At 42.1% G+C, this 60,948-nt stretch overlaps 1 protein-coding gene and 1 long non-coding RNA gene across 7 annotated transcripts; one reads left to right on the top strand and one right to left on the bottom strand.

Annotated features, from left to right (window-relative positions):
• Positions 1 to 461: 461 nt before the first annotated feature.
• On the bottom strand, positions 462 to 44,617 carry LOC119497523 (zinc fingers and homeoboxes protein 2-like). Of its 6 annotated transcripts, none has more exons than XM_037785697.1 (14): positions 44,218 to 44,617; positions 43,348 to 43,499; positions 14,223 to 14,751; positions 13,242 to 13,913; positions 12,023 to 12,235; positions 9,991 to 10,248; positions 9,686 to 9,901; positions 9,395 to 9,479; positions 8,910 to 9,095; positions 6,907 to 7,325; positions 4,534 to 4,804; positions 4,265 to 4,442; positions 3,793 to 3,912; positions 462 to 1,974 (listed from the first exon to the last, which is right to left on the bottom strand). In XM_037785697.1, exons 3-13 carry the CDS (start codon positions 14,313 to 14,315, stop codon positions 3,795 to 3,797), a joined length of 2,709 nt encoding a protein of 902 aa, XP_037641625.1. In that variant the 5' UTR covers positions 14,316 to 14,751; positions 43,348 to 43,499; positions 44,218 to 44,617; the 3' UTR covers positions 462 to 1,974; positions 3,793 to 3,794. The 6 variants fall into 6 exon arrangements, with proteins under 6 accessions (XP_037641625.1, XP_037641627.1, XP_037641626.1 ...); XM_037785699.1 differs by having other exon boundaries at positions 14,223 to 14,747; XM_037785698.1 differs by lacking the exon at positions 43,348 to 43,499 and adding an exon at positions 36,746 to 36,883.
• On the top strand, positions 32,525 to 37,741 carry LOC119497526. The gene is made up of 2 exons (XR_005208944.1): positions 32,525 to 36,168; positions 37,318 to 37,741. It is a non-coding gene; the product is annotated as an uncharacterized LOC119497526 (long non-coding RNA).
• Positions 44,618 to 60,948: the final 16,331 nt, after the last annotated feature.

Raw genomic sequence — 60,948 nt, 5'->3', positions numbered from 1 at the left:
AAATGTTCTACACACAAGTATAGAATAAAAACTGCCACAGAAACATATCCGAGCGACCTCCGTTGTCCTACGTGCAGGAGGACTAGAATTTAAACACGTATAATGTTGTTGCACCAACACGTTTCCAATGGTCAAAATCAAGTCCTATTAGAAACTCTTGACCAACAAAATTGTGAGATGAAATAATTGGAGCTGCCTAAGCCTTTGATTAAAACAAATGCATCACTTCAAAACTCCTGTCAAGTTCAACCAAACCCAGATACTGTATAAAGTTGTAAGAAGTGACCGGTCAAACCAGTGTAGAGTCTAGAAAGAGGTGATTTTTCGCACTTATTGAATGCTTCATTCTTCACTGGGCTTCTGTCTGTTAAACTTAACGAGCAATCTTCATCAGTCTCCCTGAACCTTGTCCAAAACCAGGTTTTTTGATGCTTACAATTTTCACTGAAGGACCGAGACGGTTTTACAGTTGGTTGTGTATTTATTGAGTTACAGCAGACTTAAAGTAGAAAATGAAAAGCGGTTTTCCATTCTAGCCAACCAAATGTACACACAGTATCCCAGATACTTGTCTGAACATGAAACTAAAGCAGCAGCAGCGGCAGCAGCAACAGACATTCAGCCAGCAAACAGCCATACACCTGCTGTTCAAACCAGGATTAAATGACAGTTCAACTCAACTCTTTTTTTTTTTTTTGCTGCACAAATATTGCAAGCTTTTGCAATTTGACCCATAAATCACAGATATCCCTTTAAATCATTTTGGAAAATGAGTTTGTTAAAAATGAAAATAGTTTGAAGCACATGCAAAAGTTTCTGACGGCTTTGGCTGTTGTGATATGCCGAAGCTTTGTTGCAGTTCTTCAGAAAATCAGCGCAGGTCTGATCATAACTCATGAACCACCGTTTCAGGTGTTCTGGACCGACTGTACAGACATCAACTAAATCCAATCCAGCTTTGAACAGAAGGACCTTCCTCGAGCCAGAAAGATTAGCGAGAAGCCAAGGGGTGTGTGTTCACAGATCGCAGGAGCTTCAGTTGTTTTATCATGCGTGAAATGCTTTTTCACCAAAATGTTCATGGCAAGTTCAGTCAAGAATATTTCAAGTTTTTCAAACAAAGAAATGATAAACGGAAATCGTCGTCGCCATCTCATCTGTACCAGTTCTGAGGCAGACAGCGAATGTCAGATAAGAGCAGAAAAAGGCAGCACGGTGCGATCAAACAGACACTCCACTCTCTCCTCTCCATGTGATTAATCACTCCTATATCATGTTGTGTGTTCAGATTGCCCGAAACACTGTCACTCCTTCTTCCTGCCCCTCGAGCACTTATGAGTGGTTTCCACCTTCATCTGCGTAACTCGGAGTCAAGGTGACGCTGCAGGAGAAAAGGTTAAAGTTTCCCACCAGTTTGAGATGAAGTGGCCTAGCATGTAAATATCTATCACTACCACAGGGGATGTATGCAAGTGCCATCAAAGACTACTCATAATGAGTAGCACGCAGGTATGATTTAAAAAAAAAATTAGGACAGATTTTCAGCGAATAACACACTATCATACAGTTTGATCTTTAAACAACAACAAAAAAAACATTCCAGGTTTCGGGGCACAAGTTGTGACTTTTGTTTAAAAAATGTAACAAAACTTGCCCTCCCAGTAAAACTGTACAAACTGTTTTTTTGTAATACAGAAAAATATTTACAAGGGTGCTTCTTTTAAAAAAAAAAAAAAAAAAAAAAAAAAAAAGTGTAGTAGTAGTAAGAACAATGCATCAAGTCCAGCTTTGGCACTCCTCTTAATGTCAGCATCTGCACCACATGTCAGTCAGTGCTTTAACAGGGGAACTCCAAAGTCCCCGGCGCTTTGTGATGACATCACAGGCAGACAGATTACATCACTGGTTCCACATTCGGTCATCTTGAGTCGTCGCACGATGGACGGTGACTCAGCAGTCGATGATTTACTCGACCTGGAACAGAATCGGACAGAAACAGAGACTGAACGTACATTTCATTGTTTTATTACCTCCACCAGGGAGGCTACCGGCTTCGTCTGAAATCACATACTACACTAAGTACTACATACTCTGAAATCACATACTACAGTAAGTACTACATACTCTGAAATCACATACTACACTAAGTACTACATACTCTGAAATCACATACTACACTAAGTACTACATACTCTGAAATCACATACTACAGTAAGTACTACATACTCTGAAATCACATACTACAGTAAGTACTACGTACTCTGAAATCACATACTACACTAAGTACTACATACTCTGAAATCACATACTACAGTAAGTACTACATACTCTGAAATCACATACTACAGTAAGTACTACATACTCTGAAATCACATACTACAGTAAGTACTACATACTCTGAAATCACATACTACAGTAAGTACTACGTACTCTGAAATCACATACTACAGTAAGTACTACATACTCTGAAATCACATACTACAGTAAGTACTACGTACTCTGAAATCACATACTACACTAAGTACTACATACTCTGAAATCACATACTACACTAAGTACTACATACTCTGAAATCACATACTACACTAAGTACTACATACTACATACTCTGAAATCACATACTACACTAAGTACTACATACTCTGAAATCACATACTACAGTAAGTACTACATACTCACTAGATGTACTATCGTTCTACACACTGTTGTGTGAATAAACAGTAGTATGTATCTTTTCGGACTCACTGAGCAGTAATTTACGTCGTCACTTCCTGAGTGCCGGTCAGAGACGTGTAACCATGGTAACGCGTGCCAACCTCAATGTGACCAAAACGACGGCTTGTGAGAATCAAAGTCTGAATTAAGCAAAGTGAAATCTTATACTTGCACGTAAATTGAAGCGTTATTGGCGTTACAGAGCTGTCAGTCAACGTCTGTTATGAATGTTGACGCCACTACCGCATTGCATTGTGGGGTATTTATGCCGCCGTAGTGTCCAGCTGTAATATTTCACCGTAAATAGTATGCACATAACGAACTATTGTTTCATACTAAGGTTTCGGACATACTAAAATATCTCACATACTGTTTTAGCGTGCTAAATAGCATGTTAGTGTGGAATTTTGGACGTAACCTTTATTTTCGTTTGGGTATGTTTGTCTACAGGATTACGGAAAAACTACTGGCTGAAACTTGGTGGAAGGGTGTAACCGGGGTTAAAGGAAGAAGCCATTACATTTAGGAGCTGATTGGCCTTAGCAGAGGTCTCAGAGTACCCTTGATGGTTTTGCATATCGGTGCAAATTATTATAAAAAGTACTAGATATGTAACATTTGCACCCTTCGTTCTGCCTTCCTGTGACAATAACGCTGCGTGTGTGTGTGTGTGTGTGTGTGTGTGTGTGTGTGTGTGTGTGTGTGTGTGTGTGTGTGTGTGTGTCTACATCTTTGATTCTAATGATGGTGTGGGTCCAAATATCATCCTGCCATCCCAGCATGCCATCTTTTTTGAAGGGCCAATCAGAGGTAATTACACCCTAATAACTTCCTGGGTAGCTGGAGACTGCAGCTGTGGCATCTTAAAGGAACAGTTCACCATTTATTTATCTATTTATTCCAGCCAAGTCAAAATCCATCTCTGACAGATGTGAAAAATGCACTAATCAATGTTTTTTTTTTTTAAATGGGTCAAATGAGTATGTGCTGCTCCAGTGTAATATTAATGTCTGTTTAACTTCCCATAATATAACATACTGGTTTTCTTTAGAAGGAGATTTCACCAATTCAACCTACTATCAACCAGTGACCCTCCCGGGTTGCTCCAAGGTCAGAACTTCAGTGTCTGTTGCCAGCCTCTGTCTCTCCAATCCTGCTTCGCTCTCCTCCCCGACGGCTACAGTCACCTTTACCCACCTGGCAACGAACCAGACACAACAGTAAACACAAACAGACTCCTTCTAGGAACAAAACTCAAAGAAAGATTTTTATGTGCACATTAAATGGTTCTGTGAACAAAATGCCATAAACCATACATGAATATCTAGTTTAAGCAACAAATAACGAGTGCAAAGAATGGAGTAATTCAGTATCCACAGCGTGCGATGCCCATACGGTGCTGTATTTTTAGAATCTTAAAATAACTCCTCAGATATTCCTTTTAAAAATATCAAATATTAGCAGTGAGCTGATCTTTTTTTGTCTGTATAACATCTGACATTAGAGAATAAATATAGGATAAAAGATCTGTTTCCGTCTCTCCACCCACCTCCCTTTGTCAGCAGTGCCAGAGCTGGTCTGGTCCGGTCTGGTCCGGCTCAGGTCCGTCACACTGTGGGCTAATCTGTCAGTCAACCACTGGACTTTGTCTTGGTCGGACAGCTCTGAGTGCTCTGTAGCAGCTGCTGTGTTCTCACCAGCCTCCTCCTCCTCCACTGCACCAGCGGCTGTAGAATTAAAAATGAGCACACAAAGTCACACAAGGGTAGAAAACACTTTTCAACGTGATGTTATGAGAGTTAAAAAAACACTACTCACCTTTCACAGGCTCGACTTCCAAGGAAACACTCTTGGTTTTCTCAGAGCTCTGGCCGTTCTGTTCCTGGCCCACTTTCTGTTCCTGGCCAGCTCCCTGTTCCTCCACCACGTTTTGGTTTTGGAAACTTTCCATCCAGTCCAGAGTTTCGCCGTTCTTCAGCGCCGAGCGGTGGTCCTTGAACCAGCGGACAATGTCGGTGCGTCCGAGGCTTGTCTGGACCTCCAGCTGGCTGTACTCCTCAGGAGACGGCCACTGAGTCCGACAGAACATCTGTCAAGACGAGATTATGGGAGCAAACACAAAACATTTTACACCATAAAAAATATATATATTTAATCCACTGTTTTGTAGCAAAAATAAAATGCCTTATTAGACCTGTATAATAAACAAACCCAAAGCTCTACATTCAATCATCAGCTTTTGGGGACGGAGCTCGTGGTCAAGAGATACACTACTAACTGCTCAACTAGATGAGATGTGAAGTGTACAATTTGTTTTAACCTTACTAGTGATTAAAGGGATGGCAGTGTCCGTAATATTGGAGTATTGCTACTTTTACTTAGAGGATAACTTTGGTATTTTTTAACCCTATTTTCCTGGGTTTAGTGTCTGACTAATGGGGATGACACTTTCTGAAATTCGATAAACGAGCTATAATGTAATCGTTTGGGGCAACCTCGTACCGTCGGTTTACGTCCACTCAAAGTGTTTTTGCTGCTGACAGGCTCTGATTGTTATTATACGTGTCTGACAACATTATGGAGAGGACCCTACAGAGAAATCAAACCTTTTTCATACCTTTCGCTTTCTGTCTGTTACTGTATCATGTGACTTTTTGCCGGAAGACAACGGTAGAAACATGAGTGAGAGTGGAGACACACCGGTGCTGTCAGAGTCTGTTGTGTTGGAGTACAGAAAGTGTAGCTTAGTGTTATCTAAAAGACTTTCAACGTCATGGCTGAATATTTGGCTGATTCCAACGATTGGGATGAGACGGGAGATTTCATTTCTCTGCAGGGTCCTCTCCATAATGTTGTCAGACACTTATAATAACAATCTGAGCCTGTCAGCGGCAAAAAACAAACACTTAGTAGACGTAAACTGACGGTACCAGATTGCCCCAAATGATTACAAAAGTGTCGTCCCCATTAGTCACTTAGACACAAAACACGGGAAAATAAGGTCCAGGTTGAAAAACACCAAAGTTACCCTTTAAGTGAAGGATCTGAATACTTCCTCCACCACTGAACATGATGATGGTGAACATGGTAAACATTATACCTGCTCAACATCAGCATGTCAGCATGCTGTTGTTAGCATTCAGCTCAAAGCACTGCTGAGTCAAAGTACAGCCTAACAGAGCTGCTAGCAAGGCTGTAGACTGGTACTGTGCGTTCTAATACCCATACTACCATACTATCTATTGTGCCAGAAAAAGATTTAGTATGCCCCGATACATAGTATGATAGATACGCTTTTCTGGCTATTCTGACCCACAATCCTCTGCCCAGCGGATATATGAGCAAGAAGGTCAAAGTTCAAGACACAATGTTGTGACGAAGTAGTATGTCCCAACTGTATGCATACTGCTTTATGACATTTCTTCCTACGTAGATAGAATTTTATTCATGGAAACACAATGTGATTCCAACAGTTCGAAACAGTTTCTCTTTTACTTTCGTTTGCTTTGCTGCAATGTGTCCAGATTCTCTCTGGCAGTGAAACATAGAACCACTTCATAGAGGCTCACAGAATGTAGTCGACGGCCGTTTTTAACAATTCAGTTGTTTATAATCCTACACATGTACCTTTATGTACTAATGTGGGTTTAGGTGATGAGATAAATACATTACTATATGCAGATAGACTTCTGGCAGCCTGTGCATTGTGTTGTGTTGCAGAGCATAAAACAAGTAGTGTTGCTGTTCGAGAGACATCTCATGAATATATGTTCCATTTATAGGTGTTTAATCCTATGGGATACTGCCGTTTTCTAGACACAACACTGCTCCAGCGCCTTCTCTTTAGTTCCTCAGATCTGACCTCGTACTCCGCTGCTCCGTCTTATTCACTGCTAATATTCAAATCTCATCATGTGTTGTCAATCACACAGCTTCTCCTCAAGTACCAGGACGATACCTTCTCAAGATTAATCAATTTTACACATCATCTCACTTCAGATTGTATTTAAAATCTCATTAATTAATCTCTTTAAAGTCACAACTCATTAATGTCTAGATACCATTAGCAGCTCATCTGCATTCACCTTTACATCATGATAGCTTTTATTAAAGTTCTAACTTGTGTCGTATTTTAATACGTTGTCATCTAATCAGCGTTGGCGTCGACATGTTTTCGTGGTCTTTTCTTACCTCTCGGAGCAGGCTGAGGGAGCGGCCGGTGATGGGAGCCGGGCTCGTGGAGGCCGACAGGACGGGAGGATGAGGAGAAGAGGAGGAGGATGAAGTGAGGATGGGAGGTGACGCCGAGGAGGAGAGGTTTGGTGGATGAGGGGAGGAGGCTGCGAGCACAGGAGGGGAGGATGAGGAGGAAGAGGAGGAGGAGGAAGAGGAGAGGACAGGTGGATGAGGAGAGGAGCGTAGAGGTTTCCCGCCCTGCTCTCGATGCGACGCCCCGTTCAGCAGCGCTCCCAGACGCTCCGCTCTCTCCTCCGTGTTCTTCGAGGACATGGACAGTAAAGCCTTCTCCATGTTGTCCCTCAGTGCCCGGCGCTCTGAAAACCAGCAGTCCACCTCCGTCTTGGACAGCCTGGTCTCCTGGGCCAGCTGGTCTGCAGCAGAACAGGGTTCAGTGGATCAGATGAGCTGCATTACCTCTGAGTGGAAGGTTTTTTTGGAAACCTGGGAATTCAGTGTCTCTCCGGGGGACTTAAAAATGGGCTCATTAAAAACATGTCTGCTATTCCTGTCTGCAGGAACCCACCAGAGACGGGCCTGCAGCTCCGCTGGGGTCAAAGAAAATGAAGTGACTTGCTGTGAACTTGTATAAATAGAAGAAAACACTACTGGACTTCTTTAAGTAAATGTAACTTCTAAGTTACAGAGGGAGGATACTGAACTTCACAAGAACACAACTAATAAACGGACCAACTGATTCACACCCAATTTATCCTCCTTCAGTCAGTACGTTTTTAAGAAGTACTTTCAATGTTATATCATATTGGTTTTTCAGGAACTTCACAACGTAAACAGATGCTAAAAATAGATTTGACTGACAAGCCCACTTTGTGCTTCATTAGCTACCGACCTGCAGGACGGCGGTGTTGTGTTTCTGTAGGCAAATCAAATGTGTATAATGTGCTCACATCAAGAGTCTGAATGTAGGATGAGGGCTGGGACCAGTAGGAAATAGCTGAGTAAAATAACATTTGTTTGAATGTACAGACAAGCTTTCAGTACATTAGATTCAATTACTTTTGAAGTGTCGAGGGGCCGGACATTTACATTTCCTATGTCTGATCTGCAAAACTAGGAATTTAAATGTGAAAACAATACACCTTTTTAATCTTAATTGTTTTAATAAACACAATGTTGTATTAACATCTTTTTTTTATTTGTATAGTTCAACTCTCCTAAATTCCCTCTGCTTAAACAGCCTGGGTTAAAACTTTTTAATAAAATAAATATTTCTGTACTTAACAGGACATAACTAATGAATGGGCTAATGAGCCTACTAATAAAATTATAATCCTCTAATAATCCAAAAATGTAAACACCCATAAACTTGGTGTTATGTTAGCATATTTTTTAAATAATAAAAACACAATGATATGAACAGTCCGTAACAGCGTCAATAGTGTGAGTGGTAACGTTGATGAATGGGAATAAACTCTATTAATAAAATATTTTTTTATTTCAATTTAATAATTTTTTTACATATTTATAAATGATCAAAGGGCCAGATAGAGGTCGTTAAACGGCCGGATAGAGGTCGTTAAAGGGGCGGGTAGAGGTCGTTAAAGGGCCAGATAGAGGTCGTTAAAGGGCCGGATAGAGGTCGTTAAAGGGCCTCCAATTCAATGGGTCTGCAGTACTGTACATGGTAGTGGTTTGCCACTTAGCATTTCTGTACCTGAAAAGGATGTTTTGAAGTATATAAAGTATTTTTCATTCCAATAGTTTAACATCTGGACACAAGATGTCTTCTTCACTGTGAAGTCAGTTAAGTCAAAACACATTTTTTGAGTAGAGGGGAGCATTAAAGCCCTCCTTCCATCTTTCTTGCCACTCTTATGTTATTTACTACGAACCAAAATAAGAACGAACCAACCACCAAATCGTAACTCTTCCCTCCCGAGACTTGAGTTACGTGATTAAGTTGTTGTGCATGTGAGAGGGTTGGTAGAAGGCGTTACCTAGCTCTGCCTCGGTCGGTGTGCCGCTTCTCTGAAAACTCTCCTCCAGCGCCTTCAGCTGTTCCGATGACTTCCCCTTCACCCTCTCCAGCAGAGGAAACTGGCTGGGGACCGCTTTCTTTACTGGACTGTCTTTGGGTGCTGGTGTCACCTCTGCTTTCACCAGCACCGGAGGAGGAGGAACGCCTTCAAGAGAGACACACAGAGAGAGAGAGACTTAAAGAGCAAAATATGCTAGTGATGTTTTCAACACAACACGGCTAATTGATATAACACATTAAATGACACATACAGTGCTTCAAAAATCATTCTGATTACTGACTACAATTAAGTCCAATTTGCGTTGTCAGTATCTTTGTTTTTAGCAGTTAAAACCCTTAGAACCAAAAGGAGCTGGTTTAAAACCTACAGAAAGATGGACGGTGATTGATCACAGCCGGGGTGTTTTATCAGTTTCGATGTGTGGCACCGATCACACCACGTACCTTTGAGATTAAGGAGCCTTTGTTCACTGAACCACTTCTTTATCTCTCCTCTGGACAGCCCAGTGGTCTCTATCAGCCTGTAGATCTATCACACGACAAGATGCAGCAGAAAATAAAACACAACAAGAGTGGGTGTTTATCAGTGACAGTGGGGCGTAGAAAAAAAAGCCAGTAGCACTAAATTAGAAATTAAAAGCAGCTACAAAAACCTCAATGCCAAAAATCCCTCAAATATATATCGACCTTCTGAGGCACGGCACAAGAAATGTCATTTCACTCACTTATTCTTACCTCATCTTCCTCGGGGAAAGGACACTGTGTGTAGCTGGACCTCAGTACCGATAGCTGCTCCGCTGTTTTGTTGGGGTCGACTGTAAAACTCAGAACTTTGGGTGACGCCAGCTTGGACGTGACCAATGGCGCCGAGATGGTTTGAATGATGGAGGGTCGTTTACTCTCCGTGGCGATCATCGGGGAGGCCAGGGGTCGTTTGAGCGACTGCGCCACCTGCGGTAAAACATGGCGGAAACTTTGACCACTTCAAATCACGTGTCTTGTGTTTGTGCATGTTAACATTCCTGCCCGTGGTTTTGTACCTGGGTAGCCACGGTGAGGGCCAGCGGTGCACATGTGACAGTGGTGCCGTTGGCTACGGGAGTCAGCACCAGGCTGGTCTGTCCCAGGAGCTGACAGGGGAGGTGCTGCAGGACAGAGGCTGCCGACTGCATGGCTTTGGAGGCTGCAGCGGCAGACATGTTGGATGTTTGGGAGCTGAGCTGAGGAGTTACAACGGTGAAGGTGTGAGGCACAGAGGAGATGGTGCCGTTGAACATTTTCTTCCTGGCTTCTTCCACCTGTCATAGAGGGAAAACACTTGTTATACTTCTTAGTTTAACAAAAACGTAAATCTCTAACCTGTATGCACTAGTGCGGTGCCTGTACCATACGGGCCTGTTCAGAGCGGGCTGAATGTTTGGACTGTGGTGTTGCTGCTTGGTGCTTTCTTGAGAACCCGCTCATACAAACAACTACACACATGACACTGGGCTTCCTTCCTTCCTAAGCAATACACTGGCCATGACATAGGCCCTGTTCAGACCTGGTATTAACATGCGTCCTCAGTAATCGGATCACAAGTGGACAGCTTTAAGTACGTCTGTTCACACCTGGCATTAGAATGGGTCTCCACATGCGTCTTCAGTGGCCACTTGTGATCCGATCTCACTTCCCGCTCTATATGCAAATAAACACGTAGTAAACACACGGCCAATACAGCAGCCGTTGTGACGTAATATTACATGAATGTCAGTAGTAATATCCTACATATTCCTGAATTCTGGTATATTGTATTAGCATTCAAATAAAAGGTTATTGTACCGGCGGTCCCCGTGGACCTCCACGCCGCTGGCACCACTGCTTTTGCCAGCCAACAGCGGGGCACAGCGCTCCAGAGAGCCAGGGAGGACAGAGAACAGGCGGGGCGAGCGGTCGGGTGTCAGCTCCGCGCAAAGCAGCGGGACAAAAACACCGACACATCTCCGACAGTATGATAATAATACACTTTGCGTGCCTAGTCTGATAGTCTGTAGATATGCAGATAAGCTGATATGAGTGCATTCACACCTGTAATTAGAGCTGTCCACTTGTGATCCGATCACTAAGGACGCATGTTAATACCAGGTATCAGGGCCATAGTTGCGTCACACGCCCAGGTCACGGCTACTCAGAAACACCGGTGAAATACACTCTGGTCCACGGTAAAAAACACACCTTCAAGTCTGGCTACCTTTGGTCAGAAACACCAGTGAAATACACTTTGCGAATGTATTAATCTCCAAATAGGCAGATTAGTCGCTTGCTTTGACGTAGCCACCGCCGTTATAAAGTACAGCAATATTAGCAACGTTTAGCCGGGGATGTTAAAAGTAAGCTGTTTGCTTGTTTATTCAAAGTTTATTAATATTGAATGTGTCGCGTCACTAAATTTGACACTGCACCTCCCTGGGTCCCCAACAATACACCAGCCAAGTGTGAAGTAGATCAGATGAATGGTTCTGGAGATATGTGAAGGACAAACAGACAGACAGAGATTCTGTGCTTCATAGGTAGACGGCTGCCAAGCTGCAAAGTGTTGGATGAAAATGATACTATTACATTATTATTATCTGCCGTAATTAGAATACCAAAATCATTTAACGCCTCTCCTTCTTAACATCTTGACTATTTTCAATTATACCAGATAATCAAACGGTTGGTGAAATTGCAGGTTTCAAAATGGATAATATGGGATCATTTTTTGATTAACTTTATTGTTTCATTTATTGTAATCTGACTGGTCTGTAAGATTACTGGTTGGTTGTTTGTTTAAGTACTAATATCGAATCGAATATCTCATTATTTGGAATCTGAATGAAAGTTAATTTAGAGCATTTAAAATATCAGAAACTAGAAATACTGTTTCTATCACCATTATTATTATTTTGAGTCTCTGAGAAACCAGATGATATTTGAGCTTCTGAGTTTAGAAAGGACCTGGTGAAAGGACCTGGTGAAATACACTAAACCTCACTTGAGGGAAGAGAATTGAAAGAGTGCCTCAAACATGATCATCATTACTGGGATTCCTACCTCCTCAGGCGACCAGCTGATGCCCTGTTTGAGCCTCTGTGTGGTGAACCACACTTTGATTTGCTCCTCTGGATGTTTGGAGGCGGCGGTGAGCCAGGAGAGCTCGGCCTGCGTCGGGTAGGGGAACTTGTTGAAGGATGAGATGAGCGTCAGGTTGTCGTCCAGCGAAGGGTTGTATTTGGTTGTGTTGAGGGGCACTGCGATCTTCGGCACCTGGAATTATACATATTATACAGCAGGAAGCAATGGCGACTGAATGGCCTTTTTTTTCCTCCAAAAAAACCCCAATGATTTCCACAGGTACTGTTTTCAGTTCACAAAGAAAACCATAAAATATAGCATGGTGTGTATTAAAAAACAAAAGCTAACACTTTATTTGAGGTGTCTGTAGTTGCCTAATAATATCCTATGAAGGAAAATCCTGAAAAGAACTGGAATTTGGTACCAATTATGTGCAAAATTTGAATTTCCTTGAAAAACGAATAATTAATTTATTATTGGTAACTTTATTCTTCATATATGTTAAATTATATGCTTGTCTTGTATTTTCAGTTAACCTGCCGTGCACTGAATAACAGCCTCTCAAGGTTACATTAGCAATTAATTGGAATTAATTAATTGAAGTGCACTGTCTCTTGTTTCCTATTTCCTTATAATTAGCACTAAATGACAGTTCTTTCCATTATTAGGAAATTACAGACCCATTAAATAAAGGGGTATTTTTCCTTTTTTGTTATTGTGGTTGAGATGAGAAGAACGACATCATTCTCATGTTTGTAGGCTAATTATGTTGGTAGAGCCAGGAGACAGTTAGCTTAGCTTAGCATAAAGACTGAAAGCAGGGGGAAACAAGTAGCTTGGCTCTGTCCTTAGGTATTAAAAAAACACCTACTACCACCTCAAAAGCTCATTAATTAATGTGTTATATCTTGTTTGTTTAATCTTTACAAATATTAAATTGTAAAAATGTGGATATCACGTCAGTTTCTGAGCTTTAAATGTTCTGGTAGGGTTGAGTTTATTACCTTTAGACGGCGCCAGGCTAGCTGTTTCCAGCTTCCAGCCTTTATATGTAGTGTACAGACACAAGAGTGGTGTTGGTTTACCTCATTTAACTCTTGGCAAGAAAGCAAATAAATGTATTTCCCAAAATGTCAAACTATTCCTTTAACTGTACGGGAAGAGAAAATGAGTATGGTTCCTCCACCGGGTGTCCTACCTGAGTATAGTTTAGAGGCCGCTGTAGGGAAGGCATGATGTGAGAAAGGCCTTCTGCTTTGAGTAGAGTCGACTCAGGGATGATGACCGTCCCGTTCACGTTGACCGCCGTGATCGGTTTCTTGGTCAAATCTGTCCGTTTATTATCCAACGACATTATTTTTGGTTTCCCGATCTTGACCGTGGTGGGTTTGCTGAGTGGCACAGTGCCCAGTTCGTCCCCTTTGCCACAAATGGCACCGGAAGTGTTGTAAATGACTGCGTTGTTACTGCAGCCCTCTATCGTCTGTTCTAAGATTGTCTGATTGTTCATTTTGATGCGTTTGAATTTAAAGTTGCTCTCCCCCGGGTGACACCTCTCGTTGTGTTCCGTCAGGGTGTCGAACTTCTTTGTGTTGAAGTTACAGACGGCGCACAGGTACAGGGGGTTGAGGATGACGTTGGGGTGGTTGGCGTCGACGTGCTCTTTGAACGTGTTGAGGTTCTGTGTGGAGAAGGGGCAGTATTTACACTCGTAGCCCCCCTGCTGTCGACGCTGAGGCTTGGACAGGTCCGGCGGCTCGGTGGCTGGTTTGTCTGGAGCCGCGGGAGGGTCCGAGGCCACGGAAGGCTCTGCCTCTGTTGAGAGATCCATTTCCACGGGCCCCTCCGCGGTATGGTTCTCCGTTGTTGTCTGGAAGAAGATAGTATTCAGATTAAAAGGACACTTTTACTAGAAATGGCATTTTCATGTATTCCCTGTATACATCAAACAAACATCAATATACTAGTCGCGTTTACATCAACTCATAGATTTATGACACGAGTCATTTTGAAATCAGTACACATCCACTGAAACACACAGAAAAGAAGAAGTAGGAAGAAGAAGAGAAGAAGAAGAGTAGGATGAGTTACTGTTTTAATATGACTCTATACATATATGTATTTAACTCATCCTATTAAAGAAAGCCAGGTGCTTTTGCCAGACACATTGAAAGCGTACCTCCATGTCGTCCTCTGCGTCATCATCCAGCTCCACCATGGTCTGCTCCGGTCGGATCATTAAGGGAGTGGAGGACTTCCGTCGACTGGACATGATGATGGATCCTGGGGTTGTCTGGGTGCACAGCTGCCCTCACTTGGTGCCTGTGCTTGGCCAGCGATGATATCAAGGAGGCTGAGGTGCCCAGGGTGCAGAATGCAGGACTGCTATCACAGAGTGGTGGGTGGATAAACAGTCTCAGGTGCCGAAGAATAGCCAGGAGGCCCGGCTTCTACTGGGACCCAGATGCAGGCCTGGGCTTTCTTTTATATGAGCAGAGGTAGCGAGCACACGACAGTTTCTGGGATGGGAGTGAGCAGCCGAGGAGTCTGAAGAAACAGTCTTCCCCAAGGGTGGGATTAGTGGCTGGAGTGAGAGGAGGGCAGTGGGAGCTGAAGGTCCAGTAGAGATGTGTAGTGTAGGTCGAGCTCGCTGACGGTGTCAGCTCCAGTGCTGGCCGACCTCCTGGAACTTCATGACAGGATGCTACCTGGATGGAAGGAGGAAGAGAAGAGCCAGAGGAGAAAAACGGATTATTATTAACGTTAGACAGATATTTTCATTTTGGCCTTCTTTTGTTTAAAAACACTTATTTGACCTTCATTTCATCTACTTCTGTTATGTATGACTTAAGTGCATTTCAATCAGGAAAGACTCTTATGAATTGAATGATGATATATTACAAAGTGCACAAATTATGAATAGTAACAGTCTTTGGCGATTTAGACCCGATGTGAAATAATGAAGGGGAAATGGAGCTGTAGTAGGATGTAGAAATATTCCCCCCGGGTCTAGACACTGGTGGTGGTGGTGGTGAAGACTGATGCAGGTCCGATGAATGAAGTGGAGCAGGATTACTCTGATGTGATGAATCTGGAGTGCATTTAATAAGTGAAACCAGGCCGATGATAACCTACCACTAGACGGAGTATGGAGACGTGACTGCCCAGATCTAAACCCTGATTTCAACTGGGAAGGTTTGGAGGCCTCTCACAATCCTGATCACCAACAGATTTACTTTAACTATGTTCATGTTCAGTGTGCGTTCAGAATGTATCTAACCCAACGTAAACTCCACTACATGCATGATCCCTCATATAGTTTAAGCACCGTGAAGGCCCCTGGCACTTTTGTTCACATGATATGGGACCAGGACTGTCCCCAATACCATATTTGGGGCTTCGAGGCCTCGGTGAGAAATATTCAAAAGTACTCCAAGCTTAGAGCTCTCTACTCTCGGCGCAGCGCAGCGCAGCAGGCTGACATGTTCTTCTGTCTGTCCGTCTCCATCTCCCCCGTTTCAGTGCCTGGGAAAGTGCCGCTGCTGCACCGCTGTATACACAACAAACAGCAACATCTGTCTGAGAATAACTAATAATAATAATTCATGTTGAATATGAATAATGAAGGATTTGATGGGATTATTCCTTATTGGATGGCCTATTTGGGGATTTAAACATTATTTCATACTTATATATAAAAAATAAAAATGTAAAAACGAAGCATTCGAAGAGGGATTTGGAGGTCGAATACCACGGCTACGGTCGAAGCTTGGAAGGATTCGGGTCAGTCTTATGTGGGACTGTCCACCAGTTTCATGGTTCTGGACTAAAGTGGCATCTAGCTCGTCAGGCTTGCTATCGGTGACCGGTGACGGTGACCGTGCTCGTCCTGCTGTTGAATGATCTGTCAAAGCTCAATATGACCAAGCTTATAATGTGGATCGTACTAGCTGGCCTGACAGCTACTAAAAGATGATAGCGGTGCAGTGGAAGCCTCCTCACTCCCTTACCACCAGATACTACTGGGTCCTCACAGGTCTGGATGTTGTTTATCTGGAGTTGTCAACTGTCCACATTAATGGGACTAGTGAGACTAGATCAACAATTGGCGCTCTGCAGCCGATTCCCTTACATCTATTAAAATGATTCCTTCCCCTCAAACGCTGCCTCTCAAAGTGCATTTATATAACATATCTGTTTCCCTGTGTGGGTGTGTATACGTGTGTGTGTGTGTACAGGATGCATATTATTTTTTCTGATTGCATCGATGGAGTGCTAAGCATGTTCGTTTTTGTTATTGTTATAAACATCAAAAAACCTCAGTTTCACCACGTAAATCCACTTTATGTGGAGAAATTGGTTGTAAAAATGTTTGAGAGAAGTGAGACATTGGATGACACATGGAGGAGAATGAACAAAAATGAAGAATGGCTAAGAAAAGCCTTAGATCCCCTTTTAAAGTGCCTTTGAATAAGAGTTGCAGCAGGCACGAACGGGCTGGTTTGAGCATGTCAAGGAAAAGCAGCATGCTGGGTTATTTAAGCTCAGCGGTGTCCCGTGTGGATCTGCAGCGAGCCACCGTCCAAAAGAGGCAGTCGAGTCAACGGCCAGCCGGCGGGCGAAGATGGCTCAAAAAATGAACAAGGTCAAAAAAAGCTGAGAAACAAAACAAAGAGCAGAGCAGATGGTCTACAGGTGGTTGACTGCCAGACCACAACAACACTGGGGCTGAAGAGAAAAGAAAAGAAAGGCCAACGCCCTCAACAAGAAATTAATTGCAGTGGGCTGAGGAGCAATCACTGGAGGTCTGAAGCACCACCCTGCTTAATGAGTATTTGTTGTTTCATGCTGATGAAGGAGTGTGTTGAGAAATCCAGAGTACATGCAACCCCACAACTCTACGCAGATCTGGAGGCAATAATATTTTAAAGTGTTTTTTATCTCCGTGTTTATGACACAACTACAAATGTAATCATAAACCTTAAAGGAGAAAGTGGCCGACGTGATGGAGAAGAGATGATACACAAGTTAGTGATTATGCAAAGTAGAGCTGGAACGATTCCTTGGTTAAAAGACAATTAATTGGCAACAACTTTGATAACTGCATAAGTCATTTATTATGCAAAAATGCCAACAATTTCCTGGTTCTCGGTTCTCCAATGTGAATATTTGCATGTCTTCTATGATGGTAAATTGAGTGTCTTTGGGATTTGGACTGTTGGTCAGACAAAAAACAATCAATATAAATATATCAACTTGGGCTCTGGCAACTTCACGTTTCACTATTTTCTGATTTAGATTAATCGATTAATCGTCAAAATACTCGTCAGATTAATCAATAATGAAAAATGCATACAGCATAGTATCGCAATATTTTGTGTGGCAATATTGTATTGATACACGGACGTCAAGTATTGATCTTTTATTATATAAACTAACCTCTTAACAATCCGACCAATCCCGGGCAGCTATTCTGTCTTTCAGAGGTCATAGTGGGCTCAGTCTTAAAGTGAGAGTGAAGATACTGGTATCAGATGAAACTTGAAGACCGAAGGGAAGAACGCTAAATAATGCTCAAAAGCTACGCTAAATTTTGGTAAATTGGTAATTATGGTTTTAAAACACATTGAGACCCGAGATCCTGACTGACATTGCCGTCTTTAAAACGTAATAAATCGCAGTATATCTTATCACAATACTCAGCATATCGCAAAATGTTTAAAAATCGCAATAAGATCGTATTGTGACTTATGTATCGTGATAATATCGTACCTAGGGATGTTAATAATGAACCGTTTAACCATTAACCAACATTAAGCATTTTAACCGATTAACACTATCGGTTTAAAACGGTTAAAAGAAATATTAATAATTAATTAAAAAGCTGAGAAAAACTTGTCAGTTAAAGGAGAAAAGCTGGTCCACCTTAAGAGAGTCTGAGCCGGCGTTACAGATACAGGAAGTTGGCTCCCGTCTATAGCTCGCTTGAGCGGAGGAGTTGTAGTTTCGTAGCATTTATTCACCAACAAATAAACTGTACACACACTGTCTGCTACACCTACGTTCACAGCTAGAACGCCACCGACAACACACACACGGTCTGTCTGACACTCGCTATCGTTCCGCCGGGCAGACACACAGCAGACAACCTGCTAAACTAAACTAAATGTGCGCTGGAGACTTTTACTGGGAAAGTGGCTGTCTGCTAAGGTTAACGCTCCCGGACGGTGAACTGGGGACTCAGTTGTCTGTTGTGCTCATACACTGCAGCTGGCGCACCGCTGCATGCGAGGCACTTATCTTGTTGGTTAACGGTAATTGTACCGTAAGGCCTCTGGGGATTCCCACCCCTAGTTCACTGGCTCTTGTATTTCATGTGTTGTGTGATTTCTGCTGCATTTACAGTATACTTTCTGCTAAGCTGCCAACATTAGAACATGTTCTGGAGTCTCTATATAAAGGACCGTTGTTTTCCATCAGTGGTGATCGCAAAACACTATTCACTGATCAGTATACTTGCTGATGGAAGTTGTCGTAATAAATATTGGCACAGCTTTTCTAATACAGCAGTTGCACAATCACAACAACATGAGCAACAATCTTTGAGGGCATATGAACTTTGGCCCCTTCCAACACACACCTGCTCTAATTATAGTTTGTCTCGTTAACTTGGCTGAGAGACGAGAGGAGTTCAGGCGGCAGCTGTATTTTGCAGCTTCACCCTGACGGAAAAATAAAAACAACTTGGCTTCAGGGACCAGCTTGGACAAGTTTTACAAAAGGATTTTCTAGTGTCTATTTATGCAGGGTAAAAATATTTATCATCACACTTTGATAGCAGCGAGTGGTTTTGATAGCGTAGCTGGTATGCAAATATATGCAGCTGACACTTCTGCAGCTGTCACTAAGACAAGTCGTCCTGAGATATTATTGACTAATCATAAATCAGATTGTGCTGCGGAATAAAGTGAGAAACCAGAGACAAAGCAGCTTCAGATACATATCTTAAAAAAATAACCAAGAGCAGCTTTTATTTGGGTTCTGTTGAAATGACGACTCCACGAAGAAAACGCAGTTAAGAAAAGATGAGGGAGAGTCAGCAGAGGAAACTTTTCTAGGGTAATATTGTAATGAGAGGAGAGAGAGAAGCTTATCTGGCTGAACAAGTCTATTGATATTCTGGAGGCCTCATGCAGAAGCTTCATACTCATATTCACATGAGTAAAAATCAAATGAGTCGATGCAGCAGCGGTGCTCCTCTATCAAGACATAATGAGGTTCCATAAAACCAAGTCGGCACAGAGGACGGGGTAAAGTCCTCTAGCAAATTAAAATCTCCTGCATGCAACGCTACTTGTGTGATGAATATGTGATGCTTACGAGTAAATACTGACGGAAGAAAAATAGGTCGTAACCCCACCAAACAAACATCATACTGAACAGGATCATATTAAAACATATACACAGTTACACTGCAAAAGGGTGGAGCAATAGTAAATATGCAAAAAGTACGACTTCAGGGTGAGCTCAGCAGGTTGGGACTGTACTTTGTAGTCACGCCAAAGAGTCACATGCTTAATGTGGGCCTCTTCGACAGCTACGCATTAATCACACGCCGCTGTACCCTTCAAGGCTCGTAGGCTGTTGTTCGCCAGTCGACTCATTGTCCCGAGATATCTCAACTCCTCATACAGCCCACTGAGGCATCATTAGAATGCAGACTCATTGCCATGGTGTCGCTATAGCAACCGCGGTGGACGTAGAGCTGTAGTCAAGTAGCTGCTGCTACATCCGTGTCACTGACGAAGACTGTATATATATACAGGGATGACCGGGACACCTGTGTTTGGTGTTTTTTAGAGGCAGGAATCCTCCTGAAAACAGAAATCTTTTAGAAATAACTGACAGGTTGTGTTCATTGAAAGCCTGGAGGATCCCATTCCTGCAGGATGCACAGTGGTGTGGAGCATTTGGGAGGTTTTCTTCAGCTTCACTCACTGAAAGGTGATGGGACAGGTCAAGGAACAGTCACAAGGAGAAGAATAAGAAACTTATTTTCCAGAATAATCGGAGATAGTTGTGAACAGCAGCACATATAAACTAGTTTTCTGAGGTAGCAGGAAACCCTGTTTCAGGTGCTGTATAGTGAAGACTAGAGACTACAGCAACCTTGAGTGTCTGCCGATACAGATACCGTATTTTTCCCCGCTCTTAAACAACAAGTTTAATACATTTAATAACTTTAGTTACTTTGCAAATTCAGGTTATCAATACAAAATATAATGCAATAATAAATGATGATGTATTATTATTGATTAAACTACTCAGCAGTATATAAAGTCATTCAAATTACCTCCACAGCTGCAACATTAAAATGATGAACAATTTAATGCATCAATAATTAGAATACAATCAAATAGATTATAATGACTACTTTTACTTTTGGTACTTTTAAGTATATGTTGATGCTAATACTTGTGTACTTTTACTTGATATTTATTAACTAATATTTTGAATGTAGGACTTTTACTTGTAGCTAGTATTTTACACTGTAGTATTACTACTTTTACTTCCATCTTTCTCTCTCCAGAGAGTCCGCTCTCACACGGAGTTTTCACCTCCAGTAAAATGAGTCGTTTGCCGTTTTGTTTTGGAGCGATGCCGTAACGTAATGTTATGCAACGTGAGGTTTGTAAAGTAAGATAAAACGGCAGCTACTATCATGAAGAACACAAAACACTTTCTCTTCTCCTCTCCTCGCTGTAAGTCACTCAGCGCTGACCGTCAGACCCCCCCACACACAGACGGCTTAAAGACCTGCATTTACGTTGACAGTCGGTTCTATAACAAACACTATCACACATTCACGCATTCACACACACATTACGTTTTCTGTCAGCGTCGACTTAGAAGAGTGTATGTGCTGGACTGAGCCCTGGACAGATCCGGCTCAGACACCGACATAGAAGAGTGTACGTGACAGAAATGGATGAGATTATACTTTTTTCCCTCCGATATCCGAGTGATTTTGGCCAGTATCGGACCGATACTGATACCGAGTATCGGATCGGAGCATCCCTAATTAAGACTGTCTAAAAGAGCACACATGGCGTAAACACTGCAGTGTACACACTCATTATGCACAAAATCCAGCAATGTAGCCAACATGTGATAAGAAGGAGCTGGAGATGCATCCGTCAGCTGCCTCTGAAGTGCCACTTTCTACGACCTGCCTCAACTGGTGCAGCCACACTGACACCGCCTGAACACTTTGTGTGCGTGCTGATGGGCGACAGCGGCCGGATGAGCAGAATGGAAGAGAGAAAGCTGGGCTGTTTTACCTCCTACTGGTGTTGTTGAACCCACACAAGTAGAGGGAGAGAGGATGAGCAGTCACATTTATGCAACATCTATATTAGTAAGCTGGAAACACAGCAGCTATATGGCTCAACGATGTCACCGTTGTCAGCTCATTAAAGCTGCACGTGGCTTCTCAAAAAGGTGCTACAAGGTCTGGGTATCATCGGATAATCCGTTTTTCCTTTTGAATTCAGAAAGGAAAAAACGTTTTTTTTATTTTTTTCGTTTTAAACCACAAACGAAAAACGGAATCACGTGGTACTGTTTGTTTTTTGTTTCCAAACGAAAACGAAAAAAACCAAATTAAAAAAACGATCCGATTTAGTTTCTTCAAGTTTCTTTCTGTCATTTTCTCTTCTGAATCGAAGTGCGGAGAACGGCAGTCACGTGACCAGGAAGTGAAGGCAAACATGTCAAAATAAAAGCCAAGAAGATAGTTTGGTCATATTATAAAAGTGTAACATTATTTAAGCACAGGATCAAAGTAACAGTAGAAGATAAATAGGCTAAATAAATACACAAATAAGTACATACATAGATATTTTTTTGTTTTGTTATTTTCATTAACACATGAATGTCTTTTATCCAAAAGTGTGTGATAAATCACAGGGAGGGTCTCTACAGATGTCATACAACAGGGAGGGTCTCTACAGATGTTATACAGAACTCTCACATAATTGACAATTTTCTCTCTCACACCCTTACTATGGGCTGTTTCTTTATGTCGGCAGGTGAGAAGCACTATGTGGCTACTCCTTTCAACACACCTGACACTTCCACCTGATCCCTTCACTCCATTAGGAAGACTGTAGCCGAGTAGTTCTACATCATGATAATGCTGATTTTTTCAACCAGCGATTATGACATTAATGCCAGCTAGACAGAATAAAGCTCTGTCTGTCATGACAATACTGTTACTGGACTGAAGGCCACTCCATCACTCTAGATACTGTAGATTTAACAGATACCTGCTGTCTTCAGACGGCTGTAAAGAGTCACCCGAGTAAAGGAAAGGCTTTCAGTACAGTTCTATTGTCATGACAGACAGAGCTTTATTCTGTCTAGCTGGCATTAATGTCATAACCACTGGTTGAAAAATCAGCCTTATCATGATGTCGAACAAATTAACTAAATTACATATACTAACAAACAGACTAGAAATGATTGAAAAGCATCATAAACTACCAAACAGGCTAGAAATGATTGAAAAGCATCATAAACCACCAAACAGAATACAGAAAGTTAGTGATTTCAGTTTTTTAGTGAACTCAGGCTGATTAATCCTCATATTAGACTATGATGTCTGAAGGTTGGCAAACATGCTGATCAACCATACTTATCTATCATTGACCATGATTATTGACTTGACCTTTCATCTATTAATGCGTCAAAATTGAAAATTTGACTGAAAAGAAAATCCTTGGGGATTGAGGAGTGGTGACCTCTGACCCCTACGGTGGGTAACGTCACAGAAGGCCCACTCATAAAATGCACTGACTTCACTGATACCGAATCTCCCTCCAAACTAAATTGTAAAGCTGACGGCCCCTCAATATGAACTGATCAATACAATCAAACTTTATTGTCCACCAGGGTGGATTTTTCTCTTCGGCTCACAAAACACAGAAAACAACAAACATTAAAAACCAGACAGCAGTTAGTAAAAAACAAAGACAGGTTATGTTACACATTAAAACAGTTCATGTCAGTGTCTGTGGCTCAGATCTGCTCAGTCACTGTGTTGAGTTTAGAATATTGATGGCATTTGGGATGAAAGACTTTTTAAACACATGTTTAGTTGCCAGAGGGACTCTATAGCGCCTCCCGACTGGCTGAAGAGAGGATGGGAGCTATCTGCCAGGATACTCCTCGCTTTCTTCCTCGTCCTTTCTGTAAAAAGTTGAGTCAAGGGCTTTTGGGGTTTACCACCTATTTTGTCTGCCATTGACATAATCCTAGACAGTTTATTCTTCTATCTACAGTGCAGGTGACCGTACCAGGCAGGAAGGTTAAAGGTTAAAATCCTCTCAACAATAGTTTTGTACACTAATTCTAAAATCTGCCGGCTGACACCGAGGCCACTAAGTTTCCTTAGAAGATAAAGTCGCTGGTGAGCATCTCTTGAAGATATACTCTGTATTTTCAGAGAAGCTCACCTGGGTGTCCAGGACTGTACCGAGGTATTTAAAGTGTCCCACAGTTTCAACATGTTGGCCATCAAGTGAAACTGGCTCTGTGACCAAATGTTGTTTTGTGCAGCACATGATTAATTCTTTCATCTCGGCCACATTGATTTCTAGCTGGCTAGTGTGACACCGTGTTTGAAGGGCTGTAGTGTGGGCCAGATAGGCAGCTTCACCTAGTGGGCCTGTTTCCTGTAAAAGGCCAACTAAGGCCATGTCATCCACATACTTAAACAGTCTAAAATGTTTATCATTGATCATAAATTCATTAGTAAAAAGAGAGAATAGCACAGAGGAAAGAACACAGCCTTGTGGGCAGCCTGTCTGACATGTTTCTCCCTGACACAGACCCTCTGATCCACACAACTAACCCTGTGTTGATGTTGAGATCAAGGAGCCTTTTCAGGAGAATATGCGTCTTCATTGAGTTAAAAGCTGAGCTAAAATCCACAAATAAAGCTCTGGCATAACCTTTAGGATGCATCAGGTGTTTTTGTGGACGGTGTTAAGCAGTCAGCACAGCGTCGTCTGGGACTCTGTCGCTCTTATTTAAGCGAACTGGAGCAGATCTAGCTTAGTAGCCACTGTGCTGGTCAGGTGGCTGGCAAGAACTCGTTCCATGGTTTTACACAATATGGAGGTTATTGAGATGGGCCAAAGATCACTTGGCTTACTTGCGCCTGGCTTTTTTAGCACAGGCCTAATTATTGTGAATTTCCATGATTTTGGCACAGTGTAGGTGTCTAGGATATATAATTAATTAGGCTTTTTTAGGTACAGTATGTATTTATTTAGCCTATTTATCTTCTACTGTTACCTCGATCATGTGCTTAAATAATGTTACACTTTTATAATATGACCAAACTATCTTCTTGGCTTTTATTTTGACATGTTTGCCTTCACTTCCTGGTCACGTGACTGCCGTTCTCCGCTCTTCGATTCAGAAGAGAAAATGACAGAAAGAAACTTGAAGAAACTAAATCGGATCGTTTTTTTAATTTGGTTTTTTCGTTTTTTCGTTTGGAAACAAAAAACAAACAGAGCACCACGTGATTCCATTTTTCGTTTGTGGTTTAAAACGAAAAAAACGAAAAAACCCACGTGACTTCCGTTCTTCAATTCAAAACGAATAATGAGAAAAGGAATTCGCAAAAACAAAACAAACGGCCCGGTTTGGGTTCGTTTTTCATTTTTTGATTCAGAAACGAAAAACGAGAAAACGGCCGTTTTCTCGTTTTTGGTTTAAAACGAAAAAATAAAAAAACGTTTTTTCCTTTCTGAATTCCGAAGGAAAAACGGAATATCCGATGATACCCAGACCCTACAAGTGACTGGATGACCTCAGACACTGATTTTGCATATTAAATAAGCTCCTATTGAGTCATTTACAGAGAAAAGTGTTCAGGACGTGGCAGATTTGGAGCAGAGGCTGACTCAGAATAAGGCACATTATCTTACACTGTATAAACACAAACAGCTCTGTCGTTTGAGATGTTGCAGTCGAATTAAACTCATGTGAGCTGACTGTCTCAAACAAAGAGAAAAGCCTGAGCAAAGAGTGCTGAACACTGATAATACACCGGCACCAAAATCCTCTTCCTCTCTTTACTCCATCAGGAGAGGGGCCGTCGTCATGCTGCCTTCACCGGCTACTTGGGAGAGCTGGGATGCCATCATGGAAAAGATAATTGGTACATGGCAATGTATATCTCTATTCACCATTCACTAACTTCATCAAAATAACTTACGTAATACCTTTATAATAACCGTACGAACAGGCTCAGTCTCATGGATAGAAGATAATCTTTTGTTGTCCCTGAGAGATGAATTGTATTCTCTGAGCTGTTTGTTTTTTTGGCTGTAAACATCTCAAATGTTTCAGACTGCTAGTCAGCCATCTGAGCTTCTCACATAATTACTTTCACTTTATTTCCAGCGCACAAAAAAATAATTGCACTCAATCTCGGCTGCTTTCATAACCCGGGTCAAACAGTCAGTCTCCCACCTCTCCGTTAGTGTGTCTAACCTAGTCAGCCAGTTAGCGTCTGTCTGTGTGCAGAGCGAGCTCTGTGCTAGAGCCACAAACTCCCTACTGTCTGGATGCTCATTAAACTTGTATGAATACCCAGCCTGGCGGCCCCCTTGCCTGCCCGTCTGTCTCTACTTGCCAGTTGTCTGGCTGTCTGTCTGTCTGATTGGTGCATTATATTAGCGGAGCCATCTCTCTGAAGGAGTTACATTTAATGCTGCCAGGCAGAAAATACATTTATCAGCCCTGGCAGTAATCAGTTTAGTCTACACACTGGCATACATACTGGAGGAAATCAATACGAGTCCTTCTTACCACTGAGCCTGTCTAATGTAAGAAGACAGACAGATGATCTAATACAACAGAAATATGGCAGTGCTATAGGAAGGAGATCTATCCAAACAAGCAGTGAGAAGAGGATGACACTGAACAGATGAGTCACAGCAGCACGCTCCACTCAGCTCCTATTTCTGTGCCTCATTGATGTAATCTCAAAGTGTAGTAGGGGAGAAAAAAATATGACTCACACTGTGCTCCCTCAAACTCAAACTGGAAGTTGGGAATGGCAGCGTGGGCTTCTGTTGCAGATATCCTCTGATAAAACACATCTATCTGAACCCAATTACCCCCCTGTGTCAACTGGCTCTGGCTAAACGGGTCATGATTGATGTTTATAGTGATGTAATTATTGGGAAACAACTAGGGCCGTCCCGAATACCACTTGTAGGGCTTCGAAGCTTCGGTGAGAAATATTCGAAGGTATTTGAAGCTTCGCAGAGCAGCGCGGCGCACCGCGGCAGGCTGACATGTTCTTCTGTCTGTCCGTCTCCATCTGCCCTGTTTCACTGCCGCACTACTGTACACACACACACACACACACACACACACACACCTCTACACACAACAAACAGCGATATCCGTCTGAGAATAACTAATATTAATTAATGTTGAATATGAATAATGAATAATGTTGTGGGACTATTACTCTCTCCGCCTTGTGCTATCGACGGCCACACCGGGGTGATGTCTTGATAAATGGTTCACCGTATCGGAAGTGTTTGCCGCTAGCATAAACCGTGTTGCACAGTGCTCACACAGTCGCCGTTTTATCCACCACTTTTTCCCGTCATTTTCAGGTAACACTAAATCCATAATGCTCCCATACAGCAGAGCCAAATGATGCTGGTGGATCCTCTAACTGGACTTTATCGTGTCTACTCGCCATTTCCTAAACTGACTGACAGCCGCACTTCATCCATGAAGGGGTCTGGGTCACGCTTCATCAACACATGCGCAGTAAAATCTGGTCTGCACTCGCCGAAATTGAGCCAATAGCAACGCACGACTGCAGCTCCAGTTACACTGCACATGTGTTAAACCCCGTACCTCAAGACCCGTGTCCACCCGTGACCCAGCCTCCTTCAATAGGCCTCGATTTCTAGTGTGACAATAAACGGGAGCCAAACTCTACATGAAAAAAATACACAATCGGCCTCATAACTTATTTCAAATGAACTGAACAATTCGTACACGACCCGAACCGTGACTAGAGAACCGAACGGATCGGATTTTTTACCAAATTGCTGGTGCACAATTTATTATTTTAATAATAAATAACAGTTCAGTAAATTTATATCTATGGATTTATTTGCTACATTCTGTTTTATGAAGTGAGAAAAGCAATGTTTAAGTCAAACCTGATGTAGAAGAATGATCCCAGTCACTTCCACACAGTGAGGCATACAGCTTGCTATTGAAACACTGAGCCCACGTATCACTATCGGGACTGAAAAAGTCAGATGGGTGCATCCCTATATAAAATAATCAGCTCATTTATAACTCACTCATTTCTGTGGTATTTTTTATGTATGCCATGCATCACTTTTAAAGGGACTATTTGTAACTTTCAGAAATGCTTCTTAACAGCAACACCTGTGGCCGTGAAATCAACGAAAGTCAGCGTCGGGCTCGCGCTTGCTCGCTCTAAATATACCTGAACGAGCATCGCTCAAAACAGTGAGGCAAAAAGCACAATATCACTCTATATTTCAGCTGCTTGGCAGTAATGTTAGCTGACCAGACGAAGGTCTCTCCATGAACATGATTTAGATCTGATCCTAGTGTTGGCTTTTCCTGCCTAAGTGCAGGCTGAAGCAGCGGGACTCTGCAGCATGTCTCCCGGCTCTCTCCGCCCGCAGCCGGAGAGAGCAGAGGAGACACCGGCACCCGGTCGGTAACGAGAGGGTAACGTAACTCTCTGAAGAGTTCCGTCACTTCACAAGACACGGGAAAGCTCTGTTGGTCTGGAGGAGCTGCAGCATTTATTTCTGCACAAACGTCCCCTGTGCATTCACTAGATATTCTCAGAGCTAAACTAACTCTTCTGCAGTGTGGAGTGAGCGCGCGTTCACGTCTAGAGGTGGAGCGAGACAGCGAGGACGCGCGCGCATTCTGAGTGAAGGAGAGCAGGCAGCGGAGACGAGGCTCCAGCCACACGCGAGCGCGCATATGCGAACGCGCATGTGTGGCGACCCGCTACATTTATACGCTTAAAATGTTACAAATAGTCCCTTTAAATATAGAAATATTTTATTGTAATTTTATTTTTTGTCATTTTATAGTTGGGGTGGTCAGCATTTACTTCGTCGGGTTAATTTGAGGTAGATCAGAATTTCATAAGACTTGACTTGTGACTTGCTTGACTTGCAGCAGGAACTCAACTTGCTTGATTCTCACCACAGTAACTTGTGACTTGCACGTGTGACTTACTCCCACTGTTGCACATTAGTAAGGAGAGCATATGTGAGGTTAAAGCCCATGCTTCATGTGGGAAATGTAAGGCAACAAGTGCACACTGCTGATATGATAATTTACGTAACGCAGTTATGCAATTTCATAATGCAGCCAGCCAGACTGTTGAGGTGCACTTGAGTCTCTTGCAAGGCCACGCTCTGCCTAAAATGTAGAGACGGAGCCAACCGAGTGCCAGAGTTTTCAGGCATCACAAACACAAAGGCATATGGAAGGATGGCAACCTCTGCGGCTCCCGCACTTGAAGCCCTGCCTGAAGTACAAACCAGCCAGTAACACTGGGGGGGGGCTCTAGAATAACAAGCACGACAACACAAGAAAAGCAGCGTAGAAACCACCAGCTGCAGAAACACTTACTGCAACAGTGACATGACTTCTCTGTTACATTAACTACAACTTTGAAGCTCCGTCACACACTTTGTATTAAGTAACAAAAACATACTGCACAGAGGGAGTGCACTCACTGCTGTACGGGGTGGGTTTTCCCTCCTGACTGCTTGGTCCACATGTCAGCCACTGCAGTAAGGAGCACAGTGTGTGTGTGTGTGTGTGTGTGTGTGTGTGTCTGAATTGTGTGGGTGAGGAGAAGCACCACCATTAATACATCGTGTACCAGCAGGGGTGGAAGAGGCAGAATTTCGGACCGTCGCAGAATTGATTTAAATCTCATCACGCGCCTCCTCTAGAGCAAAGCGGTGCTGCACTGTGTTTGAGTGCTTGCTACGTTCTGCATAGCAACAGAGCGGCGCTACTTCTGCTGGGCTGGGATACAGACGAGACGAGACGAGGATAATTGATGGAAATAATAGGTTGTTTTTTCACTAGAACCCAACCTACTGATATATCGAGTGGTTAAAAAAATAGCATCGGTATATTGGCTGTTTTTATTATTATTTAAGGATGAACTGATCCAACTTTTTCAGTGTCGATAACGATACCTGCTTTGGGTATTTGCCGATACAGAATACCGATCCAATACCAGTGTCTGATCAATAAACTGGATCATTCTTTTATGTATAAGGCAACATCAGGCTCGACTTAAACATTGCTTTACTAACTCTGTAAAACAAAATGTAACTAATAAATACATAGATATAAATTTATTGAATTGTATTAAAATAATAACTCGTACTCCAGCAACTTGGTAAAAACTTCTTCAAAATTAACATGAATTACAATTCAATTGTAAACATTTTAATGGGATTAAAATTCCAGTATGTAATGTATGTAGTATATAAACATAGAATAGAATAGATCGGCCCCATCACCCCGATACCCGATCAAGCTTTTTGAGTCATTTTGGCCCAATACCCGGTATCGGTACATCCCTGTTATTATAATGTCTGTATATATATACACAGGCATAACATAAACAAGCAGTTTCAGTGAGGATCTCTCGCATGAAAGTCAATAAGCACATTTCCCAAAAAGTTAACCTGCTGCTTTAAATCATTACAAAATTGGGACCAAGATGATACGTACAACAGTTGGGAAATAATCTTGTCAGGTCTTTGTGGGGGACAAACTAATGCGGCGCTGCAGTGAGGACGTATTTTTGTAGGCTAACCAGGAAGTTAGCATCACCCTGGTTCCCTCAACAACAAGTCAATGGAATTGTTCCGTTGCGTCTTGAAGAAATTGCAGAAAATCAGCTCTGTGGCAAACACGTTTGTGATACTTGCACGTTTTGTTCAGCAAGATAATTTCCACAAATTAACACTACTTCTATGACTTTTGAAGAGTGAATGCAGTCGCCAGAAGCAAACAGCTAACGTTAGGCTATAAACAAGCTACACCCAGGTCACATGAGAGTGAGTATACACAACGAGGCTGTGAAGGAGGACGAGTTGGCGTGATGACGTTTAGTTGTCTCGTTTAGACACTTGTTAGCAACCGCCTTTTTTAAGACACGGAAAAGCTTCAAAATTCACGAGTGGGATATTTACTGACACATTTTATATCGTAGAACAAAACGTTAAAATATCTTAAAGTGGCAGTAGGCAGTATATTTTTGGCATCATTGGGCAAAAATTCCATAATAACCTTTCAGCATATTGTAATTCAAGTGTTCTGAGAGATAACTAGACTTCTGCTCCTCGTCATGGCTCTGTTTTCAGGCTTTAGAATATCTAGCCCGTGACGGGAAACTTTGACCAATCACAGGTCATTTCAGAGAGAGAGCGTTCCTATTGGCTGTGCTCCAGTCATGTGACCGGAACTTGGCGTTCGTTCAACAGATTTCACAATGGTGGCGGCGTCACAAACTTTCATTTTACAGCTAAACAGTACACTACAAGATGATTCTGAAAACATTTGAGGAGAGAAATAGACATTAAAGTAACAGAATATTGATTCATATTTGATCAGCGCTGCCTAGTTTGACCGTTTGGTCGGAGTTCGCGAGTGATTGACAGCCGGCTCTCATAGACGGCAGCAGACATCGGATCAGCTCTTACTGCTCGTTTTCCTCCGGTCTGTGAAATCTTGCAGGTGCCGTTAGGAGCACCGGAGGACACAGCGGACAACTGAGGACACCGGAGGAACAGGATTTTTTTCAGGTTACAGGTTACAGGTTTTATAAAAATAACTTTTTTTAAATGATATTTGCTCCAATCTCACCTACTGCAGCTTTAAGCTTGTGTTTACAACAGCCCTTCAGGGATCTAACCAAAAACCCATTCAACAAACCATCAACTTTGAGACGAGGGAACCGGAAGTGCAAAGTCATTTCTGTGTTTTAGGACTCATTCCTGCAGCACTCTATAGTGACAATGTTTCTAAATTACCTCAAACATATTTTTGTACTTTTCTTTGGCATTTCTTTATTTGATAGAGATGAGACTGACAAGAAAGCAGTGGGGGGGGGGAGGGGATGAACCCGGGCTGCAGTATGAACTTCCTTAATGATACGCTCTCTACCGGGTGAGCTACCAGGGCACCTCATATTATTGTACTGCAACTTCTTCTTACTTATTGGCTGACATATATGCGGATACTGATATATGTATCGGAGTGACAAAGCAGATTTTACTACATGCTCTCTCAATATGAGCAAAGTTTGTCACATCAGCAAATTTCCCAATATAATGTGTATATTGCACATTTTCACTTTTTAAGATCAGCACTTTTTCCAACAGTATTTTATTCAACCCATTACAGCAGGGACTACTTTTGCAATATCACACCCCCGCCAGCTTTTGTGACAAGTTGCCAAACTTTCTCCTTGAAGTAACAGAAAGCTAGACTGGTCATCACCGCTGTGACCGTATTCAATCTACGAGCCCTGGAAGAGACACAGTGGCCTATATACAGTACAGCGTGATGGAAACACTGCTAAGCAGACGACACTGCGCCGGATCAAGAATCCAGTCGTCCGTTCATTCTGGTTCACATGACGTTGAACACAGACACGAGTCTCACACGGACAGACCCGTCTCCTTGCTGAACACACACATACACACACATACACACACACACACACACAATGGGCAAGCTATAAAAATATCCCAAAGTGTCACCCACTCTGCTGCTGATGGTTGTGTTACTATGGCAACACTGTAACCAACAAAAAAAAAGCGTGCGTGTGCGCTTGTATCCAGGAGCTGAAACCCAGCAGAGGTCAATCAGTGTCACGACAGCAGCGATGTTTAAAATCCAGCTCAACTCCACTTTTTCTGCATGGCGGTAATGTTTACACCATTTAACTAATTCTGTACATGATAAAAATATTTTACCTTCTCCAGATGTATTCAATTGATTAAAAAATATTTAATTGTAAATTAATCACACATTTTTTATCTGTTCAAAATGCACCTTAAAGGGAGATTTTTTTAAAAATATGCTCCAATCATAACATGGCAAACTGCAGCCCAACATGCAACAACAGCTGTCAGTGTGTCAGTGTGCTGACTTGACTATGACTTGCCCCAAACTGAATGTGATTATCATAAAGTGGGCATGTCTGTAAAGGGGAGACTCGTAGAACCCATTTACATTCACTGATCTGGAGGTCAGAGGTCAAGGGACCCCTTTGAAAATGACCATGCCATTTTTTCCTCGCCAAAAGTTTGCGTACGTTTGGAGCGTTATTTAGCCTCCTTCGTGACAAGCTAGTATGACATGGTTGGCCCGTTACCACCTAAAAATCACAAGTTGCATTAATGGGTTAAAGAAATTATTGACATTAAAATGAATTTGCGTTAACGCGTTATCTAAATCAAAATGATTATCTTATTCCAAATCTAACAGTCACCAATACTCCAGCAATAGACTGAAAATAAGCTGTTTTACACAGTTTGTAGCAAACATGAGAGTCAAACTATGGTGGGCTCCTCACATTTTGCGTTTCCTGCTCAACATCAGGAACTGACGTGCATCCAACGCACACACCGCCATGGAACATGTGAGGCAGTCTCAATTCAGTTTGTTGCTGCAACCCCGTATAAACTCACAAAGTGACCCCGATGACGATGGGCCAACACGTCAGCGAGCATTCACTTGATCCCTGCGGGGGCTGCGAGTGGGAATGAGAAGCAGATGGGGTGCGGGGCAGTTTCATTACAGCAAACGGAATAATACCGGGGTTAACCATCCCTCTTGAACATTTCTATTCAGCGTCCATGATAATGGGTCCCCCCTTGACTTGATTTTTCTGTCCTATTTGCGCTCCCCCCTCCCCCGTCCAGCTCTATGCTCCTTTTTTCACCCTCCCTAATGGACTTATGCAGAGCCAAACACACAGCTCTCCCACGGAAACCTTCTTCTCTACCATGTCAACTTTTAAGAGCTTATACCGCAAATATGCTCTTTTTTTTTTGTTTGGGCAGAGTAAAATGGGAGTTTTTAGTTACAGTAAATGCACCGTGGAACACAAGCCGAGTAGGGCAAGGGTCATCTCGCACCCAACCAGCAGCCTCCAAATTAGGTCACAATGACAACGGACGTGGGAGGGGATTCTGCAAAACTTCACTCCAATTGGTTCCCACAATGTAATCACTACAAATGCAATGTGATATATCTGGCCTCATGCAGGAAGCAATATAAGATCAAATGTCCTCTTAGTTTTGTTTGTTTCCACGATTTGTTCTTATATTGTTAGTACCCACTGATTTCTGGGACTGCTTGTTCTTCTCTGAGATAAGAGAATATTTTACCAGTAGTCGAGAGCACGCTTACCAAGATAAGAAAAAAAACATCTTGTTTTCACAGTCCACAAATTGTTTGTATAACGCAAAGAAGTTTTAAATTTGAGGAACATAAAAAAATGCATGAATATCATATAAACATATATGTTTTAGAGTAATTATAATTACTATAAACAAATAGAATAATAAATAAATTACTTAATTTGTGGGCTAGAGAAATTACTATTGATCCATTGATCCCCTTTTCCTTTGGATGATATTGTGTGTGTTCAGCTTCTGAATGGCTTACATACCGCTCTCAGATGCTATGAATTTTAGATCAATATCTATCTATCTATCTATTTATCTACTTATGTTCTTTTCTTACAGCATTTTTGGTGGCAGCTCTCCAATTCCTGGGCATCTGCCAGAGTATTTGGCACATCCAACACCTGCTCTTATGTAGTGTTTATGGGGCGTTACCTATGCTAATAATAAACAATCGTCCACATGCCTCCAATTTATGATGCACACCTGATGTAAGAGCAGATTTTGTTGGTTAAGAACGTTTAGTGCATCTGGAGTTGACTTCACTAATTTTTTCTCTTAACAGAAAATGAAGAGAAATTGAAGTTGCTGCATGAGGTCCGTTGTTTAGGTTAAATACTCTTATTGTTGTGTACAGTATGTCCTCCACGGGAGAGAGGGACGTACATATTGAGTCCAAATGAGAATGCTTGGGAGACTTTGGAGCTCTTTATTTAGTGTTTGTTAGCGAGCATTTAGTGCTACTGTGCGGCCAGATTTCCAACCTGTCAATCTCAGTCTTCCCTGCAGTGGGTGTGGCTTGAGAATTGTCTCCAGCCTCTCCTCATTGGCCTCACGCTGGCAGGAGGGGTGTGTCTGTGCTGTGCCAGCGGCTGACGTGGTGCAGTGCAGAAGGCCTTTTAGTGAAGCTCTCTCTCTCTCCTTTCCCCTGCTCTTTCCTTTTTTTCTAAACTTGAAATTTTGGAGGACGCAGTGGGATGGGAGGAGAACTACCACACACACACACACACACACACACACACACACACACACACACACACACACACACACACACACACACACACACACACACACACACACACACACACACACACACACACACACACACACACACACACACACACACACACACACACACACACACACACACACACACACACACACACACACACGAACGACCGACATGACACACTGATTGTGTGCACGGGCGTGAAACTAACTTTTAACTTCGACAGTTGCATGTAGTGGTCGTTATGGATCCAATTTGTCAAACAAGCACTTTCAGGATGTAAAAGACTGCAGTGGCAACGAGAGACGAGCCCTCTGACTGCTGGATGATGTACTAGTAGTAAAGTAGTTTAATACATGCTTACACACGCACAAACACACCGCTGGACAAACAGCTTTACACCCATAGACTTAAATAATAATCAATGCAGCAATGAGTCTTTAATAAAATACACGGCTTATGAAATGCCCGACTGCAGATACTAATAACGGGGTCCGCTGCTGCTCTTTCTCCCACACACACACATTTATCTCGCCGTCTCTCACTCCGAGGCTGTCTCTTGTTTCTCATTCACACCGCTTAGACATTCTGTCCTCTTGTGTCTTCTTTCTTTCCTTTGTCACTCTCCGGCTCTCTCAATGTCGCCGGTTTTCTTTGCGACACCTCTGGTTCGGTTGGATTTCTGACATATGAACGTCCACAGACGTACCTTAAATTCTTTATATTCTACTGCAGTTTTACGTTAAGATTTCGATGAAGAATAGCAGAACCCCTCTGGACCCCTCAAAGTGGGGTCCAGTGGCACTCTCTCAGGGGCTCCGCGAAATAATTTGGTATAAATTATAAAATTGTGCTGTATCATTAAAAAGTACATATCTACAGACGGGGACTATTTGCACCAATAAAACCAGCATATTGTGTCCATTACTACCACCCATGTTAGCTTTGGGCTAATGTAAACTCTGATATGATTGTGACACATCATGTCAATCCGTCATGAATTAGTCCCTTCACTCAGGACGCAACAAACCGTTCCTGTTGCTGCTTAGCTTAGTTTAGCTTAGCTTAGCTTAGTAGCCAGCTAGCTAGCTGGCGAGCTTGGAGAAACATTTGAGTCAGTCCACATCGTCAGGTGACGCTAAGCCCAAACTAGCTAAACTGAGAAACTATGACGACAGTTACATCAAGAGACAACGACAGAAGACTAGTATGTGTTGTGTCTTCAGGTGCCATGAAGCCGGCCAAGCTAAAGCAACATCGGATTACAAAGCAACCTGAATATCAGGGCAAAACAAAGTGGTGTTACCTACGGGTGTGCATTCCAAGCAAAAATACTATTTGAAAATCACTGGGAATTAGTTGATGATTATTCAAATAATCGCCACATGCATACCCACCCCCCTGCAGCAGCTGCTCCGTGTGGAGAGACAGACACAGGGGGGAAAACGACATGTCGTGTCGGCACATTTTCCCATCTAACGCTGTGGATGAAGAGGGGTTTTTTCCACCATATTGTTGGAACAGTGAAGAGGCCGGTGGAAAGACAAACCACGACGGTTCTGGTGAGTTTTATTTTGTTTCTGTCAGGTTTGAATGACGAGATGCTCCGCTGCTGGATCAGCTGATAGGTCACGCGTCATATCTTTGGGGTACAACACATGCGCAGTAAAATCTGGTCTGCACTCGCCGAAATTGAGCCAATCGCAACGCACGACTGCAGCTCCAGTTACACTGCGCCTGTGTTGTACCCATGCCCGCCCGTGTCCCAGCCTCCTTCCATAGGCCTTGACGTTTTACCGGTAGTAACGTTACTACCAGGCAACGCCTGCAACGGTTAATACAAGGGAAATATATATGTTTTAAGACGGGACAAATAGTCGCATAAACTATTTGATTTTTTATAACTTAACGACTATTCAAAAAATCAAGGTCTGAAGTATTTAGGTTGAAACGTTTTAGAATACAAATAGTTCCAATGGCCTCTAAGAGTACAAATGGTAGTAAGCATTATGCTTAATTGGTGTTACGATTATGAGGGGGTCCTTGGAAATTTGTCTCCCCTTTAAGGGGTCCCTGGAACCCCTGCCTTGGTGGACACATAAAGCCATCAAGAGCATTGGGAACTTTTGTGTTCTTTACCTGGAAATGCTGCTGCTTTGGTTTCCACTAAGGCCGGGGTTGAACATGTTCAGGAATCCAACTAGGTCCTGAGAAGGGCTGACCTCGACCAAAGAAATTCTTAGTCGACTAGCAGCTAGTATGATTTAATCGACAGATCTGCAAAACAGAGTTTTCTTAATCAGAATTTTGTGTTTACCAGACACATATGTTTCTTGGAAATAAGTCATTCAGCATGAAAATAGCGTTAAAAAAACAAAACAACCGATTAGTCTGAGAGGGGGCAGTCATAGTCCTGAGCTAGCAAACTGCAGCCTTTTACACCAAAAACTGACTCCAACATGGAAAATTGCCTTTACAGATTAAGGTGCACGTTGGGCCTTCAGCCTCCATCGGCTTCTCACTTCTGTCTTCCTCTCTCGTCACTCTCCTGCAGCGTAACTCTTCCTCTGTATCGCTCTGCCTCTCTCACACATCACACGTCCTCTCTCATACCGTGTTGATTTCATGCTCCCGCTCCTCCTGTCCCCATGTAACCCTTCAGCTCTGCCTCTCTAATTGTCTCCTTCCCTCCATGACGCTCTCCCTCTCAGCCCCACCTACAGGTGATGAGCTCATCTCTGTGGTTGCCTTAGTCACCTAACAACACGTCTGAGACACCGGTGGAGGCACAGCGAAGAGAGGACCTGAACCTAAAAACACAGGAACAAAAGCACAGCGTAGATGTTGGTGATGTCATCGCAGAGCCCAGCTGAGCACGACAGGACGTGATGACAGCAACCTCCGTCCTCCAACTCGCGATGACTCACTCCAGTGTTTCACCGAGAGAAAGGACGGACAGCCATTATATAGCTCTGGACTGGATGTGGAAGTGTGATGTGCAGTAAGGAAATGCTGGATGTTCCTGATGAATGTGACAAACTTGTTGAAAGCCACCATAGGTCAGCTGGCACGACTCTACAAATAACAGCCACACATCGTAGAATAAAGAGGTCTGAGCTCAACCAAACACCAAAATACGGGACCAAGACTTTTTGTCCCACGTGCAGCATACGGTACTTCTGTCAGCAAAGCCTAATCACAGAGTAAATATGGGTATTATGCTTCACTGACATTTACATGCACAAAATATTCAGTTTTTTGCCTTTACTCCCGAAAAAGACAATGTTCCTACTAAGCTGTTTACATGGCTAATGAAAATGAATATTCCACTAATATTCACGTTTACATGCAGCCGTGCATACTCTGATTAACGTAACCGGTGACGGCCTCCCTCTTTCATTCCTTCAACCTCTGCAAACTGTCGGCTAGTTGGTTTGTGTTCAACTCACAGAGCTGGACGTAAACAGCCGAGGCCGTGTGTCGCAAACTGCCGTAAAACCACCAATTGAGACACATATTCCGAATGCGCTTTATACATGTCCAAAGAATGCTCCTAAATCCTGAATAATATCGGCATATCCCACATGTATTAATCTGAAAATGCTCCATTTAGAATAAGGCCTAACTCAGAATATCCAAACGGAATATGCTGTTTACATGACCCGTATCAAATTCAGAATATTGTTATATTCGGAATAATAGTGGAATATTAGTGTGCATGTGAACAGTCATTGTAATTAATGGTGCCTTCAAAAGAAGCTTGTATTTACACGGAAAGTCGTGTACACGATATGCGTGGCGTTGAAGTGGTTAAGTCGTGAGAACTCCGCTGCTAAGCAACGGCAATATTAACGTTACTGTTCATAGCTAGAAGCCACAGAGGCTAACAATTTAGCAAGCTAGCAAGTGGGTAACATAATGCATTAAATGCAAAGGCATAATGACAGAGGAGAAAGATGGGTATATCAACATTTTCCTCAGACATGTAAAATTACTAAGAAAAACAATATACGGCTAAATTTACAATATATTAACTTATTATGCAAAAAATAACTTCCATAACTTCCACCATTTCTGTCAACATGAAAAAACACGTCACAAGTCGGAAATTTCAGAAACTTTCCACTTCCGAGGTCGTGAATACGACATGACGGGGCGTTCACATGGGCCCAACTCGTAAACACGGTAAACACGACCCCATTTGAAGGCACCAATACTCCTATAAAATCAACCACAAGTCCAATATCAACAGCCAGCGTTTGAGCAACCATCACAACTATGACCCCTTTAACAATATAAAATGTCCCATCACTACAACCTCTCTGTGCCCAATTGACCCCATAAAAGCCATGGGCAGGATATTTTGTGAGTTAGTAAAACTACAAAATGAACTATTGGCTGTTATCTGGTTTTACAAAGTAAAGAGTGATGTGTCTGTTGGTCCATAAACAATCGTTAGCATAGCGTTAGCACGTCATCATCTACCTATATAGCTGTCTGTCAGTGCTGGACAGCTAACGCCAACAGATCGAAAACCAAATCCCTCCCTTGTACGTCACATTAATATTACTATCACTTGACATATTTCCGCAGCTTGTCCTGTCAGTCTTGCAACATTAGCTAACGCAATGTTAGCTCAGCGGCTAAAGGGGAGACTGAGAGCCAACAGGATCAATTTAGATTTTTGCATGATTAAAAATAAGGAAAAGGTCATTTTATCACATGATGTGAAATACAGCGGGTTTTCTAGACACAGATGAACTTTGAATTTGACTATAAGTAAAATACTGATAGAGCATCTGTCAGTGGCTCAAACAGTTAGAACATTAGCAGCACACACACACACATCATGTGCTTTCTCCCACAGCATTGAAACAGGACTAACTGCCTCCAGACACCTTTAATTTACCAAAACAAACACACTTTCTCATTGTTTTACTGTCAATCTTCTGCTCCAGGTTAGTTCCTGTTAGCTGTCAGAAAGCGCGTCGAATAATTTCAATAGCTCTCGCTAGCATGATTGACACATGCAACATCTGGCGGTAAGACGACTGTCAACCGTCGGATCTCACGCGTCATTCATACAAATGATGTTTGACTGTAGTGCACTTTCTTCCCTGTCAGACCATACCGACGGTTTCTATTTAAATGAATCTGACAGACTGAGTCTTGTTCATTTTTCCACCATCTGACTACAGTAAAGGAATAAACGCCTCTAGGAACAAATAGAGCGAATCACCTCACAGCTGGATGTTTTGGCTGTGACATTCTAAGAGGTCACAGTACATCGAGAAACGCCGCATGGTTGAGCAAGACTGGAAAAAATAGGCGATTCAATGAGGGTAATTTGTTTTTCATGCCACTTCTTCAAAAAAATAATAGCTGCCAAACTCCTGACTGTAAACAAACCAAATGATTTTAAGCTGTTCAGAAAATCCCTCCTTAATAAAATGCTCTCTCTCTCTCTCTCTCTTTCACAGCGTAGTGATGATGGGACAATCACTGACGTTATGGACAACAAGGTAGGTGGGGACATCTGTGCATTTCTCTAATCCCTTGAGCAATACTGAGAATAACAATTTCCCCCCAAAAATATATTTAAACAGCCTTAATCTTGCATCTGTCAAACTGTAAAAACAATTCAGTAATGTCCTATGTGCCCAACGCCAGACGACAATAGGGATTTTAAATTGTCATCCTTTATATATTCACCACTTCTTTCTAGTACACTGACTTGGCAACAGTCAATTTGTTTGGGCAAGCAAATACACAACAGGTTTCTTTTAATTAGGTGGGTTAACTGCATATATTCATTTCTTATACACCTATTTCTGGCCATCTTGGCTACACAACACGCTGAGCAACTGATTTGAAATGTGACGGTTTTACTTTTATCAACAGAAACTCTTTGATTGTTCAGCCACCAATAAAAATGAGCCGGTTGTCGTTCTGAATTATATAACATTATCTGTGATTTGGCAGATCACACGTGGAAAAGCATGTGAAGAACAAACATGAGACACATTTCTACTCACATGGAAAGAGCAAGAGTGCGTGGCTTAGCGAGCGAAGCCAAGTTTATACCCAGAGGAATTGCTGGTAACGGGTATGGCAGGGGGGGTTAACAGCGCTGTGATCAAACCCACTTACATCTTTTTACGGATTGGGCTCCGTTGGGCTGTTGATCAAGGAGTGTTTAGAAATACAACGTAGTAGGTCATCCCAGTGTGAGGGGAATGTCGTCTAATGAACAAGATATTTCATCAGACTGTGTGAATACAGACTGTGTGACAGCTTGACTTAGAGAAAGCAGTATCTATAACAGACACTAAATGCTTTTCAATTAATTGGCCCACCTGTAGGGACTGAGTGTGTATACCTGTCAAAGGTCGGAGACACTGATGAACAGGTGCATTAAACAGACACAGTAAATCTGTGTCAGAGGCTGTTTATCACAACCGGCATGATGCAAGATAAGAAATGGTACTTTAATCTCAACCTACGGGCTGTCAGTCAATATCTGATTGTAACTGGTGCTGGGAGCCACAGTGTCTCTGTTCTTGGAATTGTCATAGTAATGGGTTACTTTCTCCTTGCTTATCACTTTCATTTTCATCATCAGCACCACCAATAGTTATGTGTACGTTATTTAGGACAAACCCAAATCAAACCATTATTATTTCCATACGCAATACAGAGTAGAACACAATTAGAGGCCAATCAATTCTAGATGTATGTTTGTAGGGATACACCGATCCAACTTTTCCTCTCCCAATACCTCAATTTAGGGTATGAACCAGTACCTAGTGCTAATCTGCATGACTATATGTAGATCTAACTGCACAGAACTCACTAGAATATTTTCCTGTCAGGTAACGTGAGGTCAGTGATTGCTGTGCGTTGGCAGCCCCTCGGTGACTGAATGAATGTAACCAGGAAGTTAACTTTTTTGTCCACCTGCCACTGGATTCCCAAAATCTACCAGCCGCTCAATAGATTACCAGTGTTTTTTTTGGCTGGTGAGTGAAGCAAATCTAGCAGCCACTTGCATATTATACCAGCATTTGACTGGTGGCTGGTGCTAATTTCCAACCCTACTTGAGGGAATTCAGTGAATTTTATAATAACATTGACAAATAAACTGAATTTAATGTGGATGGGTCAAGTCATTGCCGATACACAAAACGCTTAATCGAGAGGCGAAGTCCCTCCCCTTCCGGTGGACAACCATGGGACCTTATTTCTATTATTTTGAATTGCTCCATGAATCACACAGATGATGTTTGTCTTGTTTGTATTTAAAACATACATTTTGCAAGTCGAGAAAAGTCTCCGTTTGTTGTAAAACTGTTGAAGTATCAGACTGTGAAAATACGTAATTAAAAAGACGACACACCTAACAATCGCGTAAGTGACGTCTCTCTCTCTGAAGCTACGATGTCTGTGTGTTTCCTACTGGGATGGGATGTAACGTTACTCACACCAGCAACGAGTCTTGCTCGTTCTTTCTCTTCCCGGCAGATAAAAGACCAGGAGTCGCTAGATAAAACACATCAGGTGAGATGACGTTTCATTTGTGTGTGGAACACAGCTGAGTTAGCTAGCTAGTTAGTGTTGGTGACGTATAATGTGAAAGACGAGAGATGTAGTTCACTGAGCGGTTTCACACTAAACTAAATGATACTACAAACTGGGACTTTATTGACTTGCAAAATTATGTTTTAAATTGACAAACATTATGTGTGATTCATAGAACATTCAAACGGGGTCAAAAAAATATTTGTCTCTCTCCGTTGACTACCGTATATATTTTTTCCAAAATAAGGTCCCATGGTGGTCCACCGGAAGGGGAGGGACTTCGTCTCTCTATATGGACGGTGCCGGCACCAACACCAAACCAAAAGCAATAAGACCAATTATGTAGAATGCACTGATATCTGATGGGAGACATGCAACTCCCAACTTATTAAGTTCAAACTTAAAGATAGGGTGGACGATGTTGTAAAGCTAGCATAATGTGAAAATAGCATTGCCTCAGGAGCTCTGTCTAAACCCCCCCACCCTCCCCTCGGCACGCCAAGGGTAGAGTACGAGCAGGGAGGCATCGGATTGGTTCTTTCCAAGCGGACCGCGAGGCAGTGTTTGATAAACGTTTTTACAGGATTACAGCAGCTACAGATGACAGCTCTTTTCCGGTCCTCTTTCAGAGCTCATCAGTAATGGATCGCTGTCGGGGTGTAAAGACTATTTCAACCAATAGAACAAATAGTGTAGACTGGAGAGCATCGTCAACCCTGCCTTTAAACGTTATGGCATGATCTACCCGATAATAAACCTATATGACAACGTACTGTATGAAATGTACTGTTACCTGAGACAACGATGGAATAAACCAGAACACTTGGTAGATGATACACCGGCCTACAAGAGCAAGTAGAGTTTCCTGTTTAAACTATGGACTGTTTATGTGTTTATACTGTAATTATGACATGTGCATATGCTCATATCTCTACACTCGTGCTATATTATGCAGTGCAACATGAAGGCACAACACACTGCCATAAATCAAACTAGCCCTCTCCCTTCAGGAGGTTGTGCAGGGTGCTGTGAGGACACTCAGAGAGGGTTGACTGTAGAGGAGCCTCCAGTCCAGGGCCACTGGGTTCATCAGCACCAAAGTTCATATTCTGAATCAAAAAGAACCACGCCTGACTGTTTACAGCAGTTACACGCCTACCTACCGCACTGGCAGGACATCCAGTTATAAGTCTCTGCTACATACACAGCACTGTGCGCGTCTATCTGTCTGTCTGCCTGCAGTAAGTCTGTCTCTCTCTGTGTGTGGGGGGGAGGAGGAGGAGGAAGAGGAGGCATCACCAGGGGAACGTTCCGCCTTCATCACAGAGAGAGAGAGAGAGAGAGGGAGAGGGAGAGGGAGAGAGGGAGAGAGAGAGACGCACAAATCAAAGTGTAGAAACAACGTCGGACTCTGAAAGTTGCTCTCAAACACAAGCAACGAACGCCGACCGGGAGCGGACCCACCGGCGGCGGTGGAGGAGTTTTAACGGACGGCCAGCAGCCCGGAGATGAGCTGTGACACGGTGGGGGTGCACAGGAAAAACACTCCCCCCTCCACCCCCAAAATGTTCCCCCTTCTCGCCAGCGACGTAACAACATGTCGGCAAAGGACGGCCATGTTTTGCTGGTTATGTCGACACGGGGAGGAGGAAAAGTAGACACGGTGTTTCTCTGCTCTCTTCTTCTCCCTCTGCGGTACCGACGGTACCACCGGTACCGGAGAGGGACTCACACACACGGGGGGGGGGAGAACACGTCCAATTAACAAGTTGGCGGACACATTGTGTGGTTCCGCAGGTGTAAACGTGTAACCGTATAAACGTGTAACCGTGAAGGTGCGCGCAAAGTTCATTCGGCTAGACAAGTTAAAATATTAATAGAGAGGCGGGAGGCTGGTAGGAGCTCTAGAGGACACAGAGAGACACAAGAGGCAGGCTCAATAACAACTAGCTGCTTTAACTTGAGGGACTTTCTGAAGGAGGAGGAGGAGGGGGGCGTTAGAGAGAAAGAGGAAGAGTTTAATCATTTCTTACCTGCCCACCGGTTTTGGCGCGATGCTCCGGTAGTGCGGTACGATCCCAACGAGACTGCTAAAGCAAGCGATCAGGTTTTAAACGCGCTCCAATAAGCGAGCAGACAACAGGCGACAGGAAAGAGAAAACTGGCGATCACAAGGAGGATCTACGCCAAAAGCCACATGATCGCCGACGTCAGAGTACGTATTTGCATGCCGTACCGGAGCGCCGGTGTCCGTCCACAGCGGCTCCATGGTGTTTACAGCCGGGGAAAGTTCACAGACACGGGGAGGAAAGTGGAACAACTGTGTGTCCTCTGTGCAGGAGGGCTGCTGCTGCTGGCTCCATGAAGCAGGCGTTATAATGAATGAACTGCGTCTTGTTGTCCTCAACTTGTCCGCCTGCCTCTCCGCTCGGAGCTAATTGAATATTAAAGTAGCAGAGGGGGGCGTTTGTTAAGCCCACCCCCTAAAACTAGTCCCACCCTCCCTGCTTCACCCCGCCCACCCGCTCTCTCTCTCTCTTGCTCTCTCTCTCTGTGTAGGCTCTGCATGTGATGTGAGGTGAGGAGTTGCTGCAGTGTGCTTCCTCAAGTGGAAGCTGCAGTGGGGGGATAACTGCATCATCACACACACACACACACACACACACTGAAAACACACTCAACATCTGGATCCACAAAGGTTAGCCTGAGGTCAGCTGATGCTCACAGTGAGTACTGGTGAGACAACCTGCCCTGAAGTGACACAGACGGGCTCAATGAGCTCACAAACAACAGTGACCTCCACTGGATCCTCTTTAGAACTGATTTTGACCTTGGCCCATGCATGCATCCCATTCTTCATGCAGCATTCACCAAACTCTAAATATGAAAGGATCTCAGATAAAGTGTTATTTTAATAAAGTGGGAAGTTTTCACAGAGGCCAGACGGCAGGTTTACAGGAGGCCTCAAGATAATAAGATAAGAAAAGATAAGATATTCCTTTATTAGTCCCATAGTGGGGAAATCTGCAGTGTACAGCAGCAAAGGGAGAAACAAGAAGCAGCAGTAAAAAACTAAAATCAAGATACAACATGATGCAAAAAGCAAAACAAAAGTAGACAGACATATAAAATATGAATAATTTAAATAGAAGTAATATAAAAAACAGGAACAATATATACAGTATTGACAATAAAACAGGCTATTAACACAATTGCACAGGTGGAAATATGATATTGCTCAGTGATTGGAATGAAATTGCACCTTAAAGTATTGCACAGTATGATTGAAGTTGCACCTGAGTAGTATTGATAGACAGTCGGTATACAGTATAGTGCAGTTATTGTCAGTTTTTGGTGTGTATGTGGTCTACTGGGAGCAGTGCTGGTTGTGGAGTCTGACAGCTGCAGGAAGGAAGGACTTGCGATAGCGCTCCTTCACACACTTCTGATAATAGAGATGATTAAGACATCATCACATGCAAAAGGTAGAGCAGATTAAAGCAGCAGTGGGTAGAAATGAAGCAAATATGATTAAAAAAGTCATTTTTATAAACCCGTCTCTCTCTGGTGTCCTTCGGTGCTTCCTTCGGTGCTCCCAACGGCATCTGCAAGATTTCACGGACCGGAGGAAAACAACCTATCAGAGCCGAGCCGGAGTCAAACGGTCAAACTAGGCAGCGCTGATCAAATATGAATCAATATTCTGTTACTGCAATGCCTATTTCTCTCCTCAGATGTTCTCAGAATCATCTTGTAGTGTACTGTTTAGCTGTAAAATGAGAAAGTTTTGTGACCCAGCAGCCATGTTGGGATCAGCTGAGCAAATACTAAGCACCGCCCACCAGCTGGAGCACAGCAAATAGGAACGCTCTCTCTCTCTGAAATGACCTGTGATTGGTCAAAGTCTCCCGTCACAGGCTAGATATTTTAAAGCCTGAAAACAGAGCCATGAGGAGGAGCAGAAGTCTAGATTTCACTTAGAACACTTGAATTCCAATATGCTGAAAGGTTATTACGGAATTTTTGCCCAAAAATGCCCAAAACATTCTGCCTACTGCAGGTTTAATTGCATGAATGTGTTGCATAAAATGTTGTACTTTTTGTAGTGTATAGGCCAGGGGTGTCATACTCAGTTTAGTTCATGGGCCACATACAGCACAGTTTGATCTCAAGTGGGCCGGACCAGTAAAACCACTGCATAATAATAACTTATAAATAACAAGACCTCCAAATTGTTCCCTTTCTTTTAGTGTAAAGAAGTCCATTCTGAAAACATTCACAATTAATGAACATTTACTAAACAGATGATGAGCAGCCTGAGATGTCTCGCTGATTTCTCGGTTATGAAAAAACCCCCCAAAAAAACTGTTTCCTCAAACCTGCCAACAATTAAACTGTCTTCTCTGTTTTCATTTGGCCTTGCAAGTTCTTGTATTTTTCGCCATGATGAGTCTGATAGTGGTGCCGAATATTATATTCTTTGAGTACTGAAAGGTGCTGTGAACACACCGAGCACACTGGCTTCCCATCTACCTCTGTGAAGAAATAGGAGCTAGTTCATTTCTCTTGGAAAACCAGACACTCTCTATCAGCTTTACATTTTCCACTCCTGCATGAACAGCAGCCGACACTTGACAGTGTTGTGTCACGTAGCCTGTACATGAATACGTAGGATCTATATTAGGAATATTTTTTAATTTTCATGTTATTGAAAAATTCAAATGAATGACTTTGTCAAAATTAACGCGATAATAACTTGTTGACGCAAATTCGTTTTAATGGCACTAATTTCTTTAACGCATTAACACAACTTCGGTTACGATTTTTAGGTTGTAGCAGCTCAGTTTTAAAGCTAGAGTGAAGATACTGGCATCATATGAAACTAGAGAACCTAATGAATCCATCGGTATCAAGCAAGTCATACTAGCTTGTCGGGAGGTAGGAGGTAAAATAACGCTCCAAACTTACGCTACATTCTGGCGAGGAAAAACTGGCATGGCCATTTCAAAGGGTTCCCTTGATCTCTGGCCTCCAGACATGTGAATGAAAATGGGTTCTATGGGTACCCACGAGTCTCCCCTTTACAGACATGCCCACTTTATGATAATCACATGCAGTTTGGGGCAAGTCATAGTCAAGTCAGCACACCGACACACTGACAGCTGTTGTTTGCCTGTTGGGCTGCAGTTTGCCATGTTACGATTTGAGCATATTGTTTTATACTAAATGCAGTACCTGTGAGGGTTTCTGGACAATATCTGTCATTGTTTTGTGTTGTTAATTAATTTACAGTAATAAATATATGCATACATTTGCATAAAGAAGCATATGGGCCCAGTCCCATGTTGGTAAGAGTATTAAATACTTGACAAATCTCCCTTTAAGGTACATTTTGAACAGATAAAAGATGTGCGATTCATTTTCAATTAACTCTGGACAATCATGCAATTAATTGAGATTAAATATTTTAATCCATTGACAGCCCTACTTTTAATATGAAGAATGTTTCCAAGGTTAGGAATACCAGCTGCCTGCCACAAAAACATGTGTTAAGATAATAACTGAGTGGTAGAGAATGTGTTTGTGCGAGAGCGACAGCATGTCTTTATATCATTTCAGCCGTTATTTATCTCGTAGCCAGCTTGTTCAGTTTCTGATTGACCGAATGTAGTGTAGCTGTCCCTGATGTCACGAGTTAAACTGAGTTTATTGTTGTTGATATTCTGCTGGACTATTTTTAATACTGTTATATTTGCTCTCAGACAATATTCCCCCGGCTAGATGAAAAACAAACATAAAAGGAGAGCTGATAAATTTCCCGTCTCCAACCATATTATGAAGGAAAAAATGGCGAAACGTCAGAACATAGCTGAGATCAAGAGCAGGTTATTTCTCCAACCTTGTTTTTCAAAGACTACTTTACCGCCTCAATGTTTTACCATGTTGTTGATTCTCATCTCTTTTGGCCCTGACATCAAAACCTCTTATGAGGGTTAAGAATTTCTAATATTCTTATTTCGCGTCTTTTGTGAAGTTGTCTGTCTGCTCTGATCCTTTCACAAAAAATTCCTTTACAAGCTCGTATCTGAATGAGTTAAAGTGGTCAATTTATCTCTCGGTTGTCAGGTCACCGACGCTTTTTCTCTGTTAGTTTAATCAAGACTTGCAGCGATACAATTTAATCTTGATTTCTTATCTCCAATAAATGCTTTCATCCAAAGAGGCGTCTGCTTTGTTGATCTCTTGGCCGTAGGTCCTGCAGAACACAATTCATTGAACATGTAGACCAATCTGCTCTCTTTTAAAGGTATGTGATGAAGTGCCTTCTTAGTCTCCCACAGGCCTCAGAGAAATACTCAATAGGAGGACAAAAATCTGAATATGAAAGAGAGACGTTTTCTCGCCAGTCTGGATATTAAGTTCTCCATTGGAACTCGGGCCAGACAGAATCAGTTTGATCAGTTTGGACAGAACATCACAGCTAAGGGTCAGATTTCACCTCCACAGGTCAGAGCAAACAGGCAGTCATATCTTTAAACCATATACAGAACATTTACATGACTTCAACATTGTTCTGATAATCTCAAACTTAGCAAAGCAGTCTGTTTGTATGCACAGTGCTGTTTCAGGCATGGTCCAATATTGTGCCGACTAACGGATGCTTCCGGTATTATTACACCTGCAAACACATGTCCAGAACTGAGGTTTGGAAAAACTTATTTGTGACTTATCAAATAAGAACAATGGAAAAGCTTTGTGTTCAACCAATTTCTGTTCATTTCTGAATGTTAATCCTGAACACTTGAAGGACAAAAACGCAGGACAACATGTGGCAAACATCAGCTTCAGTCAAAAATACACCCAATAATTGAATTTTTCTTTTCTATAAAAAAAAAAGTGCCTCAAAGCATTTCGGAATGTGGAGATGTGTTTTGGAAGTAAAAGTCAGTCTTCGTTTTTTACATCAGCATTTGGGGCACTTCCAAGGCTTGGATTGGCATGAAACTCTCCAGGTTAAATCATCAGTATAAAAACAAGCAACTGTGTTGGAAAACATCTGGTTCTTAAAAAAGTTAAAAGATATAAGAAGCTTATGTAAATAAAAAAAAGACAAGGAGAGAAATGAGTTATGACTCCCGAGGTGCATTTTGGAATGAAACATCACACATAAAAATCTGTTGTGAGCCATTGCAGCCAACGGTGAGCCACAGCTTTAGTTTATGAGACACAAGAATAAATCCATCAGCGTAAATCTGTTCACTTTCAGACTCAGGGTCAATGATGGTTGGATGACAACGGTTCAGTGTTTTGTTCCAAAAAAGTGCAAAAAAGAAGAATTTTTAATTCGCCACAGCTTTGATTCATGCCTCTGACTTGCTTCTCCATAGTAACGGTGACTCATGAGTATTTTAATATTCAGAGCAGTTTTTTTTTTCAACTATAATCTTTTGATTTTTAAGTGGGTGATGGTCATTCCGGTCAGTTCCTTTACTGCCATTTCTACCACAGTCTCCCGCCCTGCAGCGATGCAAAGGACAACGTCTTTTAGGGGCATTTTTTTTACCTTTTGAAAGATCACATCCAACCTACAAGTGCACTTTAATAGACTGAGCTACTTTTAATTCTGCACACCACCAACAGCTCTACTCTGCACCTTTAGAGACTGATTTTACTGTATTCTACAAACAATGTACAGCTTTATTCTGCACTTTAGTCTATTTTCAAAAAACTCTCTACCTCAGTTCTTATCCCGCATTATATTCCATATTTGACATTTCTTAATCCCTTGGTCTCTACTGTATATCTCCTATATTTTATTATCCATCACTTTTTGCACTATATTCACATTTTTTGTAGTCCCGTATCTCAGTTGTTACCCTGCACTATACTCATTCTTAACTGTTTTCTTCATCTCCTGGTATTTTTATATCTGGTATATTTTCTTTATACTTTCTACTACTTACTTGTGCCATTTTACTAACATGTTTGCACTATGGAACTGAGATGCTGGAAACTTAAAGTTACTATCTATCTATCTATCTATCTATCTATCTATCTATCTATCTATCTATCTACAAGTTGATTACTTGAAAATACTGATGAAGGAAGGAGGGAAGAGTGAGCTTGATTAAGGTGAACATAGGCTACAAGGCTATATGAATTTGTGTTACTGTACAGACTTGGTTGTGTCTTTTTCCTAAAGAATTTGTTAGAAAATAGTTAAATCTCTATCCTAGATTTTCCCTTCAAATTTCCCTTGAGCAGGAATAAAGGTAGAACAACACTTTATAATCCCATAGACTGAATGATGTATCTGTATAAATGTGACTAAAATAGAAAGTCACTAGATGGTGCTACATGGCTGGAAAACCTCTCCTGTGTGGGATCCCTAAACCTCCTCGCTGGGACTGAACTGGACGAGTTGTATGCTTGTTATCTGAAGCAAATTTATGGTGGAAGTGCTACCAGCTTTCAGTGCATCCAATAATAACTTACAGTATTGCTTATTAGCTTATATTAATACCGTCTTGGAACAGACTTATAGCCGCTGTCACTTAAGGTTTTTCCAGATCATTTACAGCATATCTTTACAACAAAATCAACTTTGTGGTCATTTTTACTTATTTCTTAACTTTTTTATTTTTTTTTGCACAATTTAAGACTACACAACATAACAATAAATAAATAAATAATAGAAAGTGCAGGAAGAGGCAAAAAACCCACTGGGCTTATCTGAAGCCTCCACCTAGAGACAAGATTAATATAAATAAATAATATGACATACAAAATGGTGATAACAAACAATTAGAACAAGATATATATAATAACAACAATAACAATAAATATATCGAAAAAAGACAAGTGTGTGTGTGTGTGTGTGTATGTGTGTGTGCGTGTGTGTGTGTGTGTGTGTAAGGAAGTGTATGGTTAGTGTTTGTGAGGGGAAATTGATTTAAATATCTACAAAGACTTCTGGGCAATCGTAACTAACATTGCGTACACATTGTGAGTGGAAAAAAAATAAAAAAAATAAAAAAGATAAAAACAGATACATGGACAACATGGGGAAAAGCAATTACAAAACAGCAATTAAATTAAATTAAATACTAATATGACAGGAGTAGAATCACTGAAGGAACTGGAAAGTTGAGACAACTTTGAGAACAATAAGGGCTGGAAGGGAGAGACAGAAAGAAAGAAAGAGGGAGGGAGAATTAGAGAAGATAAATTCAATTAGAGAAGACGTTGTCACAACAGTTCATTGGGAGTTCAAGTGTCAGTGCGTCAGAAGGAAGATGTCCCATAATTGATGGCGTGTATCTGAACACACAGGGAACACAGACTTGGACAACATCTTCTCTCCTCTCCATGACATCAGTGAAGAGCTTTCCTTCTGTTCATTTGTTGATTTATTTGTTTGTTTGTCCGTCATGTGAGTTTTTTTAGACACTGCTGATTGCCACAAACTAGGAACAGCAGTTCTATCAAGCTTTGGATTGGTCAACATGCCAAAGCGGAGTGCACGGAGCACCACTAACGGTGATATTCGGTATACTAAGAGTGTTACCAAAACCCAAAACTTACATGGCGCGGGGTAGCATAACATTAGCTAACTACATTATTTTGTGGAGTTACATGTTAGAAAAAGCCTTGTTCCAGACTGACACAGTCTGTGTGAGGGCCGGTCCCACCTGTTGACTGGAGCAGAGTTAACATTAGTGGATCTGTCCTGTGCTTTTTATTGACTTGTAGTTCATCAGATATACAGTATGTTTTCCAGACTCATCTGTCATCCTCAAATTGTTTGAAAAATACTAACAATAAATAAGCATAAATCTACCCTTTGTGTTTCTTGTCCAATCATGTTTTTCCGCAGTAAGCATCTAAACAGGCTTGGTAAATGTTTCCATATAATTCTGTACTATAACACTAGAGCTAACTAGATACTCTGCAACACATAAACAATTCATTTCTTTTATTTACTTGGATCATCAACTGATGAGGAAACTTTGACATTTTGCTTGGGATCTGTTAGCTTTAGTCTCAGCCTTAATTCATCTAACAAAAGACCCATAGTTTAAAAAAAACAATGACATTTAAGTGTTAAATCTGCGACAGTAAACTGTGTCGAGCTAGATAGCGAAGCATAAGAGGTGTAGCAACAGCAACTAAGGGTGATGTGGCTTAGCAAACGGTCAATTGACCAATTAGCTGTTCTACAATTACAGTAATAGACCAGTGGTGGTGTTTTACCGCTGCCTTGTTAAACTGTAGAGATTGCACTATGTAATGGAGATGCTGTAGTTCAAATGAGATGTGTTAGTGTGCATTTGTGAATGTGTGTGTGTGTCTGCAGGTTGTGCATGTACTTCCCAGCCGTGAGCAGTTTTGGCCCATTCAGCCAGTAGACAGTTGGACTACAGTCAAGAAGCTGTTTGGTAACGATGCATTCACAAATAGCTCATCCAGCGGAGGTTTATAAATCTTGTTATCACCACCGCAAACCAACTTCCCTTCCCACGTTCAGGTTCAACCATGACACAGCTGTTGATTCAACCATGATAGAGCAAATGAAGAGGAGGCAGGAGGAAGAGGGTGGAAACTATAGAAGAGCAACAGGAGGAGAAGCAATGAGAGAAGAGAGGATTAAAGGAAGGGTCGGTGGTGTTCTTCAAAAACATTTCTTTTGTTAAATTAGTTGAAATTCTCATTAAATCCCAACAGCAATCAATAAATCAACTGTCTTGACGAAAAAGAGAAAAAACTCTGGTATCTGCGGTTGTCGCAGGACTGTAATAAACCCGTTCGATCATTTAATTCGGGCCGTGCACACATTGCGCGTCACCGGAGTATCCCACAAGCTGCTAGCTTGACAGCTGTGAGTACTAACAACATTCATGTTTGCTGTTCACGTTCATAATGATAATTTTGGCTTTGGAGGGAGGTCTGAAGGGACGGGCTGTCAGGTCCTCTTCAGACCTGGTTTTAACACGCGTCCTGGGTGATCCGATCACAAGTGGACAGCTCTAAGTACAGGTGTGAACGCACTCAAGACGCATTGAGATCCGATCGCTCAGACCACATTCAGAGGTGGTCTGGGCTGCATATGACCACATTCTTTTAGCAGTGTGTAGTGAATGTGTCCTGAGCCACATTAAAGACCGCCTACTCATCTGACGTCCCGCTTGGATCCGCGGGGTCTCAATACACTCCTCATGTGAATAGACAGACAGACGTGAGCGCTTTTTTGCCTTGTGGCATGGAAACAGCTTCTGTGCTCTACTGTATCCTGTCGGTACAACTGTACTTTATCAAAATATATCTTATCTATAGGCTACATGTCTACAGACTATCAGACTAGGCACGCAAAGTGCATTATTATCGTACTGTCTAAGATATTTCCGGCTATCAAGCTCTGAACCGCGCTGTCGCCTGGCAAAGGCAGCGATGCCTGCGGCACGGATTTTAATGTTAATAAAATGTACCCAAATTCATGAAAATGTAGGATATTACTACTGACATTCCTGTAATATTACGTCACGACGGCTGCTGTATTAGCCGTGTGTTTACTACGTGTTTATTTGCATATAGAGCGGGAAAGTGAGATCTGATCACAAGTGGAGACACATGTGGACACGTATTCTAATGCCAGGTCTGAACAGGGCCTCAGTGTTGCAGACTTGACTACTTTCTCTTTAGATTTAGTGACTTTTGGAGCTAGTGCTGCTAGCTGCTTTCATTGGAAAAGAGTTGACAACACTGAGATTTTTTTTAAATCTTGCGTACGCTTGCTCGTTTCTCAAGATTACCGACCCTAGCTTTAACATCAAGGAAATCCGATACAACAGATTGGGACTTTTCTGTTTACTTACTGTATGTGTCACAAGAGCACAAAGAGGAGGAAAGGATGACCTTGTGGCTAAAGAGACCATCCTGCAGCTGTGCTCCCACAATGTGATCTGACAAAGTACGTTGCTGAAGTCTCTGAGAGCTATAGCACCAAACAGTATGAAGGGTAGAATAATACAGCAGAGATTTTTTGGAAAAGACTTCTGCACAGACCCTCTCTCAGTCACAGGAGAGGAGCGCTTAATTGAGTCCAGAAATGCTGGAGGTCAATTAAGTTCACTGTGCTGGTAGGTTTAGCAAATACATAGAATCACTGTGGGGTAGTTTCACAGAAAAAAAGGCCTTGTGTTGGATGTAGCTCTTTTACAGTGGAGTTCTGCTTTTTAAACAACACTGAAAATGGTCTTGTTGGCTCTGATGAGGAGCTTGAAGCCAACTATAAACTCTTTGGCTCATCTCTCTACTGTACAACGTTCAAAGGAGCAACAGATGATTTCCTTGGATTGCAAAATGATTTCACATAAAGTGAGAATATACAAGTTACATATGCATTTCAAGCATCCCATCTCCTTCCATTAACTTGATGAAGAAAAGTGTGTTGCTAAACCTGAAAATCCTACAAGTCATTACAAGGAGGAAACCAGATCACTGTTCTTCCTCCTCTCTCCCGCTCCCTCTGCTCCTACCTCTCGTCCTTGTTTAGCTCAGCTTTCTTTGATTTCAAATGTACGTAATTCTTTTGTTTTGCAAGACAAAACAGCTTTCTGTTTAATTGAGCCCGGCAGCAGCACAATGCACAACGCTTGGCACTGCTATGTTTTCCCAAGGCAAACGAAAAGAGGAAGAGGGCCATTAACCAGACGATTCATCACCCCATTTCCATTTCTGTGAAACACTTATCCTCGTGGTTTTAGGGTATTGTCACTTAACAAAAGCATGGTATGAAAATATTTACCGCAATGACATGATATTGGGAGGAGATTCACTGAAATTGCTTCCTCTTTATCTTGAGTCATCTCTGGCGTGATGCAAGTTTGTATGCGTGCGTCTGTCGGTGCCACCTCCATGTGTTGTAGTAAAGTTTCTCAGAATCTGACAGAGCTACCACTGTAATCATCAAACGCACACACATGGCTACAATCACACCATATGGCTTCAAGTAACAGAAGGAGAGAGAAAAAGGAAAGCGGAGAGAGATAGCGGAGGCAAAATAAATAGGGTGAAGCTAGAGAGGTAACTAGAGGGAGGAGAAGATGAAAGGGGAGATAGGGGGAGAAAGAAAGATGAAGTGGTAGAAACAGTGTTGTAGAGGTTGTTGATAAGGTGGCTGGAGATGGGTCGGTTACCGAGGAGGAAGTGGGTATACTCTCCTATACTGTATATTCCAATGGCTTTCTGGCTGATAGATGGGTATACTGTAAACCGAGATGAAGACATTGGAGTTGAGATGGAAAGATAAAATGAAACAGGCAGAGGAGGACTAGCAGATAATGGAAATAAAAAGGATGAGAGTGTAAATAGGGGTATAAAAGAGTGAGAGCTTGCTTTCAGGTGTTACTCGTCGTCCTTTAACTATTTAGCACTTGTGGTGTTAGGGCTAGGTTTAAGATTTAGTCTATTGCTTCTGCTTCATTAGGAACAAAATGATGACCCATTTTCTTAGCAGAAAGTTAAGTGCCTTCTGAACGGATGTTGGGCTCCACCAAAGTTTGTGCCAGAATCTCTACACGCTGTTTGGAGAATACCCGCATGGTGGCCTTAGGATTGCATGTCTGCCTTTTTGCCGATGATTTGATTCTGCTGGCTTAATGAGACCATGACCTCCAGGGTGCCCTGCGGCCGTTTGATGTGGTAAGGATGACAGATCCCTCCTAAAAGTCTGAGGCCACGGTTCTCTACTGGAAAGCAGTGCATTGTTAATTTCAGGTTGGGAGCAAGTGCCCCAAGAGAAGGAGTTCAAGCATTTTAGGGTCTTGTTCATGAGTGATTAAGATGGAAGAAGAGATTGACCAGCATCAATACGGACACTGTACCGGACTGTTGTGGAAAAGAAGATGTCAAAATGGAGTCTGCACACTAGATACTGCTCCCATGAACACTTCATTGATTACCACCGGTGATGTTTCGAGCTCTTCATCTTTGGTCTGAAGAAGAGCTAGATGCTTGAAATGCCATCTGTGTTTTTTTCCGTCTATTACATGTTTTTTCTGTCCAGCAGCTGTCCAGTATTTATCGTCTTGATGTGAGTGTTTTTGTAAATGCTTTAAGAAGAAGCTGCAGAGCCTCTCGATTTAACGGTCGTCGATCTTCTTTCCAACCTCACCTCTGGTCATCATGAGCTTTGGGTAGTGACCAAAAGATAGAGATCAAGGATACAACCGGCTGAAATGAGTTTCTGTCACAGGGTCGCTGGGCTCACCCTTAACGCCTTAACGCGGGTGCTCGTTTGACACGACGTCATCCCACTATGTCGGAAGACAAAAGTGTTTGTATCAGAAAAGTTGTTGTGTGAAGAATGAATGAAGAATGAAGTGGCTAATCGCTGTGTGGAGTGGGCATGGATATCAGATACAGAAAGATTTGGACGCAGTCTCGCTTATTGAGAGGTCACAAAGGTGTGGGTGGAGGGGGTTTCAGACAGTTGCAGAAGAAATGCAGACACTGTACATGATTGTTTCGGTGAGGAGGAAGCTGATGCTGAAGCTCTTAGTTGATTTACGTTCTCACCTATGATCACGAGCTTTGGGTAACGACTGAAAGATTGCAGATTCAAGACAACCAAAAGGAGTTTCCTTCACAGGCTAGTGGGGCTCACCCTCAGAAATATGGTTAGGAGATGAGACATTCAGAGGGAGGTAGAAGTAGAGCCGCTGCTCCGTTGTGTAGAAAGGATCCGGTTGAGGTGATTTGAGCTTCCGATTAGGATTCCTCCTGGACGCCTCACTGTGGAGGTATTCTAGGCATGCCCAACTGGGAGGACACCCCGCAGCAGAACCATGCGGGGAGTATTGTTATTATGTATTTTTATCTCATATGGCCTGGGGACGTGGCTGGGGGGGATGGTCATAATGTAACCTGCTGCCACCAAGAATCAGACTCAGATAAGAAGGGAAAATGGCTGAATGGGTGGACGAAGGCTTGTTCAGCGTCCAGGATGAGGAAGAAGTGAAGAAGGGGAGGAAGAAGAAGAAGACGATAATAAGGAACACAAAGAGCAGTAATATTCTTGCACTGCTATCAATTTTATTTACACACTATAATAAAAAGAAATAAAACACCTATCGTGCAACATTGATTTATTGGACACATTCAACTTAAAAGCAGCATAAAGCCAAAAGAGGCTGTGAGTTTACTTCAGTATGGTTCCAAGTGCACACAGTAACAATGCTCCCTTTGTGGCTTATTAAGTGCAGCAGTAGACATGCAGTAGACAAAACAGTTACTGTTGCATTGCGTTATATCAAATCATAATGCTGCATTATTCTGTTGTGCAACTATCCACTTTTATCACCGATACTTTGCCTCCTGCACTCTGTCGAGTCATTTGTACGTGTATACGCCCTCTCTTCCCCTGGTTTCACTGTGTATCTATGTGGTTTACTTGTGCTGTTGGTCTGTAATTAAAGTTTAACAGAACAACGTCATGTCATCTATTGCAATGTGCTGGCCATTACGCTGCGTGTTTCTCCTTTCATTTCTTTGTGTATATAGTGTTTCAGAGAGCCTCTTCTTGTCTGGTAGGAACTTGACATGCATCCAGCAGTAGAACTAAGACGGGGCTGTAAACAGTGCTGTGGATACATTTAGTAAATAGTTTAGATTTTTTTTATTGTGGCTCTGGAGTAAGGCTATAATCTCTTAAAGAAACTTCTTTTCCCCATCTTTTCTGTCTTGTATAAATTATTCTTTGAGTCATTAAAGTGTTTCCCTCTTTCACTCTCTCTGTCTTCCCAATCCTCTATTTCAAACCCACGGCATTTTTTTGTCCTTTTTTTGTCCCTTTTTTGTCTCTGATTACAGATATCCAGACTCTAGTTTACAGTTTCAACTTTGTTTGTTGTTGTTGTTGTTGTTGTTGTTATTGCCTTTTTTTAAAAACTTTTTTATATATATATTTTTATATTTTAAGATGATTATTTATGTGTATAAGTGAGAAACATTAAGTTCATTATTTAAGTTATTTAAGTCAGTGATTCCCAAAGACTGGATCGGGACCCACAGGTGGGTGACAGGAGATTTTATTAGGGTCGCCAAATCAATTCGCAGAATATCTTCCATAGTCTGTTATTCAACATTTATATCTGCAGTACACTTTTGAGCCACATGAGGGAGCCTGAATGTTCATATTATTCTGATAATTGTAGCTTAATTATAACATTGAATCTGATATGATTCTGTTTGTTTTACTGATGAGAGGAAAAAACGAGAACCTGTTAACGACGCCTAAATGTATTTATTTGGTCTCATTTATAAGTTGTGATTTATCAAACGGATATCTCTTCGACATAGCTGGTTTACCTATTCAGGATAATGTGAAGTGATCTCCAAAATAAAAGTTTGAGTGTTTACTTCTGCCTACTCCTCTCAGAACAAAGATTTATTTTGTTTATTTCGAATTTGCTGTATATGTTTACTGTTCATTTTATTAGTTATTTTTGTTTTGTTTTCTTATTATTTGTGACATGTTTGAAATAAATCTATCTAATCTAATCTAAACTTTCACATCCTATTTTAGTTTTGTGCACAAGAAGCATGAAAATATTGCACCTATAGTGTTACTATAGACTATCACCTCTTATTTCTAAACCTGCTTCATTTTGCTTTTCTTTTCTCCTGATTGTCTTGCAGATTTTGAATGAGCAATAGCGGTGAACATTTAATCAGTTCAGGCACGTCAGGATGCTGTGAAATCCTCCAGTAAGACTCAAAACGTTGTAAATTACTGTGGGATACAGAATGAAAACGACACCGAAGCTCTGTTTCACCGCCTCGCTTCCTCTCCTCTTCCTTTCCCACTCCTCCCTAACTTGGTTTAACTTTTCCAATCTCACCTCGAGTGACCTTTCTGCTTCTCTGTTTCTTCTCATTCCCCTGTCCTTCTTCTCACTCCTCATGTCTTTCTCATCTACACCATAGCACTAACCGTGGTAACCTCTGCACCAAAACATGGCCTCGTCAGTCTTTAATTAGTGCACCAACACCACACAATAATAAACTTTGAGCTGAATGCAAGATCACAAGATGTAAATGTGAAAATGTGAAAATATTTCCACATGTTTTTCTCTCCTCTCAGTCTTCCTCTCCTTTTCTCTTTCTCAAAACCCAAAACATGCGCCTTCCAGCTGGGCGTGTTGCGTGTAAAGGAAAGTTAATTGGCCTAAAGTGGCTTAACAACCCTACCAGCTAATGGTGTCCGTTTACAGCCAAGTGAACCAAACCCAGCGAACGAGTGAACGGGGGGCACTGCTGTGACCGCAGACTGAGCCGGTCAACTTGAATTGGACTCACCTGAGAAGCGGGATTTATTCCAGCTTGATTCACTCAGATTACTGATTTGATTGAATGACTGACCCGCGGTCGCGGACACGGGTTAAACAGCTTCCTTGAATAACGGAAAGGGAACAGGAGTGAATGGGAAGTGTGGTTGCTGAAACGGAAAATTGTTTAAACCCTGAGAACATTGTTTGATGTCCAGTATGTGATCTAGAGTGCTACCTGATTTCATGCTGTTTCCTCTCGCTGTTGTGTAACAAATTCAGTTTTGGCATTCAGGAGGTCACCACAGTGTTTAGAGGGATGGATAATCTGTACTGTACTGTGCTCCTCTATTATACTGGAGTGCACTTTCTTAATGTGACCTGTGTAGTTTAACAGTTGCTACCTTGTTGTGCATGATGGTTCAGGTTTTAAATCTTGATGTTATTTGATCCTGTTAGAGAAGTCATAACTAAATGTGCTTGATTTTCTAGACAACGTGGTGACATCATAATGCACTCCTGTAGTATCTACTGTATATAGAGCACACTGGCTACAGCCAATAAGAAGTGAGTGCAGGAGGAGGTAACAGAAATGCAGCAGCTAGCTGCTCCATCACCATGTTTGTTTACTGTTGCAGCATAAGATCTGGTAGTTCATGTGATGAAGTCCATGTGATATGGTCAAAAGTTCAGAAACAAGGAGATTGTTTTTGTCCATTGTTGTCTCAAAGGTAAAAAATAAACTGTCAAGCATAACTTTTAAACCAACATGAGTCGTTTTGGGCCCAGATAATTTTTTTTTATAAACTGGAAAAACAAAGTTTGGAAACTTGTGTTTGGTGGATTATTTCTCTGTTGTTACAATGCTAATTGGCATTGTATTTTACATCGTTGGAAAGCCTGTTTATTTACCTTCGCAATGATGTCCAACTTGTAAGGATCATGCATTTGTGGGATGAGCAGCACAGCTGATTATGTGGGTAGCGCCCAAGAAAAATTTGCCAAAATGCTCCGTCAATGGTAAACAGTGTATTCTCCTGTTGGTATTGACTCTTGTTTTGAGTTTTTTGGTGGATTGGATGATTGAACTCTCTATCAGTAACAAGGAACAAACAAGACATATTGGCAATTTTACACTTTATTCATTTAATACAATATGTCAGGAGCCTCAGTAGCGGTGGAAGATCCATACACAGCCACAACAGCCTGGCACCTCCTCCTCATGCTGGTCACCAACCTGGTCACACGTTGCTGTGGGATGGCGTTCCATTCCTCAACCAGGATTCGTTGCAGGTCAGCCAGCGTGGTTGTGTTGGTCACTCTAACACGTACAGCACGCCCAAGCTGATCCCACCAGTGTTGAATTGGGTTGAGGTCTGGACTCTTGGCAGGCCGTTCCATTCTCTCTACTCCCACATTGTGGAGGTAGTCTGTGAT

The sequence above is a fragment of the Sebastes umbrosus genome, chromosome 11, assembly GCF_015220745.1.
Source record: "Sebastes umbrosus isolate fSebUmb1 chromosome 11, fSebUmb1.pri, whole genome shotgun sequence".
NCBI classification, from domain to species: domain Eukaryota; kingdom Metazoa; phylum Chordata; class Actinopteri; order Perciformes; family Sebastidae; genus Sebastes; species Sebastes umbrosus.
Note: the sequence above shows the minus strand (reverse complement) of the source record. Positions and strands in the feature narration are given on the sequence as shown.

Bases quoted from the DNA above. Each gene is read 5' to 3' on its own strand.
- LOC119497523 (XM_037785697.1), bottom strand. From the start codon at position 14,315: ATGTCCAGTCGACGGAAGTCCTCCACTCCCTTAATGATCCGACCGGAG. The intron at 9,480-9,685 runs GTAAGAATAAGT...GTCGTGTGATAG, and splicing joins CTTTCCCCGAGGAAGATGAG to ATCTACAGGCTGATAGAGAC. The intron at 9,096-9,394 runs GTACGTGGTGTG...TCTCTCTTGAAG, and splicing joins AAGGCTCCTTAATCTCAAAG to GCGTTCCTCCTCCTCCGGTG.